The 55,124-nt window shown below is 62.5% G+C and overlaps 5 protein-coding genes across 15 annotated transcripts; 2 read left to right on the top strand and 3 right to left on the bottom strand.

Annotated features, from left to right (window-relative positions):
- The first annotated feature begins 639 nt into the window (after positions 1-639).
- APC2 (APC regulator of Wnt signaling pathway 2) lies at positions 640-23,819 on the top strand. 4 transcript variants are annotated; one of them, XM_012745714.2, is made up of 15 exons: positions 640-764; positions 6,660-6,818; positions 6,913-7,003; positions 7,099-7,279; positions 8,087-8,195; positions 8,314-8,430; positions 9,204-9,281; positions 9,494-9,592; positions 10,078-10,468; positions 10,950-11,045; positions 13,995-14,134; positions 14,360-14,437; positions 14,656-14,772; positions 14,910-15,124; positions 16,085-23,819. In XM_012745714.2, exons 1-15 carry the CDS (start codon positions 711-713, stop codon positions 21,129-21,131), a joined length of 6,972 nt encoding a protein of 2,323 aa, XP_012601168.2. In that variant the 5' UTR covers positions 640-710; the 3' UTR covers positions 21,132-23,819. The 4 variants fall into 4 exon arrangements, with proteins under 4 accessions (XP_012601168.2, XP_020139635.2, XP_020139636.2 ...); XM_020284046.2 differs by lacking the exon at positions 640-764 and adding an exon at positions 3,976-4,081; XM_020284047.2 differs by lacking the exon at positions 640-764 and having other exon boundaries at positions 6,019-6,818.
- On the bottom strand, positions 23,773-27,451 carry C27H19orf25 (chromosome 27 C19orf25 homolog). Its single transcript, XM_012745720.3, has 3 exons — positions 27,380-27,451; positions 27,019-27,150; positions 23,773-25,251 (listed from the first exon to the last, which is right to left on the bottom strand). The coding sequence occupies exons 2-3, from the start codon at positions 27,146-27,148 to the stop codon at positions 25,025-25,027; spliced, it is 357 nt and encodes a 118-aa protein (XP_012601174.1). The 5' UTR covers positions 27,149-27,150; positions 27,380-27,451; the 3' UTR covers positions 23,773-25,024.
- Positions 27,452-27,527: 76 nt separating this feature from the next.
- PCSK4 (proprotein convertase subtilisin/kexin type 4) lies at positions 27,528-38,054 on the bottom strand. 4 transcript variants are annotated; one of them, XM_012745823.3, is made up of 15 exons: positions 37,568-38,054; positions 37,190-37,294; positions 35,698-35,790; positions 35,494-35,622; positions 35,315-35,391; positions 35,129-35,217; positions 34,683-34,855; positions 34,374-34,586; positions 33,316-33,416; positions 33,135-33,238; positions 32,947-33,064; positions 32,579-32,758; positions 32,235-32,359; positions 31,548-31,670; positions 30,645-31,426 (listed from the first exon to the last, which is right to left on the bottom strand). In XM_012745823.3, the coding sequence occupies exons 1-15, from the start codon at positions 37,766-37,768 to the stop codon at positions 31,029-31,031; spliced, it is 2,229 nt and encodes a 742-aa protein (XP_012601277.2). In that variant the 5' UTR covers positions 37,769-38,054; the 3' UTR covers positions 30,645-31,028. The 4 variants fall into 4 exon arrangements, with proteins under 4 accessions (XP_075854264.1, XP_012601277.2, XP_075854263.1 ...); XM_075998148.1 differs by having other exon boundaries at positions 31,194-31,426; positions 31,597-31,670; XM_075998149.1 differs by lacking the exons at positions 30,645-31,426; positions 31,548-31,670 and adding an exon at positions 27,528-27,698.
- A 568-nt stretch (positions 38,055-38,622) lies between these two features.
- REEP6 (receptor accessory protein 6) lies at positions 38,623-42,866 on the top strand. 2 transcript variants are annotated; one of them, XM_020283985.2, is made up of 6 exons: positions 38,623-38,867; positions 41,405-41,498; positions 41,582-41,720; positions 41,940-42,108; positions 42,254-42,343; positions 42,765-42,866. In XM_020283985.2, the coding sequence occupies exons 1-6, from the start codon at positions 38,753-38,755 to the stop codon at positions 42,800-42,802; spliced, it is 645 nt and encodes a 214-aa protein (XP_020139574.1). In that variant the 5' UTR covers positions 38,623-38,752; the 3' UTR covers positions 42,803-42,866. The 2 variants fall into 2 exon arrangements, with proteins under 2 accessions (XP_020139574.1, XP_012601280.1); XM_012745826.3 differs by lacking the exon at positions 42,254-42,343.
- A 5,046-nt stretch (positions 42,867-47,912) lies between these two features.
- ADAMTSL5 (ADAMTS like 5) lies at positions 47,913-54,861 on the bottom strand. Of its 4 annotated transcripts, none has more exons than XM_020283904.2 (14): positions 54,265-54,860; positions 53,344-53,462; positions 53,148-53,250; positions 52,685-52,757; positions 52,493-52,584; positions 52,179-52,239; positions 51,980-52,088; positions 50,673-50,800; positions 50,315-50,426; positions 49,879-49,965; positions 49,590-49,753; positions 49,245-49,428; positions 49,098-49,169; positions 47,913-48,857 (listed from the first exon to the last, which is right to left on the bottom strand). In XM_020283904.2, the coding sequence occupies exons 3-14, from the start codon at positions 53,201-53,203 to the stop codon at positions 48,556-48,558; spliced, it is 1,440 nt and encodes a 479-aa protein (XP_020139493.1). In that variant the 5' UTR covers positions 53,204-53,250; positions 53,344-53,462; positions 54,265-54,860; the 3' UTR covers positions 47,913-48,555. The 4 variants fall into 4 exon arrangements, with proteins under 4 accessions (XP_020139493.1, XP_020139494.1, XP_012601292.1 ...); XM_020283905.2 differs by having other exon boundaries at positions 53,390-53,462; XM_075998175.1 differs by having other exon boundaries at positions 48,570-48,857; positions 49,098-49,184; positions 49,348-49,428; positions 53,390-53,462; positions 54,265-54,861.
- Between the last annotated feature and the right edge of the window lie 263 nt (positions 54,862-55,124).

Here is a 55,124-nt window from a genome sequence, read left to right as displayed (position 1 = left end):
CCTTCTATGGCTCCCACCGACCCCAGGGCCCTTCCCGCCTTCACACCACCCCTCCCCATTGCGCCCTGCTCCTCCCTGGACACTCCCCCCATGCTCCGCCTCTGCTTTATGTCAGTTTCCCAAGGACAAGGGTTTTGAGTGTTTTATTGCACAGGGACCAGCACACCGTAGGTGCTTAGTGTTTGTTCAATGACTACGTGCGGTACTGCCCCCGCAGGGCGGCCCCTCCATGCCCAGCGCCCAGCTCAGCCTGGCAAGTGGTGTGCAGCGAATGTTTGCTGAATGACTAATGAACTTGGGCGCCCTGCCAGGGCGGGCAGCGGATTAAGCCGCAGGGCGACGCCCGCCTCTGTCCCTCCGAGATCTCCATTCCCGTGGGACCCTTCTGCACCCCTGGGGTCCCCCAACCTACATGCGAGGCCCCCGCCTCGCTCTGCCTCGCAGGACCCCAACTCCAGCCTGGTCGGAACTTGCAGCCGGCCAAGGCCCGCCCCTCACCCCTCTGCCCGCATCTCCAGTTCTCGGAGTCCTGCCCCACCCCGACCCCTTGGGACCCCTCCTCCGCCCCCTTTCCGGGGAGCCCCGCCCCGGCCCCACGGTGTGACCCTCCCCACCCCCCTCCGCGCAGGCGCAGGCATCCCCAGCCGCGGCCCCCGCCCCCACCGCGGCTGAGGGGCGCGGCGCAGGCCGGTCCGGGCGGCCGCGGCTTCATGGGGCTCCTCGGGCTGCTTAGCCTGCTGCACTCGGCCTTCTTCGGGGACCAGGTAGGGCGCGGGGATCCTGCAGCGGGATGGGCTCTGGCCTGGGTGCAGCCCCGGCCCGTTCCAACCGTGGGAACGCGGTTCCGGCGGGGGGCGCACTGGCAAGCGCAGTGAGACTTGATGAGTCGGGGGTCTAGCGCAGTTACCGTGGAGACAGTTGCCAGGGAAACAGCCTCGAGATGTTCACCCGGCTGGGAGCCCCTTCCTGGAGCCTCAGCGACCCCCACCCCGGTCTGCGCAAGCGCAAGCCTCCCCAGCCCAGCCCTCCGCCTCCTAGGGAGACCCGGGGACCCCTTCTCTTTGCGCAGATTGGTAGACTGGTGCCGGGGCCAGGCGGCGAGCGGGGGGGCGCTGGGGGCTGCGGCGGGGGCGCACTGTCCAGAGGCTCCGCCCTGCGCATGGTGGAGGCGCTGAGCCACGCCCTGCGCCTCTTTGGGCCTCAGTTTCTCTTTCTGGGTATGGAGCGTAGGGCCTACTTTGACGTTCACCTGCGCTGCTATTTATAATATCCACCCCCACCCGACCCCATCGCTTCGCCGGTCTCTAACCGTTCTGAATCCTGGGGCTATAACATCCCCCGTTGAAGGGGAAACTGAGGCTGGAGGGTGCAGCAGAGCCCAAGGTCACGCCTCCATCTGGGCCAGAGCCTGATTGCGGAGCAGAGGCGCCCGCAGAGGACGCGCACGGGGACCAGGGGAGCTGTCCACGGTGCTGACAGGGCTATACGTCTCCCTGCTCGCTGCCCGGGGAAACTGAGGCCCGGAGCTGTAGTTGGGCTGCAGGGCGCGGCCTGCACTAGCCTGCCCCACCCCTCCCCCACCTCCAAGTTCTCCTCACCTGCCAGGGCTTGTGAGTGGGGTCACCCAGCCCGCTGCCCAGTCTCTGTCTTCCCCTGCTGGCCTTGGTGCTTTGCTCTGCCCCTACCCAGCTAGAAGGGGTTCCCGTTTGCAGCCTCAGCTCCTGGCACAGAGGAGACTCGGGGGGAAGGGTGGTGCATCAGGGGGCAGGGACAGCCCGAGGTCGGACTCAGAAGGCCCAAAGATACTCTGGGGTGAGCCCTGTGCCAGGCTGTGTGCTTGGGCAGAAGGGTCACAGAGTGAGGGTGGGGAGACACGAGCCCCTTAATGGACTTAGCCCTCAACCCAGTAGCAGCAGGGGACATGGAGGGAGTCTGGGAGAGTGCCCAGGGCTGAGACCCCGCACTGTGCAATGGGGGAGTGGGGTGGTCTCAGCTCCTGGAAGTGGACTGAGACCCGGGGGAGGGGGCGGGCGGCTGTAGGAGTTCCTGAGGTTTTTGTGCTTCTGAAATGTCCAGTGATGGCTGAGACTGGCTGTGGCCAAGGAGTTACAGGGTCTAGGATTTGGTGCGGGGACTGTCAGGGACTTGATGTTCCAGAGGCTTGGGGCAGAAGGCATCTTGTCTCAGGGTCTCAGATCCTTTGCCCCCACCCCAGCCTTCCAGGCCCTGAACACACCCAGAGGGTCAGGGAAGGAGGCCCAGAGATGCTCCAGTGGCCTGGCCGGGGCTCCCGGCCAGACTCAAGCAACAACAAGCTCCCTGTTCTGAGCCTCAGTTTCCCCATATATACAAGGACAGGACTGACCAGTGGCTTCCCCAAAGCCCTGCCTGGGGAGCTGGGCCATCTGAGACTGCACAGGGGAGATGGAACTTAGTTTCCTTGGAAGGGGAGGGAGGGATTATCTCCCCAGTGAACAAAACTGGAAGCCGAGGCCAGAGACATGTGCCCGATGGGACACAGGGATGGAGAACAGAGCTGAAGCCAGGGGCCCAGGCTCCGTACGGCCCCACGAATTCTAGCCTTGCCCAGCCCTGCCCCAGTCTCCTCATGAGCCCATAGGGGACTGTCCTTGTGCTCCACCCTTCCTGGCCTGCCCAGGTGAAGCCTGCCACCTGCTCTGCCCCATGGCTCCAGATACCCACTGTCCCCGAGCGAGCACTGATCTTCCCTCAGCCTGGGCCTCTTTTCCCTCCTTGGCCACTTGGCCAACTCCTGCCTGGCCTCCTGGAAAAGCCCCTCTGCCAGTTGCACACACCCCCTAAACCCAGCAAGCTGAGACAGCTGTGCTCAGCTCTGGAAGCTTCCAGATGGCCAGGCCTGGGGCTCTTGGCCTTGGCACTGCTGGCCCAGGACAGGGCACTCAGGGCCTCCGGCTCCAGACTAACATTGTTCCTCCTGTGCCCTTGGCTGTGGGGCCTCCCAGAACCCAGAACTTCCCAACCTGTCCCATCATTCCCTGAACCAGCATTTGCAAAAGCTCCAACCTCCTCCCCATTTCACAGAAGAGGAAACTGAAGGTTGCACGGTGCATGATTCGCCCTGGCTCCTTGTCTCCTGCGAGCTTGGAGGGCTGCTCCCAAGCTTCAAGTGCTGGCCCTCAAATGGCCTCCGGGGACCCACTGAGGATCTGGGACGTACTGCAGGGCCCCCTTGCTCTGACTTCCCTTCTGTGAGGGTGAATTAAGTGTGGGATTAGGGACAGTGACACAGGGGAACACAGATTGAGGAGGAGACAGAAAGAGGAAGGGAGAGATGTGGGGAGGGACCAGAGTTACAGGAGGACCCGAGGCTCTGCGAGGAGACAGGAAGAAATGGGGGAAGGTGCAGGGTCGCAGGTGTTACCCTGTGTGCCCGCCCCTCCCCCTCCCCCTGCCAGCCAGGACCCTGGGGAGCTCCAGCCTGGACCCCTGTCCTGCACTGACTGCGCAGGCCGGATCTGCGGGGAGGGGGCTGGCCTGGCCCCGGATCCTTCCCTGGGATGCACCCCCAACCACCGCCAAGATTATGATGTAACATCCACGGCTAGGTGTTTCACCCTGGGATGCTGCGAACCCAGATGCGGGGGCTCTAAGAGGCGGTTTCCTGCTGCAACAGTGTGAGGGGCACAGGCGACTGCTCCTCGGGTCGCCCCCTGCCCTTCGTGGGGTTCACCCCCGGCGCACGCAGCCCCCCAGCCCGCGCGGGGGCCCAACGCCCGGCGGCTGGCGCTGGTCCCCGCCCTGGGCCGCCATTGGCTGTTGCCATGGTACCAGCCCGTCTTCCCGCGCCGCCATTGGCCGCCTCGCCCGCATCCCGCATCCCGCATCCTCCCCCGCGCGCGGTGGTCTCGCCCAGAGCCCGGAGCGGCGGCGCTGCCTGGCCAGGCCCGGACCGGGCTTTGTCCGCCCCGGAGGCCCCTGCCCGCGCCGCGGAGACCCCGGAGCCCCGGAGCCCGCGCTCCGCACCCGCCCCGCGCCGGGATTTCGGGCGAGGCCCGCTGAGCTGCGGGGTGGGAGGAGGCCCCAGCCAGCCCAGCTGCAAGTAAGCTGCGCGCTCCGGGTGGAGGGCAGGGGGCGCGGCCTCCACCTCGCGTCGGGGTCTCCATCGTCTTCTCCCTACCTCTCCTGTCAGCACAGCCTCTGGGACCTGTTTCTCTACAGTGGGAGCTGGAGGGGGAACTGAGTCCCAAGGAGGGGGGCTCTAGTGGGTCCCGCGCACACCCACTCACGGGCTTCAACACTCAGAGATACTGGGAGGCGAGGGGTGGGCCAGGCTGCGGCCATGCGCCCGGGTGGCGCGCTGCTGCGCCTCTCAGGGCATCGGTTTCTGCCTCTGTAAGCAGAGATTGTGGTTGATGGCATGACAAGGGCCCCTTTGGGGCTGGTGTTCCACACCGGTGTCTCCCTCCCCCAACATGTGGCCACTCACCACCCGATAAGGCTGACCCCGGGGCTACTGGTCCTTTCCCCTGTGGTGATCTCTCAGAGAGGCAACCTGAGGTGAGGGGCAGGTAGGAGGGCTTCCTGGAGGAAGGTGCATTGTGCAGGATGGCAGGAGTCCGGGAACCTGCTCTAGGCAGGGGAACTGCGTGTGCAAAGGCCGGAGAGGAGACAGCAGCCAGTTTCCAATGAGTCGGGATGTGTGTGGAGGAGTCCGATCCTACCCTGAGGTCACTGGGGAGCCATGGGCCGCGGTATGTGAGCATGGGAGGGATGGGGTCCAACTTGCAACTTTCCAAGCTGCCTCTGGCTAGCAGGAGGAGCAGATTTGGCCTGGAAGAGGCTGGTGAGAGTGCCCTGAAGGAGGGGTGTCAGGAGGTGGGGGAGGGTGGCCCAGCTGGGCAGTGTGGAGGGCTGGTGGGAGTGTGGCAAGGTGGACGCGTTGGTGGGGAGCCCAGTGGGTGGTTGTGCTGCAGAGCACACCCTGAGAGGACACAGGAGTGACCACCAAACAGGGGAGAATGAAGGGGACCAAGGCTTGGCCTGGGTGACGCGACGGCAGCTGGAGGGGAAGGAGGGTGTGTGTGTTGGTTTGCACTTCATCTGGTCCTTCCGCCTGGCTGGGCACGGTATGTTGGCCTTAGCCAGAACACAGGGCTTCAGCCAGACCCCAGGATCCCCCCAGGCTGCCAGCCTCCCCACCTGACACGCCTGCCAATTCTGTCCTGTGCCCTGTGACCATCCCACCTGACCCTCACCAGCTCTGCAGCCCGCCAGGCCCGCCAAGCTCTCCCCACACATCAGACAGTGAGCCGAGGCCAGGAGGGGGCGGGTCTCATCGTGTCCCCAGCACTGCATGGACTTCTGAGCAGCTCTGGGGGCAAGGTCTGGGCTCTAGTCATGCCTTGTCCACCTCCTTACTGGGTCTGTCCCCCCAGGCCTCAGTTTCTTTCTTGGGAACAGCCTAACAATGGTCCCTGAGACTCAGGACTGTGACAGGGAAGAAGCCAGGTGACACTGCCAGGCACACAGTAGGTCCTCCGAGGAGGTTGCCTGACACCCCCTATCCTGGCTCCCCTCCCATTTGTGCATTTGGTGACATCGGGGTGGGTAGGAGCTAGGAGGGAGAGGAGAATGAATGAGCAAGTGAGTGAATGTTTGTGGCCAGGTGGGGTGGGGGCAGGGCAGGGCTGATTTGGGGAGGGGGCTCCCAGGGAGGAGGTGTCGGAGGGGATGGGCTGCCATTGGCTCGCCTCAGACAAAGGCGGAGGGAGGGGGAGGCTGGTGGGAAGGGAACAAAGAGGGAAGGGTGGCCTCGGGGGTTGTGGGGGGGCCCTGGGAGAGCCGAGCCCAGAGAGGAGGCACCGGCCAGCGGACAGAGGGAGGAGGCTGGGCCGGGAGAGGAGACGGCACAGGCACAAAGAGGCAGCGGGCGGCCGCTGGCAGCAGAGCCGAGGGGATGGGGTGGGGGGCGCCAGGCCAGCGCGCACTGGCCGGAGGCTGACCAGAGGGTACCGGGCCTCACCAGGTAGCTGCTCGGGACTCAGCCCCTGATGGTGGGGGCGTGGGGCTGCAGAGGTCCGGATCTCGGATGTCTGGGGTGGTCCTGGTGGGCTGAGGTCCATCTGTCCTGCTGTCTGGCTGCCAGGGGCTCCCCCAGATGTCACTGTTGGCCTTCACGATGTCCTTGTTGTCCACCTAGGGGTCCATCCACCCAGCCTCTCTGGCTGTCAGCCTGGGGGGAGTCTTTTCTGTCTGTCGCCCTTTCTGGCTGTGAGTGTGTCTGTGAGCCTGGGGGCATCGGGCAGACTGCCTCAGTGGTCCGTCTGTCTGTCCAACTAGTGGTCAGCACATGAGTCCTGGGAATGAGGGACAGACCTGTGTGCCGGTTAGTTGGACGTTCGGCTATCCGTGTGTCTGAACGCCCGTGCGACGGCTTGGCCACTTTGTCTCCTGTTGTGGCTACCCGCATCTCTCACTCCATCTGCCATGCCGTCTGTGCCCCGGATTCCCTGGGCCAGCATTGCCCTGCCTGTAGTGGTCCACGCCAGCCACTCCCACCTGGGACCCACCCCCAGACCCGGGTGGCAGGGCTGGGGCCTAGGTTTGGGACTATCTGGAAGGTGTCCCTTGCCTTGTCCTCAGACCTTCAGCTGAACCTTGTCACCCCGTGGCCTCAGGCACTGCAGGAACTGAAGATGACGAGTTCTGTGGCATCCTACGAGCAGCTGGTGCGGCAGGTGGAGGCCTTGAAGGCCGAGAACAGTCACCTGAGGCAGGAGCTTCGAGACAACTCGAGCCACCTGTCCAAGCTGGAGACGGAGACCTCTGGCATGAAGGTAGGGATCTGGGGGTAAGACGTGGCCCATGGTCACAGGGTGGGGGGGTCCCAGGCAGCCCCCAGCAGCGATCTCTTTCCCGTCCTGCCTGCAGGAGGTCCTGAAGCACTTGCAGGGCAAGCTGGAGCAGGAAGCCCGAGTGCTGGTGTCCTCGGGGCAGACGGAGGTGTTGGAGCAGCTGAAAGGTGAGGGGCTGGCCAGGGGCTCACCCTCAGTGGGAGGGGCACAAGGGGGCGGGCATGGGCACTGACCTCCACCCTTGCCCTCTGTGCCCACACAGCCCTGCAGATGGACATCACCAGCCTGTACAACCTCAAGTTCCAGCCGCCTGCCCTGGACCCAGAGCCCCCCACCCGGAGCCCTGAGGGAAGCCCGGTGCACGGCTCCGGGCCATCCAAGGACAGTTTTGGGGAGCTGAGCCGGGCCACAATCCGGTTGCTGGAGGAACTGGACCGGGAACGGTGAGAGGGCATTGGATTCGGACCAGGGGCACCAGCCCTACCCCCAGCACCCTCCTGCCTCTGATTCCCCCACTGAGCTGGCCCCAACAGGCCCTGAACCCCGTCTGCCTGTGTCCCGGGGTTCTTCCGCCCCAGCTGACACCACAGGAGGACAAGGGGAGGGTTGTTCCTGGCAGGGGAAAAGGCTCCAGGGGGCTGTCCCCAGGGGTCCTAGCCACACAGGCGTCGCTAGGGACAGGGCTGTGCCCAGAATCAGGCCTGGAGCCAGAGGGCCTCAAGGCAGCCTTTGTAGTGAGAGGGACACGGCCCAAGAAATCTGGGCCCAGGGCCCGAGGGGGGAGGCAGGGTCTGGGCACCCAGCTCTGCTCGGCCAGGTTGTGTGGGGTCAGATGAGGCAGTTCCAGAGCCTCCTGGGAGTTAACTCCCCTAAACGCCCCCAGCCTCAGACTTCTGCAAAATGGGATCCAGTGTCTCCCCAGAGAGTTAAGAGAGAACTCTGTTGCACCTGGAACACCCTGTGCCTGAATCCCACTTGTGTAAGCTAGCAGATTAACCAGTGTGGGACAGTAGTCAGAGTCAGCACAGCCCGGGTCTGAGTCTTTCTCCCAGGACCAGAATTTACAAACGAATGGCCTCTCCTTTAAATTCATTTCCTGTGCTCTACTCAATTTCAGCGTCCCCCTTACTCTGGTGCCAGGAGCGCCACTGGGGGACATTGCCATGCTGCCTGTTAAACTGGGCATACATTGAGCACCAAGTGATTGCAAAAAGCAATCACCACATCCACAGTGACCGCCCCCTCCCCAGGTGCTTCCTGTTGAGTGAGATTGAGAAGGAGGAGAAGGAGAAGCTCTGGTATTATTCGCAGCTCCAGGGCCTGTCCAAACGCCTGGATGAGCTGCCGCACGTGGAGACGGTGAGCGGTGGGGACCGGCGGCAGGGGGCCAGGGGCCAGCAGTGCCGCCCGGGGCGCGGGGGTGGCGCAGAAGCCCCGGCCCGGGCACCCCTCACCGTGGCCCGCCCGCCTTTCCCAGCAGTTCTCGATGCAGATGGACCTGATCCGGCAGCAGCTGGAGTTCGAGGCCCAGCACATCCGCTCCCTGATGGAGGAGCGCTTTGGCACCTCGGATGAGATGGTGCAGCGGGCGCAGGTGCGGGGCGGCCGGTATTGGGCAAGCAGCGCGGAGCGCATTGACTGGGGAGCTTGGGTTATTGGTGGGGTTTAGGCGGCGGGTGGAGCCATGGCAGGGAGTGGGAGGAGTCAGAGCCTGGGGGCGGAGTCATACTAGGGAGAAGGTGGAGTTAGAGTTCAGGGGCGGGGTCATACCAGGGAGAGGGTGGAGTCAGAGCCCAGGGGCGGGGTCATACCAGGGAGAAGGCGGAGTTAGAGCCCAGGGGCGGGGTCATACCAGGGAGAAGGTGGAGTCAGACCCCAGGGGCGGGGTCATACCAGGGAGAAGGTGGAGTTAGAGCCCAGGGGCGGGGTCATACCGGGGAGAAGGTGGAGTTAGAGTCCAGGGGCGGGGTCATACCAGGGAGAAGGTGGAGTTAGAGCCCAGGGGCGGGGTCATACCAGGGAGAAGGTGGAGTCAGACCCCAGGGGCGGGGTCATACCAGGGAGAAGGTGGAGTTAGAGTCCAGGGGCGGGGTCATACCGGGGAGAAGGTGGAGTTAGAGTCCAGGGGCGGGGTCATACCAGGGAGAAGGTGGAGTTAGAGCCCAGGGGCGGGGTCATACCAGGGAGAAGGTGGAGTTAGAGCCCAGGGGCGGGGTCATACCGGGGAGAAGGTGGAGTTAGAGCCCAGGGGCGGGGTCATACCAGGGAGAAGGTGGAGTTAGAGCCCAGGGGCGGGGTCATACCAGGGAGAAGGTGGAGTTAGAGCCCAGGGCGCGCTCAGCTCTGGCGCGCGTTTCCCCCTGGCAGATCCGCGCTTCGCGCCTGGAGCAAATAGACAAGGAGCTGCTGGAGGCGCAGGACCGGGTGCAGCAGACAGAACCCCAGGTACGGGGAGGGCTGGAGCAAGGCCCAAGGGGTGGTGACCGCTCAGGCAGTGGGGGAGGAGGGGTCCCTAGGGCCCTGGGGGGGGAGGGTACCGGGGGCGGGGCCGTCTGCAGCCATCACCCAGTGTCACGGAGGAAAGGCGGCGTCAGCAGCATGGGCGCTTTGTGGGGGGCCCCTGAACTGACCTCCCAAGCCTGGGGCTCTCCCTGCAGGCTCTATTGGCAGTGAAGTCGGTGCCGGTGGAGGAGGAACCCGAGACAGAGGTCCCCACACACCCTGAGGACGGCACTCCTCAGCCGGGCAACAGCAAGGTGAGGGTGGGGTGGGGGCGGCTGGCTGGGTGGGGTGGGGAGGCCCTGCACCCCTGCCAGTCGTGGAGCTGCATTGCGCTTTCATCCACCCACCCACTCCCCATGAAGGAGGGCCGCCCAGAGTCAAGCTGGCCAGGAGGCTGGGGCTCGGCGAAGTGGACAGGGATGCCCGTGCCATGTGTTTGGGGTACTCTAGACATCTCTGTGTAACCCCCAAATGTGCACTGCCACCCCTAGAAATGCCAGTGAAGCTAGTGGGTGGGGTTTGTCCCTCGTGGGCTGAGCATCTCCCCCTGGCGACCCCACCCATCCCTCAGGTGTGTGCGTGGCCGCCCGCAAGGTGAGGGGAACAAGCGATCCTCTTGGGCTGGGGTTACAGGCTCCAACCGCGTTTAGGGAGTCACCAGGTGTGTGAATGGGGGGGCCTGGTGGGGGCAGGTAAGAAGACAGGGGTCCCCACCCTGACCCTGCCCTCCCGCCCTCAGGTGGAGGTGGTCTTCTGGCTGCTGTCCATGCTGGCGACCCGCGACCAGGAGGACACTGCGCGCACTCTGCTCGCCATGTCCAGCTCACCGGAGAGCTGTGTGGCCATGCGCCGCTCCGGCTGCCTGCCTCTGCTGCTGCAGATCCTGCACGGCGCCGAGGCCGGGGCTGGGGGTCGCAGTGGGACCCCAGGGGCGCCGGGCGCCAAGGATGCACGCATGCGCGCCAATGCGACGCTGCACAACATCGTCTTCTCCCAGCCCGACCAGGGCCTGGCGCGCAAGGAAATGCGCGTCCTGCACGTGCTGGAGCAGATCCGTGCGTACTGCGAGACCTGCTGGGACTGGCTGCAGGCCCCGGATGGCGGGCCCGAGGGCGGGGGCGCCGGCGGCGGTGAGTGCCCGGCAGGGGCGAAGCCTGGGCTTCCCCGGTGGTGGGCAGGATTGATAGTGCTCGCTACAGCCCCCGCCGGTGCTGCCCGCCTTGTCTGAGCGAGCTCTGGCCGTGGCCTTATGGGGGTAGAGGGCTTATGCCGCGTTGGCAAAGGATAGATAGAGCCACCCAAGGTTGTACCTGGCTCAGGGCAAATGTGCAGGTCCCTGAACGCATGGGTTGTGGGTAACTCACGAAAGTTGGGTGCAAATTTGAGATTTCCTCTTGAGGATAAGGCACAGCTGAAAGGTGGCAGGCACCAGGCCACCTCGTTATTGGGTGTTAGGGTGGGCAAAGGAGGTCCCAGCGGGCAGCAGGTTGCAGAGCTCAGCTCCAGGGACCCTTCAGGCCTGTGAGGGGGAGAAGGCAAGTGGGTGGGGACCTTGGGGGTCACTGGGGACGTGTCCTGGGGAAGGGTCTGACCCGGTCCCCTCGCACACAGCCCCCATCCCCATCGAGCCGCAGATCTGCCAGGCCACCTGCGCGGTGATGAAGCTGTCCTTTGATGAGGAGTACCGCCGTGCCATGAACGAGCTAGGTGAGTGTCCTGGCTCGCCGCCTCTGGGGAGCCTGTCTCCAGCTCCTACCCAGCTGGTGACACCTTACCTGCTGTTGGGCTGAGCCTAGGCCACCTGTGTGTCCAGTCGGGGCCAGGGGCAATGAGGCCCAGAGAGGGACAGAGACTCCCTGGTATCACACAGCACCTGTTGTGAGTAGACAGTGATCCTGGGCCCTCTGTCCCCATGAACCGCATGCAGCTCCCCGATTTGGCCCAAGGACTCAGGCCCCATTCATCTGAGGACAGGCTTTCAGCCATGGTGTCCTGGGGCTCAGAATAGTGGAGTAGGTGGGAAGCCATCAGCACAGTAAATGATCCGACTTACCCACAGTCAGCTTTGCTGGGTGGTTTGGGGCAGTGCAAGTGTGTATGTATGAGTGTGTGTGAGTGTGTGTGTGCGCGCGTGCACACATACCCTAGGGGTAGGAGGGAGTTGGCCTTGTGCAGTTTTAGGTTTGGGAACATTATGACATCTTCCCTTGGTCAGTATAAGAGCAACTGAGGCTGGGCGAGGTGGCTCACACCTGTAATCCTAGCACTCTGGGAGACTGAGGCGGGAGGATCGCTCAAGGTCAGGAGTTTGAGACCAGCCTGAGCAAGAGGAGACCCTGTCTCTACTATAAATAGAAAGAAATGAATTGGCTTAAATTACCCGGGCATGGTGGCGCATGCCTGTAGTCGCAGCTACTCAGGAGGCTGAGGCAGAAGGATCGCTTGAGCCCAGGAGTTTGAGGTTGCTGTGAGCTAGGCTGATGCCACGGCACTCACTCTAGCCTGGGCAGCAAAGTGAGACTCTGTCTCAAAAAAAAGGAGTTCGAAACCAGCCTGAGCAAGAGCAAGACTCCATCTCTACTATAAATAGAAAGAAATTAATTGGCCAACTAAAAATATATAGAAAAAATTAGCCGGGCATGGTGGCGCATGCCTGTAGTCCCAGCTACTCAGGAGGCTGAGGCAGGAGGATTGCTTGAGCCCAGGAGTTTGAGGTTGCTGTGAGCTAGGCTAATGCCACAGCACTCTAGTCTGGGCAACACAGTGAGACTCTGTCTCAAAAAAAAAAAAAAAAAAAAAGCAATTGAAACATGGAATGGGAAACACCAAAGGCCAAAAACCGCGTGCTCAATTGTACCTACTTTGTACAAAGTGAGATACTTCATGCTCCGTGGATGGCGGGAACACACGGGTGTTTTCTGCACTTGCGTTGGTCTGGTCTTGCAGCAGTGGGCACAGCAACCTCTGCTCAAGCCCTGCTGAGGTTGGGAGCCAATTGGGGCAACTTCTCTGGATGGGTGTTTGGTGACAGTGGACACGCCCTGTGCAGCAGCCCTCCCCCAGCTGGGAATGTATCCTCTGGCCACAAGGTGCAAAAAAAAGAAAAAAAGAAAAAGAAAAGAAAAATGAGGAAGGCAGCGACCAGCCAACCAGGAAACTGGAAACAACATCAATGTTTAAGAGTAGGGGACTGGTTCGGTGCAGTGGTATATTACGCTGCCGTGTAAATTCTCCATGAACCCCATTTCTGTGAGATACACCTGCGCACACGCTCACTGCTGCTGTTCCAGCATGTGGGACTCCGTGGCTACAGCTCCCTCCAGACAGAGCAGGAAAGGAAGATTTCAGCTTTCATGGTATCCCCTGCTGACCTTAAACGTGTGTACCACGTACATGCATTACTTTTATAGTATAAAACAGCAGTTCTCAAAGTGGGGTCCGGGGACCCCTAGGGGTTCCTGAGACCCTTCTAGAAAATGCACAAAGTCACAATTTTTTTCTCCCTCTGTCTTTTTCATTCTAATCACTAGGCCATCAGGGACAATTATTTATCACTTTATTTATTTTTTTAGAGGCAGGGTCTTGGTCTGTCACCCAGGCTGGAGTGCAGTGGTGTCATCACAGCTCACTGGAGCCTCCAACTCCTGGGCTCAAGTGATCCTCCGGCCTCAGCCTCTTGAGTGGCGTGCGCCACCACGCCCAGTTAATTTGATAACAGAGCCATGCCCCGTGAAATACCAGGTCCCCACCTCCTCCCCAGCTCCTGGCACCCACCATCCTACTTCCTGTCTCTGTGGATCTGACGACTCTAGGGACCTCCTGTGAGTGGAACCACACAGGACGTGTCCCTCTGTGTCTGGCCTCTCACTGAGCACGATGTCCTCAAGGTCTGTCCATGCTGTGGCCTGTGTCAGAGCCTCGTCCCTTTTCACGGCTGAGTGATATTCCAGCATGTGGATGGACAGTACTGTGTGTGTCTATTCACTCCTTGTTTGACACTTGGGGTGTTTCCACCTTTTGTTAATGGTGCTGCTATGCACATGTGTGTACATGTTTCACTTTGGAGGTTTTTAGACGTGTCGCCAACCTGCTTCCCAAAAGGGGGTTCTCCACGGACCTGCCTGGCCCAGAGGATGATCCAGTTTTTCCGTCATCTGTGCCGAGTGCCAGGCAGAGCAGGCTGTTTTCGTGACACGTTCTCCCTCCCACTCACAGGGACCATCCCCCACCTCACCACATTCATTTACTCTTGTAAAGGGAAAACCGGGTTTTCCTGGTGCGTGAAGAACCGTGCGGCTGGCAGCCACCTCTCAGCATGACCCCATGCTGGGGACACAGCTCTCTACCTAATGGTCCTGGGGATGGGTCTTCCCTGGGGAACTGCGTCTAGCAGGGCAGGGAAGGGTATTCCAGGCATAGGGAACAGTATGTGCAAAGGCTGGGCAGCCGGGAGGCGGGTATGGAGGCCATAAGGCGCTGGAGGTCTCAGACCTGGGCTTGGAGGGGACTTGAAGGCAGGTTGGGATCGGATGGAGGGGACATCTAAGGAGGGGAATGACCTCAACAAGGCTGGGGAGAGGACGGTGGGGCTGTGGGGGTGCTGGGCAGCGGGCAGGGCTGGCCCCACCGGCCCTCAGCCTGGCCGGGTCCCCGCAGGTGGGCTGCAGGCCGTGGCGGAGCTACTGCAGGTTGACTACAAGATGCACAAGATGACCCGGGACCCGCTGAACCTAGCCCTGCGCCGCTACGCGGGCATGACCCTCACCAACCTCACTTTTGGGGACGTCGCCAACAAGGTGCCTGGGGGTAGTGGGTGGGCACGGTCAGTGCTCCCCTATCTGGGGTTCCAGGGATGGTCTGAGCCTCCCTCCTTCTCATCCCGGCCTGGAAATGGCCGGTTTACAGCTGGGTAGACTAAGATCTAGAGGGTGGGGGGGGAGGTGCTGGAAAATGGGGGGTGGCCTCCCTTGTGCCCCCTGCCCTAACTGCTGTGATCATGACTGTCTGGTGTCACCCCAAAGGCCACGCTGTGTGCACGCCGGGGCTGCATGGAGGCCATCGTGGCCCAACTGGCCTCAGAGAGCGAGGAGCTCCACCAGGTACCTGGGGCGGGGGTGGGTGCTGGGACAGCCCTTTAGGGGGCCATGGGCTCCTGCCCTCTGCTGTCTCAATCGTCAGAGGCCCTCCCCAGGGGCACGAAGGGCTGGAGGCAATCTCCACATCCTCCTGCAGGGGTGTCCCCTCCAGCCACCTGCCGGGGGGGTAGGGGCCACCCTGGGGCCTAGGTCCCACTATGCCCACCCCTGCCCCACCCCAGGTGGTGTCCAGCATCCTGCGCAACCTGTCCTGGCGGGCCGACATCAACAGCAAGAAGGTTCTGCGGGAGGTCGGCAGCATGACGGCCCTGGTGCAGTGCGTCCTGCGGGCCACCAAGGTGGGCAGGGTGGTTGGGGGGGGAGCCGCCGTGGACACACTGGTGGCAAGTGGTGAGTTCTCTGACTCCGGGGGAAATCAAGCCCATGGCTCTGCCCCGCCGGGTGGCTGATGCCTCCCCTCCTGCCCTGTGCCCAGGAGTCCACCCTGAAGAGCGTGCTCAGTGCCCTGTGGAACCTGTCAGCCCACAGCACGGAGAACAAGGCGGCCATCTGCCAGGTGGATGGCGCCTTGGGTTTCTTGGTGAGCACGCTGACCTACAAGTGCCAGAGCAACTCTCTGGCCATCATCGAGAGCGGCGGTGGCATCCTGCGCAACGTGTCCAGCCTCATTGCCACCCGTGAAGACTACAGGTCAGCCCCGCCCTGCCCCGCCCCGCTGGCGGGCACTGAGGGGAGGTGGGCGCCCTGGGGAGTCCAGGGCTGGGACTGGCGGATCCCACTCCACTGTGGATCATCCTCTTGTGAATAGATGTTCCCAGTTTGTCCCCCAGAACTCGTTTTCTGGTATATCCCAAACTTCATGTGAGATATACTCATGCTACAATGTTCACTACATTACAAACTATTGTTAAATAATATAATACTCATTCTTCATTAAAGTATTCATTATTTATTAAATAGTAACAAAGAATACTTATGTATGAAAACAAACAAACAAAATTTGTTTTTAACATAAGTATATCCCAAATACTACATGGGATATACTTATACTAAAATATTACCTTGCTGAAATAAAAAGTTTATTATTAGATAATAACATTTATTGTTTATTAAAATAAAAGTATAGCTGAGCATGGTGGCTCATAGCTGTAGTCCCAGCTACTCAGGAGGCCGAGGCAGGAGGATCACTTGAGCCCAGGAGTTGGAGGCTGCAGTGAGCTGTGATGACACCACTACCCTCCAGCCTGGGTGACAGAGTGAGGCCCTGTCTCAAAAACGAGAGTATATACGTGTTATTTACTATATCATATTAATAGATAATATTCATCAAACTACAGAATTTATTTTTAGTACAGCTCAAATATTGCATGGACTATATTCATGCTAAATTTTTACTTAATAAAATGAATAAAATATTAAATAATACTAACAAATAACACATTTTTTAAAATAAGAATTATTTTTAGTATATCTCATGTAACATTTGGGATATACTGATACTAAAAATTATTTATTTTTATGAAATTCAAACGTAACCAGATGTCCTTCATTTTTATCTGCTAAACCTACAACCCTCCCTCCGCTTGGTACCACAGGGGAGGGCGGGCTGGGGGAGTCCTGGTCCTGACCGGCCGCCTCCCTGCGCCACAGGCAGGTGCTCCGGGACCACAACTGCCTGCAGACGCTGCTGCAGCACCTGACGTCGCACAGCCTGACCATCGTGAGCAACGCCTGCGGCACGCTCTGGAACCTGTCCGCCCGCAGCGCGCGGGACCAGGAGCTGCTGTGGGACCTGGGCGCCGTGGGCATGCTGCGCAACCTGGTGCACTCCAAGCACAAGATGATCGCCATGGGCAGCGCCGCCGCCCTGCGCAACCTGCTGGCCCACAGGCCCGCCAAGTACCAGGCGGCGGCCACCGCCGTGTCGCCGGGCAGCTGTGCGCCCAGCCTGTACGTGCGGAAGCAGCGGGCGCTGGAGGCGGAGCTGGACGCCCGGCACTTGGCACAGGCGCTGGACCACTTGGAGAAGCAGGGCCTGCCTGTGGCCGAGCCCAAGGCCGCCTCCAAGAAGCCGCTGCCACCGCTGCGGCACCTGGACGGGCTGGCCCAGGACTACGCTTCGGACTCCGGCTGCTTTGACGATGACGACGCACCGTCCCTGGCCGCGGCTGCTGCCACTGCAGAGCCAGCCAGCCCTGCGGCACTGTCCCTCTTCCTGGGCAGTCCCTTCCTGCAGGGACAGGCGCTGGCTCGCAACCAGCCTACCCACCGCAGTGGCCTGGAGGCCGAGAAGGAGGCCAGTGGGGAAGCGGCCGTGGCGGCCCAGGCCAAGGCCAAGCTGGCGCTAGCGGTGGCACGTATCGACCGGCTGGTGGAGGACATCTCCGCCCTGCACACCTCGTCTGATGACAGCTTCAGCCTCAGCTCCGGGGACCCTGGGCAGGAGGTGCCGAGGGAGGGCCGTGCCCAGTCCTGCTCGCCCTGCCGGGGCCCTGAGGGTGGGCGGCGGGAGGCTGGCAGCCGGGCACACCCGCTGCTGCGGCTCAAGGCGGCCCACGCCAGCCTCTCCAATGACAGCCTCAACAGCGGCAGTACCAGCGATGGGTACTGCCCACGCGAGCACATGCGGCCCTGCCCGCTGGCCGTGCTGGCAGAGCACCACAATGACCCCCGGTGTGGGCAGGCTCGGCCCAGCCGGCTGGACCTTGACCTGGCGGGTGGCCAGTCCGAGGCCCCGGTGCGGGAGGCCGCGCCCACTGACGTCCGCGTGCATACCATCAAGCTCTCACCCACCTACCAGCACGTGCCGCTGCTCGAGGGTGCGAGCAGGGCCGGCGCAGGGCCCCTCGCCGGGCATGGGCCCTCTCCTGGGGCCCGGAAGCAGGCCTGGCTGCCCGCTGACACCCCGAGCAAGGTGCCCGAGAAACTGGCAGCCACCCCGCTGCCCGTGGCCAGCAAGGTGCTGCAGAAGCTGGTGGCGCAGGAGGGGCCGCTCTCGCTCTCCCGCTGCAGCTCCCTGTCCTCGCTGTCCTCAGCCGGGCGCCCGGGCCCCAGCGAGGGCGGTGACCTGGATGACAGCGACTCTTCCCTGGAGGGGCTGGAGGAGGCCGACCCTGGCGAAGCCAAGCTGGACGGGGCGTGGCGGGGGTCTGGGGCCGCCTCCCTGCCCGTGGCCATCCCAGCACCCCGGCGGGGCCGAGGCCGGGGCCTGGGTGTGGAGGACGCCACGCCGTCCAGCTCCTCGGAGAACTACGTGCAGGAGACGCCACTGGTGCTCAGCCGCTGCAGCTCGGTGAGCTCGCTGGGGAGCTTTGAGAGCCCGTCCATTGCCAGCTCTATCCCCAGCGACCCCTGCAGCGGCCTGGGCAGCGGCACTGTCAGCCCCAGCGAGCTGCCCGACAGCCCCGGGCAGACCATGCCGCCCAGCCGCAGCAAGACCCCGCCACTGGCGCCCGCGCCGTCGGGCCAGCCGGAGACGAGCCAGTTCAGCCTGCAGTGGGAGAGCTACGTGAAGCGCTTCCTGGACATCGCCGACTGCCGCGAGCGCTGCCGGCTGCCGTCCGAGCTGGACGCTGGGAGCGTCCGCTTCACCGTGGAGAAGCCCGACGAGAACTTCTCGTGCGCCTCCAGCCTCAGCGCGCTGGCGCTGCACGAGCACTATGTGCAGCAGGACGTGGAGCTGCGGCTGCTGCCCCCCGCCTGCCCTGAGCGCGGTGGGGGCGCAGGGGGCGCCGGCCTCCACTTTGCCGGGCACCGCCGCAAGGATGACGGGCCGGTGCCCGCAGGCTCTCGCACCCGCTCGGCCGCCGACCAAGAGCTGGAGCTGCTGCGCGAATGCTTGGGGGCCGCCATGCCCGCCCGCCTCCGCAAGGTGGCCTCAGCGCTGGTGTCCGGCCGCCGGGCACTGCCTGTGCCGGTCTACATGCTGGTGCCCGCCCCGGCCCGGGAGGACGACTCCTGCACGGACTCGGCTGAGGGCACACCTGTCAACTTCTCCAGCGCCGCCTCGCTCAGCGATGAGACGCTGCAGGGACCGCCCAGAGACCAGCCCGGGGGGCTGGCAGACAGGCAGAGACCCACAGGCCGCACAGCCCCGGCTAAGCAGGCTGCCGGGCACCGGCACAAGGCGGGGGGCACAGGCCGGAGCACGGAGCAGGCCCGGGGGGCCGGCAGGAACCGGGCAGGGCTGGAGCTACCCCTAGGGCGGCCCTCGAGCGCCCACTCAGATAGGGACAGCGCGTGCCCAGGCCGGGCACGCGGAGATGGGGCGCTGCAGTCACTGTGCCTCACCACGCCCACCGAGGAGGCCGTGTACTGCTTCTACGGCAACGACTCTGACGAGGAGCCAGCCGCTGCCGCACCGGCCCTCCGGCAGGCGTCTGCCATCCCCCAGGCCTTGACGAGGGAGCGCCCAGCGGGCAGGAAGGAGGCTTCGGCCAGGGCCAAGGCCGCGCCACCTGCCCTGCCACCGGCTCGGGCGCAGCCCAGCCTCATCGCTGACGAGACCCCGCCCTGCTACTCCCTGAGCTCCTCTGCCAGCTCCCTCAGCGAGCCTGAGCCCCCCGAGCGGCCAGCCGGACGTCCACGGGGCCGGGAGCCAGCAGTCGCTAAGGACCCAGGCCTGGGAGGTGGGCACGACAGCTCCCCCAGCCCACGGGCGGAGGAGGAGCTGCTGAGGCGGTGCATTGGCTCGGCCATGCCCAGGCGCCGGCCCCCGCTGGCCGGGCTGCGGCGTCGCAAGCCACGAGCTACCCGGCCAGATGAGCGGCCGGCGGAGGTGCCCCGGGAGCACGGAGAGGAGGCGGCAGGCTCGGACCAGGCGTCCGACCTGGATAGCGTCGAGTGGCGTGCCATCCAGGAAGGTGCCAATTCCATCGTCACATGGCTGCACCAGGCGGCGGCTGCCACCCGAGAGGCCTCCTCAGAGTCTGACTCCATGCTGTCCTTCCCGTCGGGGCTGTCGATGGGCTCTACCCTGCAGCCCCCCAAGCACAGAAAGGGCCGACAGGTCAGGGCATCGGGCGAGGTGAGCAGTCCCCGGCGGCCAGAGAAACGAGTTACGGCCTCAGCCAAGAGCAGGGGCAGCCCCCACTCCCCTGGAGGCGCAGAGAAGCCCCGCGGCACTCAGAAGACTGCGTCCGGGGTGCCAACTGTGCTCCGAGGACGGACAGTGATCTACGTGCCCAGTCCAGCCACCCAAGCCCAGCCCAAAGGCGCCACCGGCCCCCGTGCCACACCGCGAAAGATGGGGCTCCCTGGTCCCACACAGCCAGCGGCCCCAGCCAAAGCCCCCAGCCCAGGGCAGCAGCGGTCTCGGAGCCTGCACCGGCCTGGGAAGACCTCAGAGCTGGCGACGCTATGCCAGCCCCCGAGGAGTGCCACACCACCTGCCCGCCTGGCCAAGACTCCCTCCTCCAGCTCCTCCCAGACCTCGCCCGCCTCTCAGCCCCTGCCCAGGAAGTGCCCGCCAGCCCCCCAGGCTGCAGGGCCCCTGCCTGGCCCTGGGGCCTCCCCTGTGCCCAAGACTCCGGCGCGCGCCCTGCTGGCCAAGCAGCACAAGACGCAGAAGTCGCCCGTGCGCATCCCGTTCATGCAGAAGCCGGCCAGGCGGGGACCGCCGCCGCTGGCCCGGGCAGCCCCCGAGCCAGGCCCTAGGGGCCGGGTGGGAGCCGAGGGGGGCCCGGGCGCGCGCGGAGGCCGCCTGGGCCTGGTGCGCGTGGCCTCTGCCCGCTCCAGCGGCAGCGAGTCGTCCGACCGCTCGGGGTTCCGGCGACAGCTGACCTTCATCAAGGAGTCTCCAGGGCTGCTGCGCCGCCGCCGCTCAGAGCTGTCCTCGGCCGAGTCCACGGCCTCCGCTCCCCAAGTCTCATCGCCCCGCCGAGGGCGGCCCGCGCTGCCTGCTGTCTTTCTCTGCTCCTCTCGCTGCGACGAACTGCGGGCGGCGCCCCGGCAGGCCTCGGCCCCGCAACGGACCCCAGCCACCCGGCCGGGCCCCGGGGAGCGCGCGTCCCGGCGCACCAGCTCCGAGAGCCCGTCCCGCCTGCCAGTGCGCACGCCCGCCGTGCGGCCAGAGCCCGTGAAGCGCTACGCGTCCCTGCCCCACATCAGCGTGGCGCGCCGCCCCGACACCGCCCCCGCGCCCCCTGGCCCTGCCGACGCCGCTCGCCGCAGCAGCGATGGGGAGGCCCGGCCCCTGCCCAGGGTGGCCGCGCCGGGCACCACGTGGCGCCGCATCCGGGATGAGGACGTGCCCCACATTCTGCGCAGCACGCTGCCCGCCACGGCGCTGCCCCTCAGGGCCACCACGCCCGAGGAGGGCCCGGCCAGCCCCCCGCCGCGCAAGACCAGCGACGCGGTGGTGCAGACCGAGGAGGTAGCTGCCCCCAAGACCAACTCCAGCACGTCCCCAAGCCTGGAGAGCAGGGAGCCACCCGGGGTCCCGGCCGGCAGCCAGGCTGCCCTCCTCGGCAGCGATGTGGACGGGCCGGTCCCCACCAAGGCACCCAGTGCTGTCCCCTTCGTCCACGAGGGCCTGGGTGTTGCCGTGGGGGTCTTCCCTGCCAGCCGGCACGGCTCCCCCAGCCGTGCGGCCCGAGTGCCCCCCTTCAACTATGTGCCCAGTCCCATGGTGGCAGCCACCACCGAGTCTGCCGCAGAGAAAGCCCCAGCCACCACCTCCACCAGCCTCCTGGAATAGTGGCCTCGCTGGCCTTCTGGAACATTCTCTCCTGGCCCTGAGGCCCAGTCTGGCTGCCAGGGGGCCTCCGCTATAGATGCTCCCAGTAGGTCGCTCCAGGGTCTCTGCCCACCCGAGTCCCACCTGCAGAGCCCCCACCCAGCACCCAGCGGCCTCACACCCCTTGGGGAAGGCCCCGCTATTGTGCTGTGGGTGCTGCTGCCAGGCACAAGTCCTGCCACTGAGCGCACGGGGCGCCCTGGCCCAGCCCTTGGCCGCCTTGCACACAGACCACCTAGGGGCTCTGTGGTCATTGGCCTCAGCCCTCAAGACCCCTCCCCTCTGGAGAGCTTAAGCTCCTGCACTTGCAGCAGGGGCACCGCCGGGGGAGGGGACGGCAGCCATCTGAGGGGGGCACAGGCTGAGGGAGGTGGCGCCCTGAGAAAGCTGTAATTACAGCAGCAGCGGGTAATTCCTTAATGATGGCTTTGCGGGGCTTGTTTTCGTTCTGAGTCCCAGCTGGGGGAGTGCGGGGTGAGGGTGTGGCTGAGCCCAACAGGAACACCCCTACCCAGATGGGGGTGTTCAGGGAGCCTGGAGCCGACACTGGGGGAGGTGCTGGCGGGTGGGCAGTGGGCAGGGGAGGGGGCCACCAGGTCACCCTGTCCCCTGCAGGAAGATGGGGAGGCAGGTGGTGTGGGGAAGACTGGAGAGCACCTAGTGCACACCCCGGGCCGGGCGGATGTGGGGCCACCCTGTGCTCTGGCTGCTGCCAGTGTCCTCCAACCTCACCTGGAAGACACTGGCTGCCAGCTAGGTTGACCCCAGAGGTCGCTGGAGTCATGATCAGGCCAGCCCAGCCATGGTGGGGATGGGAAAGAGGCCTGGCCTCTGTCCCCACGGGAGACTGCACTTTATGGACGTGGTTGGTCGTGAGCGCCAATGGCTGTGCCGCTGGGGGTCTTGTTCCCTTTTCAATTTTTCTCATTTATGACTCATAAACTGCTGGGACCTTGGAACTCCAGGGACAGCACTGCTGGGGGCAGGGGAAACTGGAGCCTCGTCCTCCACCAAGCTGAGAAAGCATGAACTCAACACGGGGCTTTGGAATGAGGTGGGAGCCCAAGGCCAGCCGGCTGGATGTGAGGAGGCCGCGAACCAGGTGCTGGGAAGCGTTTGGCACCAGATGAGGCAGCAGCAGACAGGGAGCAGGGGCGGGGCTGTCCACGGCTCCATGGTGGCCTCTGCTCTGGGACTCCAGTGCATGTGGCCAGCTCCAGCTCTGAGCACATCTTCCTGCAGAAGGAGCCAGTAACCTCTTTCCTACACAGTCCCGGCTCCGGGAACAGCTGCGCTTTGCACACGCACTGCCGCCGCAGCTGCCCCGCGGTTGCTACTGAGGGCAGACTCTGGTCCACTCCACGTGCCTGTCCCTGTCCTTCTCTGGGAGGAAGGAAGGGGGACCTGAGAGGCGAGTGCAAGCAGCTCAGAAGGAACCCTGCTCCCTCCTGTCCCCCAAGTCGAAGGAGCTGCCCTCACCTCCAGGACTCAACGCTGACCTCAGGCCCCACCTCAGAAATAACGTGCTGCTGCTTCCATAGATGTGGCCGTGTTGCATTACTACTCTCCCAAACGCCATGTCCTGCAGGACTGCTGCCCAGGGCTCTGCCTGGACCTTGGTGTCCTTAAATCACCAACAAATGCAGGGCTGCTGCCCCGCCAGTGAGGGAGCAGGGAGGGGAGGAGGATGTAGGCTGAGCAGGGCGACCTTGCCCTGCCAAGAGCCTACTCAGGATGCAGCGGGGCATCTCTGGAACTCCCTGGACCCTTGGGGCAGGACCGGTGGTCTCTCCTGAGCCTTCAGACTGGGGACTGCGGGCTGGCTGCACCCGAGATGGCCTGGCAGTGGGCAAACAGCCGGTGGACCCCAGCTGCAGATGAGGTGCAGCCCCACCTCCCATGCACTGTGAGACCCTGGCGGTGATCTCACTGCCCTGTGCCTCGGTTTCCCCACGTGGGCCGTGGGAACTCCCAGAGCTACCTCTCAGGCTAGTGGGTTGCTGCCATGAGGTGGGACACGCCTAGCATTGCTCCCAGAACCCAGGCCTGGCAGGACTGCCCGTGTCACCCCCCAGCCCAGCCCTGAGAGAGCAGCAGGGACCTCTGGGCTCCTGCCAGCCACTACCCCTGCCATATCCCACATCTGGGGTCACTTCTGCCTTCTCTGCCCTCTGCAACAGACCAGTGTCTCATCTGCAGACCCTGCTCAGCCACTCTGCACCTGGGCCACGTGGGGTCCCCACTGGCCTCTGAAGCATCCTGTGGCCAGCCTTGGGGGCAATGAGGGTCTGATGTCCCAAGGCAGCCCCGACCACCGCCTGCCCCCAACACTACCACATCTGGGTGCTGAACTTGGGGTGCCACACCCAATGGTGCGGCCTGCCCCAGCAGCCAACGGCATTACCTCACCCGCCCCGTCTGTCACCCTGGTCACAGCACTGGGACTCTCGCCTGGCCTTTCTCTGGTTCATCCTGCTGCCACCCTGTCCTTGTGCCAGGTCCCTGCACAGTGTTAAATGAACGTGTACATAGATAAAGCCTCCGTCTGTCCCCCTCAATGTAAAGCCATCTGTCTGGCAGAAGGACGACACGCAGTCAGCCGTCCGACTCCTGTGCAACTTTAATAAATGGAGCTGTCCAGTTGCCCCACGCTGCCTGTGGCTCCTGTTCCTCAGCGGGCTGAGCACTGGGCAAGGGTGGGGGACAGGCTGGGTGTGAAGCCTTGCTCCTGCCAGGAACAAAGGGGCCACGTTTTGCTGGACAGACGCCTCCGGCCAGGCCCCGCAGGCAGGACCTGGGTGTGGGGTTTATTTGGGGGCAGGGGAGGGGCTGGGTGAGGCTGGCAGGGTCTCTGCCTGGCCCCCAGGGGAGCTCCCAAGGGTGGATGGCACCCCAGAGCCCAGCTCAGGCTGGGCCCCCTGGGCCCCCGTTTCTGGTTTAGAGTCTCAGGTTCTGCAGGTACCCCTTGTATGGGGAAAAAGAAATATCTTTCACGTTCCAGAAACAAAGAGGTCTGAGAGGAGGTGTGAGGCAGCCTCAGCCAGTGTCCTGCCTGTCAGCCACGCGCATCCCTCCCAGGGCCCCAGGAGTGGCCGTTCAGAAGGCCTGCTGGACATGGTGGATTTTCCCTGCAGGGCCTGGGGGACACTTCAGGGTCTGGCCTCCGACCACCTCCCCCAGGTCCCATGCTGCTCTAGTTCCTGCTTGATGTGACTTTTACCATGAAAGGCCCTTTTTAAGGTCCTTGGCCACCCCAATCCCCACCTGACCCTGTGCAGATGGGCGGCAGTGTGAGGCCCGGGTGACCCGGCCAGCTCCGGGCAGTGATGATGAGCCATCCTGTCAGCCAACGGTGGACGCTGAACCTGGCAGGGGCCTGGGTCATCTTCTCTTGTGGGCAGCACGAACGGTGACCCTGGCAGCCCAGGACTGTTGTGAAGATGGGCGTGGGAGGAGCCCCCAAAGCGGAAGGAAGTGGGACCAGAGGCTGGTACTGGCCCTCAGGAGGCCCTGGTGCCAGGTGGGCGCCTGTTTGACTGGACCACAGTTAACAAGTCAGTGCCACACCCTAACTGTGGGCCTGGCACAGGACTCAGAAGTGGACACTCAAGTGCCTGCCCTGGGAAGGAAAGAGGTGGCATCTGCCCCCAGCGGCCCCATCTCATGTCAGGGCCGCGGCAACCATGGGTGAAGGAGGGGACGGAACTGCAGCGGAGCAGGCGTCCTCCCATCCAGCAGGGCACATAGAAGGACGGAGCCAGCTGGACAGTCAGCATGATGGACGCCAGCCTCACTCACAGGTGCTGAGGACCCACATGAAGTGCGATTGGGTCCCTGGGTGGGCAGCCCCGAGGTCAGCCTGAGGAGGCAGCCGCAGCCTCCAGCAGGGCCGCCTGCTTCACCTGGTCCACCTCCCTCGCCAGGTCCTCTCCAGCTTGCCGCAGGCACTCACACTTCTGCCTGAGCCCATCACGCGCCTGCTGCAGCTGCTGGTTGGTGGCCACGTAGGCCCGGCTCTGCTGATAGAGCTGCTCCCACTGGGCCTCTGAGTCCTCCGCCCTCCTGGAGGGGCCTGGGGGGTCTGGGGGCAGGATACAGCAGCGTCACTGGTCAGGAAAGGCCACAGTGCAGACTCCTGGGCATGCCTCACCACACCGGGGCACCCCACAGGGCATTTTCCCTGAGTAACCTTTGGACCAGGGTCTTTCTTTTTTTGAGACAGAGTCTCGCTTTGTTGCCCAGGCTAGAGTGAGTGCCGTGGCGTCAGTCTAGCTCACAGCAACCTCAAACTCCTGGGCTCAAGCGATCCTCCTGCCTCAGCCTCCGGAGTAGCTGGGACTACAGGCATGCGCCACCATGCCTGGCTAATTTTTTATATATATATATTAGTTAGCCAATTAATTTATTTCTATTTATAGTAGGGGGGGGTCTCGCTCTTGCTCAGGCTGGTTTCAAACTCCTGACTCCAGCAATCCGCCCGCCTCGGCCTCCCAGAGTGCTAGGATTACAGGCGTGAGCCACCGCGCCCAGTCCGGGGTAGGGTCTTTTAAAAGTCATGAAAGGTCCCTGGCCACCCAGCCAGGAGACACAACCCCTCAGCAAAGGGTGTGGCCATGGGACAGGTCACAAACAAAGCCCAGCCCTTGCCATCGGGCGTGGCTGTCACCCCTGCACTCTCTATGGGAGCCTCTCCTGTGGCTTTGTGACCTCAGGGACCCAACACTTGGGAGATGTGACAACCCATTTCCCAGCAACTCTCACATCTAGCAGAGACCTCGAACAGGGCCCCTGCTTTGATGAGAGCCCAGGCCTGTGGCAGCAGGGTCAAAGAGCACAGGCTTCAGGGTCACTCAGAGACATATCCGGGTCCCCTCTTCCGTGGTCCCCTTGTCTACGCACGGAGATGCTACGGCCTGCCTTTCCTGGCAGCCGGGCGGGTTCCCACTAATGCAGCTACCCATCCAGCACCGGTTCAGAGAACACTGGTGTCTGATTAGAAACCGCTAATTTACCGCCTGTGTTAGTAACAAGGTGGGAAAGGCCAGGCAGTGCACACGGACAAGGCAGGCCAGCAGAGAATGCCTTCTTCCTGGAGCGAGCCCCTGCACTGCCATGCCTCAGTTTCCCCACACTAAAATGCAGGTGCACCTGGTCCTGCACCCATGATTCTTAAACTGGAGTTCAAGCACCCTCAGATGACCCAGGTGCCCACCAGCAACAATCCAGGACATGCACCTAGAGCAGCAACGTCCCATGGAACTTTCCAGATGATGGAAATGTCTTCCACCTGTGTTCACTAGAGCAGCTGCTAGCGATGTGTGGTTCCTTAAATGTGCTTAGGCAGGTGCTACTTAATTTAAACATTGTTCCCAGCCAGGCACAGTGGTTGACACCTGTCATCCCCGCATTCTGGGAGGCTGAGGCAGGAGGATCGATTGAGGCCAGGAGTTGGAGGCTGCAGTGAGTTGTGCTGACGCCACTGCACTCCAGCCTGGGCGACAGAGACCGTATCTCTAAAACAAAAAAACCTTAAAAAAATTCATTATTAGCTCTCTGGCCCTACAAAAACAGGCAGGGGGCAAGGTTTGGCCTCAGGCACTAGTTGACCCGCCCCTGTTTTAAAGGACCCCCTGAAGATACGCCCCACTTCGCATGTGAGGAGGGGAGCTCAGAGAGAATAAGGATCCTGCTCGGGTTACTGGTCCCCGAGTCTGGGCTCCCGATTCCACGGTTTTACCTGCCCTGGGGTCACCAGGAGCCGGGGTGGGAGTCAGGGGTGTGCTTCTCCCCTTCCCCCTTGCTGCTGGGGTACCGCGTCCTCCCAACCCCGAGCACGGGCCCCGCCTACCTTCCGCGGCCAGGGCGGTGAAGACGGGGTCCCCGGCCGGCGCCCCCCGCACGTCCTCCAGGATTTGCTCCACCGTGGGGGGCGCGGGGCGGGTGGGCAGCACCACGCGCTTCTTGGCCTTGGAGCCCATGCCTGCAGCGGGAGAAGGGCGCCTTGACTGGGGTGCCCATCCCTTGGCCTTAGCCTGGGCCGTTCCTCCCGCCCAGCGAACCCGGACGCACTCGTCGCAGCCCCGCTCCTACGGGCTCGCCCAGCCAGTGACTCTCCCTCTGCCCAACACACGAGGCCCGGGCCTTCGGGCTCCGGTTTGCCCTCTGCCTCAGTTTCCCAACGGAAACGCCTATCGCCTGCCTCGTCTCACCTGGGTGCGCTCCCGGAGCCACCAGCGCCGCTAGCACCGCCGAGGCACCCACTTCCGCTTCCGGTCGGAGCTCAGCCCTGCGCCTGAGCACTTGACACGCGCTTCCGCCCTCATCTAGCTCCGGCCCGCCACTTACCGCCCGGCCCCGCCCCTTCTTAAAGGGGCCGCGCCACGGAGTGTCCCGGTCTGATCCGAGGAGCTGCTGGTCCAGCACGCTCTCAGCCTCCGGGGGAACCCGGGCCCGGAAGTGCAAGGGGCGCTAGTGAGTTCGAGTCTGGGCTCCTCAGACTGGGTAGCAAAGCCTCCAAAGCTCGGGTTCCTGCAAAAGGGGGACACCCAACACTTTTGGGGACTAAGTCCCCGTGCACCAGAGGGGCCCTGGCGGGAAGTGAGCGCTCAACACATGCCGGCTACTCTAACCACCGAGGGGTCACAGAGGCAGGAAGCATGTCAGTATCTCGCCTTCCAACTCTGGGTCAGGGTCACCCCTCCACTTTCTAAAACCTCCCTGCTCCCCTAAGGGTGGTACTGGGCTGTCATCTGGGCCCCTCCTCCCACGGCTGGGGTTGGAAGGTGGAGGGCGGTTGTCGTGTTTTTGAAGAGCTTTATTGAGATGCAATGTACATACCCTAAAGTTCCCCTGTAGAAAGTGTATAATTAAATGGTTTTGGAGTTTTCATATATTTAGAGTTGGGCAACCATCAGCATAAACTATTTCCAGAACATTCTCATCACCCCAAAAGAAACCCTGCTCCTGTTAGCAGCCAGTCCCCACCCCACCCCACACCCAGCTTCCCTTCTCTGTGGATCTGCCTGTTCTGGACATTTCATATAAACTGAGTCACACACTGTGTGTCCTTCTGTGCCTGGCATCTCTCACTGAGCTCGCTGTCCTCAAGGTTCATCCACGTTGTGGCCTGTGTCAGAGCCTCGTCCCTTTTCATGGCTGAGTGATGTTACAGTGTGTGGAATATCAAGTTTGTTTTGTCCAGGGGTGGGGAACATTTTCATGTGGGAAGGCCAAATTAATTTAGTTATAATCAAATAAGGCCCCATTCAAGAAACTTCAATTAGGCATACTTAATGTACATAATAATGTACATTATTTTGTAAAAATCTATGTGCTTAATAATTTCAAAAAATGAAAACTATTTGTTAATTTTAAAATTAACCTTTTAATGGCTTGGTCGTGTCTGATTTTTTTTTTTTTTTTTTTTGAGACAGAGTCTCGCTTGTTGCCCAGGCTAGAGTGAGTGCCGTGGCGTCAGCCTAGCTCACAGCAACCTCAAACTCCTGGGCTCAAGCAATCCTCCTGCCTCAGCCTCCTGAGTAGCTGGGACTACAGGCATGCGCCACCATACCCGGCTAATTTTTTATATATATATACATTAGTTGGCCAATTAATTTCTTTCTATTTATAGTAGAGACGGGGTCTTGCTCTTGCTCAGGCTGGTTTCGAACTCCTGACCTCGAGCAATCCGCCCGCCTCAGCCTCCCAGAGTGCTAGGATTACAGGCGTGAGCCACCGCGCCCGGCTCGTGTCTGATTTTTGTTGGAAAGTATTTGAATGTTTGGTTGCAGCATGGAGGTCCGTAGTTTCAGTTGATCCCGTAGATGGGTGTCAGTCATTTGTGACCTTAAGGGAATGTTGGGTTAGGCAGGAGAAGGTAGATTCACAGCAGTTAAGTGGTTGAAAAGCAAGTATTTGGGGGCATGTTGCTGAAGGCATGGGTATTCTACTGCATTTTTCCATGTTTCAGTTACATCTTTCTTAGCATCAAACAATGACTTTAAAATGTCATCTACTGACAGCTGAATCAAGTCCATCAGTAGTTCTTTAGGTGCTTTGGTGATATCCACTAGGGGAAGTGGGAATGCTAATTTGAGTGTGATGTCATGATTCTCAAAGTCAGTGAACCTTTCATTGTATTCTCCAATTAATAGGTCTGTAACTTGGTACTCAGTTGGCAAAAAAAAAAAAAAAAAAAGAAGAAGAAGAAGAAGAGGAAGAAGAAATAGGTCTGTAATAGCTGCGTATTCTTCAAGATCCACATATATCATCCTGCTCATCAATGACCTTTGCTAACTAGGGAAAATGTTCATCAAAGTTTCCTTTTGAAGAATTATTTTGAAAAAAGATAGCTTTTTTCAAAATGCTTGGATTTTTTGCTACATATCATTCATAGACTTAGTCTGACCTTGCAAAGAAGTATTCAAGTCGTTTTGATTTGACATGATATTGCACAGAAATGAACATTAGGATTCAGGTGTGTCCACATCTCTGGTATGTGCGAGGACACAGGTGGCACTTGCATAGCTGGCACCTGCCCTGGCACCCTATTGCTCACACTTTGCACACCTGGGGATCCATCTGCAGTTCCAGAAAGGTAGAAAACCCGCTTTATGGGTGGGGATGTTGAGAGTCCGTAATTACACTCTCACGAGGCCTCCACCTCCCCGTGGCCATCGGAGACCTGAGAAGTATAATTACTGTCACCTCGATAGACCTGCCCAGAACCGGCCACCTGAACTATGGTCTGCTGATCATGCTTCTGTTAGTTCTCTCTTTTTTTTGGGGGGGGGGGGGATAGAGTGTTTCTGTGTTGCCCAGGTTAGAGTGCTGTGGCATCAGCCTAGCTCATAGCAACCTCAAACTCCTGGGCTCAAGGATCCTCCTGCCTCAGCCTCCCGAGTAGCTGGGACTACAGGCATGCGCCACCATGCCTGGCTATTTTTTTTCTATATATTTTTAGTTGTCCAGCTAATTTCTTTCTATTTTTAGTAGAGATGGGGTCTGGCTCTTGCTCAGGCTGGTGTTGAGCTCCTGATCTGACTCCCGAACTCCTGATCGAGCGATCTACCCGCCTTGGCCTTCCAGAGTGCTAGGATTACAGGTGTGAGCCACCCTGCCCGGCCACTTCTGTTAAAAAGTTAAAAAGTTTTTAAACTTTTTTGTTAAAAAGTTACCTATTCTGCTGAGAAGCATGCTAAAAATAAAATTTAATTTTTAACATCAAAATAAAATAAAAATAATAAAAAGTTTGGGCCAGGATGGGCCGTGCCCCATGGTTGGACACTAGGTGTTGGCAACATGTGGGCATGGCCTCGGGACCCCATCCCTCCCCCAATATCCTTGGGCTTGACTCTCCCATTGGGGCCCACTGGGTCCTAGGACCAGGGGCTGATGTCTGGGGGACCCAACTGGAGTCTGCTGGGCCCTGGGGCTCACAGGGCTGCCCCGCGCCCAAGGAGGCCTCAGACTTGGCACCTTGTATTCAACCTTTATTTGCAAACTCTGAGGTCGGACGCTGTGCCAGAGACCGGACGGCGTCATGTTTTCCTCCCTCCACTTTCCCCAGGATTCAGGGGCAGGGAAGGGATGGTGGTCATGGTGGTCTGGGCTCTGTCCCAACCCTCCCCCTCCCCCAAACCCAAAATCTGTACAGGACTCCTCTCTCTGTCTTCCACCTGGAGGTTCCACGTGGCCCAGCCAGGGCCCTCAGGGCCGTTCTCACCCCTCCAGGCCAGTCTAGCAGGGGCGGGACGCAGTGCCCGTGGGGCCCAGGCGTGGGCGGGTCCAAGCTCCGGGTTCTAGTCGGCAGCTGGGCCTGGCAGGTGATGGGGGCAACCCCGGCGTCTGGGACCCGGCCTATGGCGGGCGGCCGGTGGATGCGCCACAGAGGAGGGGGCCCCCGACAGCCACAGCCAGCAGGACGGGCACCACGGCGGGGGACGGGCGGTGGGGGCGGCCGCAGCGGGCGCTGGCGGCGGTGGCGGTGGGCTGGGGGAGGCCGCGGGGGTCGGCGGGCCCGGAGCAGGAGCCCCGCCGCCTGTCGAGTGTGGACGACGGCGGGCAGGCGGTGCAGTCGCGCGCGGACCCGCCGCGGCAGGTGTAGCAGGACGAGTGGCAGCTGGCGCACACCCTCAGCGCGGGCGTGGCCGGGCGCCCGGGCCCCGCGGTCACGGCCCGCCGCGTGTGGTTGAAGAACCGCGGGGGGCAATAGGCGAGGCAGCGCCGGCCCAGAAGGTAGGCGGGGCTGTGGCACTCTGCGGGACGCAGGCGCGTGAGGCTGTCGCCCGCCCGCAGCACCGAGCCCGCCCGCCCGCGGCCGCACACTCACACTGCCCGCCGCCTCCCAGCAGGAGGGCCGCGCCGCCGGCCACTCACCCTGGCACAGCCCCTCTGTGTCCCGCTGCACACACGCGCTGCTGGTCACCTGGAAGCCCGAGGGCCGCAACGTCATGTCCTCGGCCGTCCCGTAGAGCAGCAGCGTGTAGTGGTACAGCGTCCCTGGGCAGGGGTAGCCGGGGCATGGGAGGAGCAGGAGGCTGTTGGCAACTGGTCCTGCCAGTGCCTGGGGCACCCACCCCCGCAACCCTACACCTCCCACCTGTCACCAGGTTCATCTGGCGCCCTGGCTGCTAAGCACCTACTGTGCACCAGTTGCTAGATGCCTGCTAAGTGACTATACTTACTTCTCCCAGGTAACAGCACACCTACTGTGTGACAGTGGCCAGACATCTACTTCTCCCAGGTATCAGCACACCTACTGGATGCCTGTATCTAAAGACCTACTCCCAGGTAACAGCACACCTACTGGGTGTCTGTACCTGGAGACCTACTTCTCCCAGTATGGGTATCAGCACACCTACTGTGCACCAGTGGCCAGACACCTACTCCTCCTAGGTATCAGCACACCTACTGGGTGTCTGTCCCTGGAGACCTTCTCCCAGGTAACAGCACACTACTGCACACGTTCTCTCGGAGCCCCTGGGAACCCCTTTGGCAGGGGTAACAGGAGGGGCTGGCGTCTGAGGCCCTGTCCCACCCCAGCCCACCTGGCCTGGCCCTCACCCGTGTTGAAATAGTAGCCCTTGTTCTCCAGGCCCAGGATCCACAGGCCCTGTGGGTTCTCATCCCAGAAGTGGGTGGACATGAAGATCCAGTTGTTGTAGCCTTGGCCGCTGATGTCCAGGGGCCTGGGACAGACAAGTGGGCGGGGGAGAGGGGCGGCTTCGCAAGCACAGCGTGAAGACCCGCAGAGCCGCAGTGCGTGTCTGACCCTGTGGCAGGGCGTGGGGGGTCCGACCTGCGCAGGCTGCCCCGTGAATCCAGAATGCACGTGCCCCTCCTGCGAGGCCCCAGGAAAACAGCCTCACTGACCCGCCGGCGCGAGGCTGCCCCACCCTGGCGCACACCTGATGGCGACAAGCGTGGAGCGGGTGCCCATGGGGCTGGTGAGGGAGATCTCCAGGTCCCCGCGGCGGCTGTAGGACAGTGACAGCTGCACCTGCACGTGCTCCAGCGAGCGGATGTAGTTGTGGCTGCCGGCGCAGGCCGACACGTTCGTCCCCACGTGCATGAGCGGCAGGATGGGGCTGCAGGGGCGAGGGAGTGAGCACCCTCCTGCCGGCCTGCCCAGCATGGGTGGCCAACAGGCAGGCAGGGCTCGGAGGCCATGGGGTCTAGCCCCTGGGTTCTCCCACGAGTAACTGAGGCCTCTGGGCCTGCCCCCCTTCCCCTGGCCCCACCCTGTGGGGAAGGACAGCCGTGGGGGGACCCTCACGTGGGGTTGTGCAGGACTTGGATGATGCATTTCTTCTGGGGCCGTGTGGGCATCCAGCTGCGGGCCATGTCCACCAGCAGCCCAGCGTCCAGCAGTCCGTAGCCATAGTGATGGCTCACTGTGCAGAATGACTGCCGTCACTGGCCCTGTGGGCCTGGTGTCCCCACCGCCACCCGGCCCCACCGCACCTTGGCGCCCCACGCCATTGGTCATCCAGTCCTCAGCCTGCAGCTGTGCCGGCCTGGATGCGCGGACCACGAGGTGCTGCATGTCCCTCCACGTCAGGAACGGGCTGAGGGGGGAGGGCTGGTGAGCCCAGGCCCATGCCTGGCGGGTGGGGCGGCGGGCAGGGCCCCCACCGGCACCTACTTGGCCTCCAGAGCCAGGGCGATGATGCCCGCGGCCAGCGGGGCTGAGGCCGAGGTGCCCGTGTGCTTGTCCGTGCACCGGTGGTGCAGGTCCGTGGTGACCTGAGGGCGGAGAGCGGCAGGCCTCGGGGGGCCCAGCGCGCAGTGAAAATGCAGCCCTTATTCAAAAAGTACCAAGGACCAAGTTCCATAAGTACCAACGGCTGAGATCAAAAAGTACCAAGGACTGAGCTCAAAAAGTACCAAGGATGAGTTTGAAACATAAGCACTAAGCTCAATAAATACAAGGACTGAGATCAAAAAGCACTAAAGACTGAATTCAGAAAGTCCCTGCTCGGCCACAATGCCTGGGAAACGTGGGAGTTGGCAAAGCGGCAACAGGAGGGTCTGGTCCTAGGCCCATTGTCTGTGTGCCAGGGGCCACCTGGGCAGCCCTGGGAGGAAACGGGTTTGCTGGTGTTCGGAGAGCACCTGCTGTTTCTGGCCTTGGGGCCTAAGGGAGGGCCCAGCCCTTCCTGTCCCAGCCTCAGGGAAACTCGTGCTGTGGTGCTGCCACCAAGGGCATGTGTATCGGGTGGGGGCAGGTCCAGCATGGGGAAGTGATCTGAGCGGACTTCCTGGAGGCAGCGGCCCTTGGGTAGAGGTGTGAAGGAAGAGCCAGGGGGGCAGAAGGTGGGGAAGTGTTCGGGGCAGAGGGAAGGGCCTCCATGGTGGCCTCAAGGCCAAAGGGGCTGGTGGAATGAGGCTAAAAGTTCTGGCAGGTGGGTGACATGGGGCCCAGTGGTGGCCTGGGCATAGGGCTTGGTGTCATTGAAGAGCCACAGGGAGCCAGAAGGGGGCTCCGACCAGGCTGATGGGATTGGATGTGGGTTTTAAAAGCAGCTTTCAGGGGAGGAGCAAGAGATTAGAGAATGCCCCATCCGGTGCAGCGTACACCGTGCTGGAGACAGTGCCCTGCAGCCCTGAGCCCTGTCGTGGCACTACGCGGTTCATCCGCACAGCAACAAACCGCAGGGGACAGGAGGGAGGAGGGGGAGACCCCGTCGGGGCGTCACTCACGATCTGGGGGTCGGTGGCGACGCCGCTGCTGTAGGTGGTGGTGAGGGTGGAGGCGCAGGCCTCGCTGTACCAGGGCACGTGGCCCTGCTGCGTGGTGCTGCCCACGGACAGCGTGTGGATGCTGTTGGTGTAGCCGTCACAGTTGCAGTTGTCGTAGTGGAGGCCGCCGTTGCCCGACGCCCAGATGAAGAGTGTGCCCAGCCCGCCGCGGCCCTGCGGGGTGGCAGGGGGGCACGTGGGGAGGGCGGCGTCGGCCCGGCCCCCGGGCAGGGGCAGGCTCGGCCAGGGCACGGGGTCCTGCTCACCCACCTTGGTCACGCCGCGCCGGAAGGCCTCGCGGGTGAGGATGCCGGGGCCGTCCACCGTGCGGCCGTCATCCTCGGGGCCCCAGCTGGCGCTGTAGATGTGGATGTGCTGTGGCTGCAGGCTCAGCGACTGCGCCTCGATGACATCGGTGATGGTGCCGTCCAGCATGCGCACACCTGCACGGGCGCCCGGCCGCTGCCTACCAGCCGGCCCCACGCCCTGCGCCCTGGCAGGCCCACCGGTGCGTCCTGCCATCCCGCCGTCCCCCCCAGCCCCCACACTCCCTCTGCCCCGCAGGTGTGGGGCCTTCCCTGTGGGCTCAGCTCCCAGCGCAGGGAGCAGGAGGTGGGCGCAGGCATCTTCCTCCCTGGATGGCTTGCGCAACCCTCCCCAGTGTCACCCCCTCCAGCCTCTGTCCCCAAGTGGAGCCTCTGGGGGACCCTGGGTACCTCCGATCCGGGCGTTGAAGGCGACACCTACACCGCAGAAGCCATTGTTCACGATTGCTGCCACCTCCCCAGCACAGCGGGTCCCGTGCCTGGTGCCAGGGCCGAGAGGGCACCGTCACAGCCCCTGTCCATCCCCCCACTGGGTACTGGGGCCCGCCCCCAGGCACTGTGGGACCCCGGGCTCACCGGTTCTCGTCGCTGGGCGTGTAGCGGGGCTGGGGGTCTGGGTCGTAGTCATTAAAGTCATAGCTGGCCAGGGGGTCCTGGGGGTGGGTGAGGATGTGAGGGGGTGCAAGTTGTCCCCAGGGTAGAGGCCGACCTGAGGACATGGGGCAGCCCCTAGCCCAGGCTGCCCGAGGTCTCACATAGTTGGCCCAGAGGTCCGGGTGGTCCTTCTCGATGCCGTCATCCAGCACGGAGATCACGACGCCCCGGCCGGTGAGCCCCTGGTTCCAGACCTGCAGGATGTTCAGGTCCGGCTGCACCTCTTTGTTCTGCGCGAGGCAGGGTCCCGGGGTCAGGGGGGCTGTGGCCTGCCCTGCCCTCCCTGCCCCGGGCCAGCCACTCACCATGTACCACTGCTTGGAGAACCAGGGGTCCGTGGGCACCGCCAACGAGCGCTTCACCCGCCGCCGCAGCGTCTGCTGCTCGAACCACCACACCTGTGGGGGCGCAGATAGGCTGTCCGCCGCTTGTCCCCGGGGCCCGCAGGGTGCAGGAAGGGAGGTAGGAGGGCTGTGGGCCTCCGTGTGGGTCCTTGTCATGGGACTCCACGTTTGTTGGGGCTGCTCTCTAGGGTCCTCACCTGCCTGTGGCTCTATCTTGAGTCAGAGGTGACTGAGGCTCTCGGACCACCCGCTCTCAGGCCGACAGACACATGGCTGCTGTCCAGTATGACTGGAGGTCCTTGGGTCGCAACCCTACCCTATCCCTCCTGCCTGCTCCCGTCCTTCTGTCCACTTCTCTTCCACATAACTTCCTAAACTGGCCATTTCCCTCTAGCTCCACCTCCCCAGACCAGGACACCACTGGGCGGCCACTCCCGCCTCCGTCCTGGTCCTCCAGTTGCCCTCGCCTCTCTACAACCTGCAGAGTCGCTGCCTGCTGAACCCTCCCATGGCTCTCTACCACCTGTCCACTGGCCCTAAGGTCCTGCCTGTCCAGCCCCATGGCCTCCCTACTGCTCAGCCATAGGGATTGTTTCCGTGCCCCAAGAGCCCTTGAAGCCATTTCCACCCCAGGACCTTTGCACATGCTGTTCTGCCTGCCTGGGCTGCTCTTCCTCTTTTTTACCTCCCACACCAGCTCTCCCGCCCCCACATCTCAGTGTCCTGGGTCCTCTCCTGCCACGTTGCTCAGTTTCCAACCTGGCAGCTGGCCCTGGCTTCACCCTCTTTGTTCCACTTGTCTGACCCCTCTGCAAACCCCAGCCTCACTCTTGCAAACCACATTATGAACTGGTCACTTCTCTAGGTCCCCAGTGGGCCCACAGCCCTGCAGCTGGGCCCACACCCCTTCCTGGCTCCCTGGAGCTTGCCAGACTCAGTCTCAACTCCCCAGCATGGCATCCAAAGCCTTTTTGTGATGGGGGGCCTGGCCCAGGCACCTCTCTGAGCATCTGGAAACTGGTCCCACGACAGCCACAGACTCACTGGATGACTCCAGGCATCCCAGTCTTTGGAACTAATTCCTGTGCCGTAAAGTGAGCTGATACCCTTCCCTTCATCCTACGAACTGGGTGGTGGGGATGGGATGTTATCTGTCCCTCCCTACTGGAGTACCTGGGGCCCTTCATCTGTCAGGGTATGCTAGAGGGAGCAGGGGGAGCAGCAGGAGGTGCCCCTGTGTAGGTGCCCTGCTGTCCCCACAGGTTCCCAGCCTGGGTCCCCACTGGACAGACTGGGGGCCCCAGTGGACCTAACATGCAGAGAAAGCAGAGAGCAGGTGACCTGAGGAAGGTCACACGGCCGTGTGTGACAATAGCAAGAATGACTGAAGGTGACTAGTGGGCCCCAGAAGGGGACTGAGGCCCCGGGGAGGCCGCCACAAGGCCAGGCTCACCTTGGGGTCTTTCTTGAGGCGCAGGCGGTGACCCCAGTGCGGGGTCAGGGACTGCTGGACCACGCCCCGGTGTCGCAGGTGGAAGTACTGCCCGTCGGGGAAGATCTGGGAAGGGAGGCAGCCGCACCGCTGGGACGTGGCTCCCTAAGGGAGCCCCCCACGGATGGGGACCACCCCCTCACTTGCACCCTCCACCCACCTGGCGCCCAGGTGGGGGCTTCACGTGCCCTCCAGGAGTCCCAGAAGCTGAGACTGGCCGAGACAGGGGTGGGCTGGGGGTCGTAATATTTGGGGGGCCTTGAGCCCTCGCATCTGTTGAGGTCTCCGGGCGCCCAGCCCTCCCCACCCCCACGCCCCCTCCATCCGGGTCCCACCCACCTGTCCCAGGTTGACGAAGCCAAATTTGCGTGCCAGGCGCTCGGCCTCCTGGTAGCCCTGGGACACCCTCACGGCCCAGCTGCTGACGTAGATGGGGGTCCGGGCCGAGGCCCACCGCGCAGCTAGGGGGCCGCCGAGGACCAGAGCCAAGGCCACGGCCACGGCCAGGCGCAGCCACAGCGCAGTCGGGGCGGGCCGCATAGCGGCGGGGGCGGGGCCTCCCGAAGCCCCTCCCCCGGCCAAACCGCCGAGTCGGCCCAAGCGCCCGCCCCGCCCCCGGCGCCATAGCAACGCGGCAGTCTTCACCTCCCAGGGGGCCTTGCGGATACCCCTCCCAGGAGGGGGCAAAGATCCGCCCGAAATGGGGGGAGGGACACACGGCCGTCCGGATCTTCGCAGACTCACGCTCTCTGGAGCCTCAGTATCCCCATTTGTAAGAGGTCGGAAATCTTCTCAGCCAGAGGAGTGGGTTCACTGTTGCTATGACAGACCACGCATAAAGCTTTTGGCTCCGCCCACTTCTTCACACACCCCTCCCCCGAAAATCAGCCCCGCCTTCTATGTGGTCCAACCAGAATTGTTCTTCAGAATAAGTCCCGCCTCCTCCTATACGCCCCGCCCTTTCCCCCCGCCCCTCTGATTCCACCCCACTTTCTTCATGGTAGGCTCCGCCCCTGCTCTGGTCTCGCCAATGAATTCCTTCCCATTTCTCCAATCAACTCTGGTCTTTCTCCGGCCCCTCCCACAAGCTCCGCCCTCCCCCCACTACTCTCCTCCCCCCCAGCTCCACCCCATTCAACAGCTCCGCCAATAATCCCCGACCCTGACGCCGCCCCTCCAATAAACTACGTCCCGCTCCCGCTCGGCCAATCGGCACCCTCGGCCGCCGGGCCCCGCCCCCTGCCGGCCGCTTAACTGCAGCGGCGGCCGCGGCCCGCCAGAGGGCAATGCGGCGGGGGAGACGGGGCAGGCCCCACCTCCTTTGTCCGCCCTGCCCTCCCATTGGCCCGGGCGGGGGGCGGGAGGCGGAGCCGAGCCCGGGGGCGGAGACAGGCCCCGTGGCGGACACCGGCCCCGGGGCCGAGCCGGGCGGCTCGCGCGGGAGGAAGGAGGCGTGTGTGCGGCGGAGCCGGTGCGCGGGGCGACGGGCGAGTTCGGGCTGCCAGCCCCGGGCCGGCCGGGGCCATGGACGGCCTGCGCGAGCGGTTAGAGCGCCTTCTGGAACAGAGGAACCCGGTCACCGACGCGCTTCAGGCGCTCGAAGCCAGGACGGGGATCGAGAAGCGCTACCTGGCCGCAGGTGAGCCCCGGGCGCGCCCGCTTTGCCGCCCGGCACGCGGAAGCCGCCCCGCCCCCACCCAGGAGACCGAGATCGGGGGGCGGGGGGCGTGGACTGGGGTTCTGGGGTCCGCCGCAGCCTCTCCCTTTGGCCACCCTCTCCCCAACCTCGGCCTCCCTCCGGCCCCCAGGCCCCGGGTGCCCTCCAGGCCAAAGTCCGGTTCTTCCAGTTGCCCAGCCGCCCGGGGGATGGGGTGCCCTGCGCGTGTCCCCGCCCCCTCCTGCCAACCCCGCCTGGCAGCAGGAGCAAAGACCTTCCCGCTTCTCCAAGGGGAGGCCCGAGGACCGGAGGGGAAGGGACTCCCCAGGGGGCTGCCCAGACGCTCCCTTGTTTCCCTACCCGGACTGGACGGCCCCTTGGCCTGCGCTTTACCTTTCCCCTAGCTCTGGCCAGGTCCCACGTAAATCTGTGTTGAGTATGAGGTGGGTGGTTTGGCCCCCGGAGCGGGTTACAAGCACGCCTGATTGCAACTCCTTTGGGGTTCTTCCTGTTCCTTTCCTCCTTGTTGGGCAGCCGCTGCCCCTTTCTGAAAATCTATCCAGCGAGCATACAGTAGGCACTCCTTAAATGCTTCCCTTACTCTTCGTGTGGTGCCCACTGGCTCTGCCTTCTCTTCCAGGAAGCCCTCCTGGAATGAGCCACAAGGACACTTTGGACCTTGGGGGACCAGGGGCAGTCAGTCTGGTGGACAGCAGGGCCATGAGTTTTGAGAGTGGGAAGATTCCGGGAGTCCAGTTCTCCCCCATTTTCCTACCTGCTAGGGTATTCCCATGCCAGGCAGCCCAAGGACAATCTGAAATCTGTGCCCACACCCTGGAGGCCCCCAGGAGCTGTGCCTTGCCTGCCCCTGGGAGCAGGCCCCGACATCTGCCCTCGTTCTCCACATCCTTGGGGATGGGGTGGGGTAGCTGGGTAGGCTGTGTTGCCAGGGAGGAAACTAAGGCACAGACAGGCAGGGGCTTCATCGCAGGCTGTCTCTGTGCCTGTCCAAAACACTCCCCCATGCCACCCCCCACCCCCATTCTCGTATGTGGCTGACCTCTGGGGCTGGCTCCCCACCAGTCCTGAAATCCAAGAGTTAGGGTTGGGGTTAGATCTCTGGGGCTGGGCCTCCCCCCCACGCATGCCCCCCCATCCCACAGTCCTGAAATCCAAGTTCATCCTCTCATTGCTGAGGCTGCAGGAAAAGAGATTTAGGGCAGGGATGGTCTGGGAGAGCCCCTCCTCCCCCACTGGAAAGGGAAGAGGGGACGTTCCCTCACTCCCCTGTCCCTGATGTGGGGACCCTTGGACCCCACCTGCCACGGTGGCCAGATCCCACACCCCCAGGGAACAGACAGCAGTGTCCAGGAGGCCAAGGCCGGGTGGGGGCCCTCCCCTCCCCCTCCTGACCTCCGGAGCTTGAGAGTAAAGCCTAATGCAGGTGGCGGAAGAGTGGGGGTGACTTGGGCCTCTGCCCTTTGGTCCAGAAGTGGCCTCTCTCTCTGTCTCTCTCTTTGCAGATAACAGCCTGGGGAGGAGGGTGAGGGTGCCCCAGCTCTTTGGAGCCCTGAGGCTCCTTGTGTGGCCTTTCCCAGCCCTTTCCCCACCTCTCCCTGTGGCATGAGCTGCAGCAGGGGGAGCACAGGGCCAGCACACAGCTGGCACTTAATAAATGCAGCAGTGATGATTATTCTTTTCAGAGTCAGGTGCAGGGTCATGGAGCAGCTCCTGGCCATGCCCCATGCACACGTTTCTCCCTGAACCCTCCTTGCTGGGAGTATGAGATTGTGGCCAGTAGGCGCTCAATAAATGTGTAGGAAGGAGGAGACGCTCCCATTCCCTCTGTTGAGTCGTATCTAGCAACCGCAGGCAGCAGGGGTCATCGCCAACCCTATTTCCCAGTGGGGAAACCGAGGCTCTGTGCAGAGAGAGCTGTGCTCAGGGTGGCAGAGTAGGGCCCTCCTAGGCCTGGGGTGCAGAGGGAGAAGTTTGTCACTTCCCAATAAGACAGGGGTCCTCAAAGGGAGTAATGCTGCCTCCCCAGAGATTTTGGCTGTATCTGGGGACATTTGTGGTTGTCATGACTGGGGCTGCTCCTTAAATGAGTAGGTGTGGGCCAGGGCCACTGCTTAGCACCCTGCAGTGCCCAGGACACACCCACCTAAAAAAAAAAAGAAACAAGAATGGTGGTGTCAAGGTGGAGAAACTCTACAGGTTAAAACACTGTGGCCTTTCTCAGCAGGGCTTCCCTTGTAGGGAATTCCCATCACAGTATTCAAACACTGGCCTCTTATTCCCAGCCCCTCCTCTCGGGCCTGGAATGAGACAGTAATTAATAGAATCACAGATGATCACTTATTCATTCAACAAACATTCACTGGGCAGCTACTCTGTGCCCACAGCATTGCTGAGCTGTGGCTCAGGGTGGGGCTCAGGGTGGGGCTCAGGGTCCTGTTGCTGTCGTGGCATAGGGGGGTGGTGCCCAGGCCCCAGCCCACCCCCACCTCTCTCCGCAGGAGCCGGCACTCTGCTAAGCCTCTATCTTCTGTTTGGCTACGGAGCTTCTCTGCTGTGCAATGTCATCGGATTTGCATACCCCGCATATGCCTCGTGAGTGGGGGGCTGGCTGCCCACGTGGGGATGAGGTGGCAGTGGGGTGCTGGGCAGCCCTCGAACCTGCTGCCTCCCCCCAGAATCAAAGCCATCGAAAGCCCCAGCAAAGAAGACGACACTGTGTGGCTGACCTACTGGGTAGTGTACGCCCTGTTCGGGCTGGTCGAGTTCTTCAGCGACCTACTCCTGTTCTGGTTCCCTTTCTACTACGTGGGAAAGGTGGGCGTGGGACACGGGACACCGGTCATTGCTGGGAGGGGCAGGTCACCCAGCCCGGGGGTATGCGGAGGAGACTCAGCCCCTTCCCTGGGGGCCATCGGAGGGTGGAGACCCAGTTCCTGCGCAGGGCGGGTGTCCGGTGGAGCGGCATCGCCCTCGTCCCCACCAGGGACGTTGTGCCAGGGTGAGGGCCGAGTGTGACCCGGCCCTGTTCCCCAGTGCGCCTTCCTGTTGTTCTGCATGATGCCGGGGCCGTGGAACGGAGCTCTCATGCTATACCACCGCGTCGTGCGGCCACTGTTTCTAAAACATCACACAGCCGTGGACAGCGTCCTCAGCAACCTCAGCGGTCGAGCCCTGGACACAGCAGCCGGAATAACCAGGGGCGGTGGGTGCTCGCCGGGCGCCGGGCTGTCTGTCTGTCCCACGTGCCTCCATCCTGCCTCCCCTACTGCCCTCTGTCTGGCGTCTGTCTGGCATCTCCGCCACCTCTCTCACTGTCTGCCTTTCTCCCGCACGCTGTCGGGAAACAGTCCTGCAGGCCCTGGCCCGCAGCCGGGCTCACATCGCCCCAGCGGCTGTGGCCGGGCCCTCGGCTGCCCTTGAAGCCGACCAGGGGGAAGGTAGGGGCTGTCACGTGTGTATATGTGCACGTGTGCAAGTGTGCACCTGCTCTCCTGTGTGCGTGTGTGCGAGTGTGTGTGTTGGGGTGGTCTATGTGCGTGGGTATGTGAGAGTGTGTGCGTGTACCTGTGAGTGTGTACACCTGTGCGTGTGAGTGTGCACTTGTGGGTGAGTATGTGCGTGTGTGTGCATGTGAGTGTGCATGTGTGCGTGTACATGTGAGTGTGCACGTGTGCATCTGTCCGCCTGCAGGTGAGTGTGAGAGTGTGTGCCTGTGTGTGCTGGACTCTGGGCACCTGGCCCTTTGAGCCGACCTCAAGCTCCCTGGCAGGCTTGGTCTCTGTCCCCAGGAGCCCAGCAGAGTCCCAGGGCTGCGGCAGGCCCCCACCTGCCTCACCCCTGCCTGCCATCTCTCTGCAGTCAAGGCAAGCCAGGCCCCACTGCAGAAGGACAAGTGAAGACGACCCCCAGCACTGCCCAGGACCTGCCGGCCGGCGAGAAGGGGGGCACATCAAGACCCCAGCAGTCCAGAGAGGCCTCCTCCGAAACCCCGGCAGAGCCTCCCGCCGGCCCCTCGGGTGCTAGCAAGACCACTGTAAATGGTGCCTTGGGCAACTCCCAGTCCCACTCCTCGGCCACCCCCAGCTCCGGGTCCCACGGCCAGCAGGGCTCTGGCTCTGGCAGTGGCTCCCAGCCAACCAAGAAGGCCCGGGGCAAGCGTCGGGTGCGAGGCACCTCTAGCCGGTCCCAACAGCGCAAACAGTCCTCCTCCGCCACTTCCCCCGGCCCCTCGCAGTCGGCCCACCAGTCCTTAGGAACCGAGCAGAATCCCAACACCACGGCCCCCAGCCAGGAGCCATCCCCCAACCCGCCTCCCAGCAGCACCAACAGCCCCACACAGCCCCCGGCCAAGGCCCCCGATGAGCCAGGGGACGCCGCCCCTGAGACTCCCAAACAGCCTCCAAAGCAGTTCTCCAAGAAACCTACCAACATTGCCACTGTGCCCGGCGAGCTGATCCCCACCAACTCAGAGACCTCCCTGGAGTACCTCTCGGAGTCCACCACCGAGATCACCTGCAGCTGGCCCCACCACAGGCACAGGCTGCGGTGCCTGCCGCGCTGCTGGCGCATGAAACACCTGGTGTGCTAGGACGAGGCCCAATAAAATTCATCTGGACTGAGCTGTCGAGATGCGTGTGCTCGGGAGCCGGGGGAGGGACTGTGCGGGCGCTGTCCCACGTGATCGGGCGGGGATTGGGACTGGCCCCATTTTACAGATGAGGAAACAGGCCCAGAGCAGCAAATTCACCCACACGAGGTCTGGCCGGGTGGCCCAGGTGGATGCAAAGCCAGGAAATGCTTGTCCGTAGCGACATGGCTTCCCTCCTGAACAAGTGGTCAGTGATCCTCCTGCCTCAGCCTCCTCAGTAGCTGAGACTACAGGCGTGAGCCACCATACCTGGCTAATTTTTCTTATTTTTTGTAGAGACAGGGTCTTGCTATGTTGCCCAGGCTGGTCTTGAACTCCTGGCCTCAAGTGATCCTCCTGCTTCGGCCTCCCAAAGTCCTGGGATTACAGGCATGAGCTACCACGCCTGGCCTATTTTTTACTTTTTTTTCATTTCTTTTCTTTTTTCTTCCTTTCCTTTCTTTCTTTTCTTTCAAGGCCAGTGCAACTCTGATAACAAAACCAGGCCAAGACAGAGCAAAAAAGGGAGCCTGTTTCATGGATACAGATGCAAACAGATATAAGCAAAAAACAGGAAATCAAACCTAACAATGTATAAAAACACAGAACACCCCATGCTCAAGTTGGGAGTGCGGTTCCCTGGGGGCAGAGCCTGAGGAACTTGGTTGGAGGCTGAGGGCAGGGGGTGACGCTGCACAGAGACGTGGTCACACGCCAGAGTGAGGGCTCACCCCGGTACCCCTAGACTTGTCTGTCTCTGGCTTCACCCGACCCCTGGGGAGGGGGCTGTAACCACTGCGTCTCCCCAGGAGGCAGCTCCTAAGACAAGTCCCCCCAGCAGGGAGCCACTGGGAGGTGTCTCAGTCTCAGGGCGCCAGCCTGCATTGCCACCCCCCACCCCCACCCGAGCTCTGCTTCTCCAAGGTTCTCACTGGTCACAGTTTCTGGTGCAAACACAGGGACCGGCTTAGGATAAACCACAAACCCGGATGTGACATTGGCTCACGGGGCTGAAACTCAGTAGTTCTCAACCAGGAGGGATTTTGTCCCAGGGGTGTTGTTGGCCTTTGTCTGGAGACACTTCTGATTTCTGCCCAAACCCAGCAGCAAGAACCGAGAACCGGCTCTCCTGGGCACAGCAGCCCCGCCTGCCAAGAAGTTTTCCAGAACAAAGGGCAGCTCTGAGGGCCACCATCACTACCGCCCCAGGTCACATGCAAATGAGGGAGTGGCTGCAGGGGGGGGGGCAATTCATTCATTCAATCCCTCAGCGATTATTGAGCACCTGCTGTATGCCAGGCCCTGCTCCAGAAGCCAGGGGGACACCAATGGCCCAGAGAGAGAAAACCCTGCTCCCGAGTATTTGGTACAGTGATGACAGGATAAATATGTACCACACGGTGGTTGGAGGGCCATGAACCACGTGGGGGAATGCGGCAGCAGGAGGGAGCCGGGGGTTGGGGGCCTGGCCTGCAAGTTGAAGGAAGGTCCCAGAAGGCCTCCATTGGAAGGGATGCGTGACCTGCAGGAGGTGAGGGAGGGAGCCATGTGGGTGTCTGGCAGAAGGTGTTCCCAGGAAGGGCACAGCCCATGCAAAGGCCCTGGGGCAGGACTCGCTTGGCATGTTGGAGGCACAGCAAGGAGGCCTGTGTGGCCAGAGCAGAGTGAGGAGGAGAGGAGAGGGAGGACGAGAGGGTAGGGAGGGGACAGGGGCATAGGAAAGAGCTTGGATTTTATTTCTAGGGAGCCATGGGAGGGTTTATAGTCAGCAAATGAGACAATTTGATGTAACTCTTTTTTTTTTTTTTTTTTAAGACAGAGTCTCACTCTGTTGCCCAGGCTAGAGTGAGTGCCGTGGCGTCAGCCTAGCTCACAGCAACCTCAAACTCCTGGGCTCAAGTGATCCTCCTGCCTCAGCCTCCCTAGTAGCTGGGACTACAGGCATGTGCCACCATGCCCGGCTAATTTTTTTCTATATATATTAGTTGGCCAATTAATTTCTTTCTATTTATATTAGAGACAGGGTCTTGCTCTTGCTCAGGCTGGTTTCAAACTCCTGACCTCGAGCAATCCACCCGCCTCGGCCTCCCAGAGTGCTAGGACTACAGGTGACAGCCACCATGCCAGCCTGATGTAACTCTTTAAAAGAGTCAGGGGGCCAGGAGTGGTGGCTCATCCCTGTAATCCTAGCACTCTGGGAAGCCGAGGTGGGAGGATTGCTCGAGGTCAGGAGTTCTAGACAAGCCTAAGCAAGAGCGAGACCCTGTGTCTACTAAAAATAGAAAGAAATTAATTGGCCAGCTAAAAATATATAGAAAAATTAGCCGGGCATGGTGGCGCATGCCTGTAGTCTCAGCTACTCGGGAGGCTGAGGCAGGAGGATTGCTTGAGCCCAGGAGTTTGAGGTTGCTGTGAGCTAGGCTGATGCCCCGCACTCTAGCTCAGGCAACAGAGTGAGACTTTGTCTCAAAAAACAAAACAACAACAACAAAAAACAATAAAAGAGCCAGGAGTGGAGGTGGGGGTGGGAATTATCTACCAATCTTCCAGGCAGGGCACAGCCGGTGCAAAGGCCCTGGGGCAGGACTCTGCCCGGCACGTGGGAGGCACAGGAGGAGGCCAGAGTGGCTGGAGCGAGGTGAGGGGGAGTCTTGGGCGCTAGACTGGGCAGGTTCTCCCAGGGCGTGGGGAGGACTTTGGCTTTTCTCAGGATGCAGGATTTATCAGGAGGGAGGGATGGAGGGTAATCATTAATTAGCCCCCTCCCTGTGGTCCTCAGGATCTGCTGCTGACTGGCCGGCTGGATTGCAGGGTGCTGGGGGCCAGGAGGGTGCCCCACTCACCCCACACGTGGCACAGTCCCTGGCCCTCATGTGTGGGCAGGGCCAGCTGTCCCGCCTTTCTCGCTCCCGTCACAGCTCCTCTGCCTTGTCCGACCCCGGGCGTCAGACCACAGCCTGGGGTCCTGCCTAGAGGGGACCCGGCAAGCGCCGGGCAGCCCCTACAGTGGGCGGGTGGGGCTGGGCACACTCTGTGGGAGTCTGATTGCAGGGCCGCCCCACGGGGCTCGGTGGCCCAGAGGGCCTGACACCTGCATCCCCTGACACGTCCCCGAAACGAGCCAGGCAGTGGCGACAGCCTTGGGGACGCGCATGGGGAGTCCAGACCGGAGGAAGAGGGCGTGGCTGCGACGCTGCTGCGGGGAGGCCAGAGAGGAAGGCGAGCGTGCACGCGGGGCTGAGTGCCCGCAGGGAAACGCGCGGAGGGCGCCTGGGGGCCCCACTCCCGCCGGAGGAGCTGGGGTGTGGCCAAGCCCTTCATCCCCCGTCCCGCCGGCAGGGGGCGCGCGGGCCCTGTGGGTCCCCCAGAGGGGGCATTGGGGGTTGCACCAGCCCTGCCGGCGCAGCGGCGGGTGTGGGTGCAGGTCGCTCCTGGGCCCCTCCGCCTGCACCCACTGCTGCAGACGACAACCACAGAACGCACCCCGAAATCGGAGTGACTGCCTGCTCCCCGGGGCCAGGTGCTGCCGGGTCCCTGGCACACAGTAGGCGCTCCATAAACGCCGCAGCAGGTTTGCGCCAAGGGGCCAGGGAGGGACTCTGGGAGAGCACAGTTCCCATGGTCAGAGCCAGGAGGGGTGGAGAGGTACTCACAGATGGGGAAACTGAGGCCCAGAGAGGAGCAGGGCCTGGCCTGAGGTCACCTGCCAGGTCAGAGGCTGAGTCTAGTGACACCACGCACTCCGTGGGGACTCCCTCAAGAAGGACTTCCCTCTGCGCCTGCTGCCCGGTCGGCGACCCCCTACCCTTGCCCTGCTCTGGCTGCTGCCGGAGGGGGCAGCTGTGGTTAACGTCGGTGGCCCCCAGGGACCCTTCCGCAGACAGCCCACTGACCCCAGGTGTCTGGTATCACACAAGACAGACTGTCCCAAATGACAGCATGAGCCAGCCAGGGGGTAAGGAGGCAGAAGGGTGGGCCGGTGGGAGCACCCCACGAGGGTAGGTTTGCTGAGCGACTATGTGACAGCCCACAGACATCCCCCAATGCACTCAGGGCTCAGGTCTGCCCTCCTGCATGCGGCTGGGGGCGGTGGAGAGCAGCGGCTCTTACCTGCCTCAGCTGGGGAAGGGGCTCAGGACGCGCAAAAGCCCCTTGTGTTCCCCACCTGCCCCCATCCTCATATATCTCTGCCCTCATCCCCACACAGGGTAGATGTGCTGGCGGGAGGGGGGCATGGAGGTACATGTCTGACCATGTGTGTACAGGGTACAAGAATGCAATTGTGCATGTGAGGCTACCAGCATGTCCCAAGTCTGTGGCCAAGTGCATGTGACTGAGGTGCCCTTGTTTTTTGTTTTTTGGTTTTTTTTTTTAAAAACGTGCTCATAAAATTTAATTAAATAGCAATAAAAAGGGGTGAAGAACAACAGTGTTGACTGCAAGAAACCCAGCCAGAAATGCTGAGGCTGTCAAGATTTTCTCTGAGGTTCCTGGTAGCCAGGCAAAAGGGGAAATTGGTACATGACAGTGCCTGGTTAGGCATGTCTTCTAAGGGATATGCCTGTTTGTGACAGTGTCTCTGAATACAGGAGGGTGTAGTGGGGGGTGGCAGAGAGGGGAGAGAGCACAGAGTGTCAGGAGTTAAACTATGATGAGCTTCCTGGTACCCAGGCCAAGGGGGTGTCATGCTTGTTCATGACAGTGTCTCTAAGCAAGTGAGTGTGAGGCAAGGAGAATGAAAGTAGAGTATAAACTAGCTATGAGCTTCCTAGCAGCCAAAGCGAGAGGGGAAATAAAAGTTAGTCTCTTCAGTGCATCCTCATCAGTGCCTGCCCGCTCATGACCGTGGATATGGCTGTATGCAGACATGTCCAAGTGTGTGATGGGGAGTAATGTAGCTGTAGAAGAGAGATATTTCTGAGCTTCCTGGAAGCCAGGGTGAGAGGGGAAATACACTGACTTCAGTTGAGCGTGGTCATGTGTGTCTTTCTTGCTGCATATCGTGGGGGCTCCTTCAGGAGCTCAAAGAGGACAGCGCCGGGCAGCCAGGCGTGCCCGGCTGTCCTCGGCAGGGCTCCAGGGCCGAGCGTAGCCAGCATGGGGCAGTAGCAGCCGGTCCTGTGTGCCATCGGGGCTGACGAGGCGCCGGACAGCCAGCAGGTACTCTCGGTGGGGGCTCAGCAGTGGGCAGGGACAGTGGCCTGGTGCCCACACGTACTCTCGGGCCCGCAGTGGAGAGCGGTTCTTGTAGACGAGCTGTACACGCACCTCGTAGCGGGTCTCCTGGTCCTGGCGGTGGCGGCCCAGCACGCGGGCCTGGAACACTGTGGGCAGGGCAGGCGCCGGGCGGCTGGATGACCCTGCACCCCTCTCTACAGCACCCCCCACCAAATGCAGGAAGAGGAAACTGAGGGTCAGGTGGGGCCTCAGGGGCACTGGGATCAGGATCAATGGGGGATTAGAGCCAGAAGAAGGGGTCAGGGTGGAGTCACATCAGGGCCAGAGGTCAGCAGGCCAGGCCAGCTTAGTTGACGGCTGGGAGAGGGTAGGTCAGGGGGTCTCACCGAAGTCACTTCCGCAATAGTGCAGGAGCCGGTGGGCACGGCCGCGGGTGTCGGGGCACGGTGGGCAGGGGTCTGTGGGGGGCGGTGCTGTGAGGGGCACAAGGCCTCAGCCCCAGCTGGCCCCCACCCCGGCCGTTCCCACCTCACCTGGGGCCAGGGTCGGGGTCCGCGCAGGGATGGCCGAGGGGGCTTGGGGGGGCACCACCTCCCGGGGCTGTGGCTGCCGCAGGGACCAGCCCAGGGCCTGCACCTGGGCCTGGAAGGGGCCGTAGTGCTCCCGGGGGAGCCAGAACTCAAATTCAATGCCGGGGTTGGGCTCCTGCAGGAGGACCTGCAGTTGGGGGGTCAGCACTCAGGGAGATGCTCCTGATACCCGCCTCCCTCTGTGACCCTCTGACCTCTGCCTCCCCCACCTGCCAGACCCCAGTTGCCCCCCCTCTAACACCTGACCACCGCCACCCCCTCTGACCCTCTCAAAGGCCCAGCAGACACCTGCAGGAGCAGGTCGTGGGAGGTGGGCCCAGCCGCAAGCAATGTCTCCTCCGGGCTTGCATCGCGGGTGTAGACCATATGGGTGCCCACTGCCTCGTAGGTCCCAGGCCGGTTGAGCACCCAGTCCCCGTTGAAGACGTAGCGCCCGTCGCTCGCCATCAGCGCTGCAATGGAAGGGTCAGCCGGGCTCCCCTGGGGTCCCCTCCTCGGGCCTCAGTTTCCCCAGGCGCACACGGGACAACTGCACCCAGGCGGCAGAGGGCGCCTCCCCCTTCGGACCCTTTGGTACCCAGGTAGTTGCGGCTCCGGTGGGCCACGCGGATGTGTCTGGCGCCAGCAGGGATCAGGGTCACGTTCCAGTACCCAGCGAAAGCACCTGGGCAGGAGGGTAGGCGGGTATTGGGATGCCAGCAGGGGTGTGTTTGAGCGATGATTTGAGGGTTAAATGAGACGCTGCGGTTGAGACAGCTAGCCAGGGCCCCGGGAACCAGCAAAACGCCCCTCCCTAAATGCATAATTATCATCGGTCAAGTGTGGCAGGGAAAGGGTTAAAATCCCCATCTGTGGGGGGGGGTGAGTAGGACGATCTGACAGTGGCCAATCAGGATGAGGAGTGAGGGGGACTGGGCTGCAGACCGCCCAATCAGCACGGGATTTCGCTCCCAGGCTGTGGCTCATTAAAGGGCCCTCTCTGGACATTCGGGGAGGACAGCGCAGGTGGTCACCAGCGTCACGGAACACGCGCTGCACGAGCAGGCAGGAGTCGTTGGCCCCACCACAGCGGCCGCAGCGGTCCTCGCGGGCGTCCGAGCCCAGCAAGCCATCACAGCCAGCGCTCTAAAGGGGTGAAGGACCGGTGCGCACGTGTCACAGACGGCGCGAGGGGCGGGCCTTGGGGAAAGGGCGGAGCCTGGGATAAGGGGGCGGGCCCTGGAGGGAGGATGGGTGGAGCCTACAGAGGGGTGGGGCCTAGAGGGAAAAGCTGGGGGTGGAGCCCTTGGAGGGGCACAGCCTGGAGGGAGGCTGGGGCGGGGCCTGGATGGGAGGTGGGCGTGGCCAGTGTGGGGCCTGGCGAGTCCTTACAAGGCAGCGGCCGGCCACGCAGAGCTCCTGGGCACCTGGGCTGCAGGTGGTGCCGTCCAGGACGCGGCCGAAGCTGTGGTAGAAGGCATGTCCCTCGGCCAGGCAGTTGAGGTCGCACTGGTTGGGCGCTGAGGGCGGGAGGAGTTGGTGACCTGGGGACCTCTATCCTAGTTCCAGACCCCATAACAATCTCCCTGAGGCAGCCATCCCCTTGGGCAGATGAGGCCCAGAGATTCAGCCAAAGCCACGCATTGAGGCTGAGGCAGAGCTAGGACTGGAACATAGATGTTCTGCCTCCAGCAACTTGGGACTCTCCTGGGCAAGTATTCTGGGGCTGCATTCATTCCTTCATTGTCTTATATTAGGAGCCCTTGCATGTTATTTACATTAACGTCATTACCGATTCTTCATTCATTCATTCCACACACGTTCATTGAGCACCTACTATTTTCCAGACACAGTTCTAAACTCTGGGATACAGCAGCAAGCAGCACTCACTCAGCACTTGAGCGCCCAATAAAAAGTGTTAGTCCCATCCTGACCAAGTCCTGTGTAACGTAGGTGTGGCACTGGCCCTCCCCGGGCCTCAGTTTCCCCTTCTGCCTGGCAGTGGGAGCAAAATGCACTGTCTGATCACACCTGCAGGTAGATAGCCTTGGTCTCTACTTCTCCTCACGGTCCCTTGGGCTCCCATCTCCCTGGAATGGATCCTGAGCTGGCCCTAGTAGGTCTCCATGGGGGTGGGATCGTGGCAGATTTCTGCCAATTCTCAGGGCAGAAAGAAGAAAGGAAGGAAAGAAGGGAGGAAGAGAGGGAGGGAGGGAGCCCATGAGCTTGATGGGTGGGACTTTCTCCATTTTAGGCTTTCCTTCTCTGTGCCTGCCTCCACGGTGGCGTCTCAAGCTGCCTGTCTCCCTTAAATCTGGAGGCGTGCTGCCCTGGGCACATAGTTATATAACTTACTATTTTTGGCTCTGTGTGGCAATATTTCCTGCTACTAGGATAAGTTTGAGGACTGTTGGCCTCTGGATACAGCTCTAAGCAAAATCCTCATCCTAGTGTTCAACCCCCTGCAGAATGGAGCCTGCTTCCCTATACCCCTGCCTAGTGCCAAACACAGGCTGTTTCTCCTTCACTTCACCAACTCCTATATAATCTTCAAAGCCCCAGTGTGAATACCCCTTCTCTGTGCAACACTCCAAGTCTCTGTTTTTCCTTAGCAGTCACCTCTCCCTTCCAGTAATAAGTTCAAGTAATGAGTTGTTCACTCTGGACGAACCCAGACCACAGGTGGCCGGGCTACTTACCCCCGTAGAAGGGCACCCATCGGTAGGTCTTCTGGGCACCCAGGACAGGACGGCCATTGTAGAGGGCACACTGTAGGTCTCGGAAGGGCACGGCCCCTGGGGGGCAGTCCTGGAGGCAGAGAGAGGTGGGTCAGAGGTGGGGACAGCCCTGAGGAGCCCAGAGGCAGTCTTGGGGGTCTGGGAGGGGGTCAGGGTTTACCGGCAGCTGGCACAGGCGGTACTCATGGCTGTCGCCCCAGCATGGCTCTTCCCCGGGAAAGCTGCAGAAAGCAGGGCGGCCAGAGTGTGGTCAGAACCCCCAGGGACCCCCTCCCAGAGCTGACCTGTCCACCCTCCACCCCCGCAACCCCACCCGCATTCCAGCGGGATCAGTGGGATTAAAGGGCAGAGCGTGTGTGGGCAGGCAGAGGGTGCGGCCGGGGGCCGGGCGGGCGGCAGGAAAGGAGGGGCAGGGACCCCCTCCCGACCCGCCCAGCAGAGCCCCCAGCCCCCAGCCCAGCTCCTCCTGCGCACCGGATGCAGCGCCGGCTGCGCACGGAGACGCCCCGCCCGCAAGAGCTGGAGCAGCGGCTCCACGACCCCCACGGAGTCCACTCGCCCGGACCCTACTTGGGGAGAGAGCGGCACGGTCAGTCTGGGTGGTCCCACGCTGCTGGCCTAGTCCCCATTCCCCTCTGCCCCCCTGAGCTCCTGCCCCGCCCTTACCTGAGCACTGCCCCCCAAACCACAGTGCAGGAGGGTCCACAGCAGGAGCAGAAGGTTCTGGAAGGGCCGGGGTCTGGGGGCACAGAGTGTGGGGGGGGCCTATGCAGTGGGGCCACTGCCAGCAGGACAGGGATCGAACCCCAGCTCTGCCCTGACTTGCTGTGTGATCTTGGACAGTAACTAAACCTCTCTGAGCCACACTTCCTCATCTCTGAAGGGGTGATAATAGAGCCCCCCTTGCAGGAAAGTCAAGGGCTCCTTTGGATCAGGTAAGAAAACAGGAGGCCCAGAGCCTGCCAAGGAGGACTCAGAATGCAGCTGCAGTTGTTAGTGGTTATGCATTTTCTTCTCTTGCATGCAGTATGCGCTTAAACACTGAAGACTGAAGGACTCACTAAGGATGGTACACAGGTGGCTTCTAGGGTCGGGGTCCCCACACCACTCCCCGCACCATTGCTTCTACCTTCCTGTGTGGCCAGAAGCCAGCCACTCTGTGTTCCCAGGCCTCAGTTTCCCCATCTGTGCAGTGGGGACCGGCTGGACTCAGTCCATGGTTCTACGAGACCCTGCAGAGGGTGTGGCTGGGTCAGGAGCCACGTCCCGGCAGAGGCCCCGGGCTGCACCCCAAGGCCTCCAGGGCTCCCCCTCAGCACCCAGACCTGTGGATTGGGAGCCCCGGATCCGGGTGGGGCAGGGAGGGGTGACCTGGCCCGGGTCCAGTCGGCGCCGCATGGCCTCATCTGCAGAGGGTGTGGGGCGAGGGGAGCGCCAGGGCCGCCTGCGGAGGGAGAGGGGCCTCGGCTGAGGCTGGGGCCACTGTGGGGGAGGGGAGACCTTGCCTCCCTGAGCCTCAGTTTCCCCATTTGTCAGGGGGAGAATGAAGTCACCTGCCATGACACCCTCCTTGTGACCATGCTTGGGGGAGAAGGGGAAGCAGCCGCCTTGGGAGTCCCCTTGCGGCTGGGCCAGGGCGCCCAGTGGCCAGGAGCGCCTGAAGGTCATGCTGAGCTCAAAGCTGTCCCGCCGGAGGGGGCCTGGGCGCCTGGCGAGGAGAAGGCCAGGCCACCTGGACCCGCAGCCCCTCCAGAGCCTCAGTTTCCCTGGTTCTCAGGCCCTACCAGGTGCCTGGAGGCTGAGCTGTCTCCAGGTGCTCTGAGGACCCGGCCTGGTCCCTCCCTCCCTGCCCCCCCTTTGCCGTGGCTGCATCTCTCTCTCTGGCCCAGGAAGCAGGAAGGAGTCTGCAGGGCAGAGTTGAGGCCGGCGAAGAGGACTCGCCCCAACTCTGAGCCCTGCCTGTGGGGTGGGCGCAGGTGAGGGAACATGGGGTCTCCCAGGACCACCCTTCCCACTCTGCTAAGCGCCCTCACTGGTAACAAGGCCCCACTTCCCCGTTTTGGCTGAACCCCTGACTGGCGGTGTGGTCTCAGGGCGGACCACCCCTCTGGGCCTCGGTATCCCCCAGAGGACGTGGGACCGAGCTCACCCCCATCCCAGCTCGACCAGGCCCTGGGAGGGAGAGCAGCGGACGGCGCGGCCAGGACGCCAGCAGGGACAGTGGGAGGATAGGAAGAGGGACTTACCGGCTGCAGCTGCGTAGAGCCCGGGCAGCACGTCCAGGCTCCCTGAGCCGCGCCAGGGCGAGCGGAAGCTGCGGCCCGAGGTGCGGGGCGTGGGGAGCTGGGCGGCCCCTCCCACGGGGCCTCCGAGGGCGCGCCCAGGCCGGGTCAGCAGGGGCGGCGGGCGGGGGCGCCCCCGCGCGGTCGGCGCGGATCTGCGGCAGGGGACTGCCCCACGCGAGCCCGGGTCCCCCAGGGCTGCGGCCTGGTGTCCAGGCGTCTGGGAACCAGCGACCTTGGGAAGCCGGAGCAGCGGGGACGGCGCGGGGACTGACCGCCCCCACCCCCACCCCGGGGCTGCTATTCCGGGCGCCGCGCTCAGGGCCCGGGAATGTGCGCAACCCAGGTCGCCCTGTCCCGCTGCTGGGAGTCCGGGGCGCTGCCCTCTCCCCGCGGACGCCGCGACTGCGTCCCGCGCGCGGGCACAGCCCCCTCCCGCAGAGGCACCCGACTCATTGGTGGGGCCCCGCAAGCCTGGGCTCCCCTCCCGGCGTCCCCGCCCAGGTCCCGGCCACCCCCAACGCAGGGCCCCAGTGCACTGGGGAGCAGCTCAGCCCGGGCCTGGCGCGGGGGGCGGAGGGGCCCTCCCAGCTGGCGCATTCCCGGGCGCTGCTGTCACCAGAGGACGCGCCCCAGCCCGCCTCCCGCCCTCCCTGCCCGCCCCGGGGTTGCCAGCTGCGGCTTCAGGGCCAGACCCGGGTGGGGAAGGTCTCTCTGCCTCACTGCCGCGGCCCCACTCTCTCCAGCCTCAGTTTCCCCATTCTAGCAATGGGCCCCTCAAGGGTGTCCACCGCGCATCTTCTGGCTGGAACGCGGCTCTTTGC

Source organism: Microcebus murinus, chromosome 27 (assembly GCF_040939455.1).
Source record: "Microcebus murinus isolate Inina chromosome 27, M.murinus_Inina_mat1.0, whole genome shotgun sequence".
Lineage (NCBI taxonomy): Eukaryota > Metazoa > Chordata > Mammalia > Primates > Cheirogaleidae > Microcebus > Microcebus murinus.
The sequence above is the reverse complement of the archived record's forward strand: the minus strand, read 5'-3'. Positions and strand labels throughout refer to the sequence as shown.

Excerpts from the sequence above, each read along its gene's own strand:
- APC2 (XM_020284047.2), top strand. The coding sequence starts at position 6,345 with ATGAGGGACAGACCTGTGTGCCGGTTAGTTGGACGTTCGGCTATCCGT. Across the intron at positions 11,046-13,994 it reads CCGTGCCATGAACGAGCTAG|GTGGGCTGCAGGCCGTGGCG; the intron begins GTGAGTGTCCTG and ends GGGTCCCCGCAG. Across the intron at positions 14,438-14,655 it reads AGAGCGAGGAGCTCCACCAG|GTGGTGTCCAGCATCCTGCG; the intron begins GTACCTGGGGCG and ends GCCCCACCCCAG.
- C27H19orf25 (XM_012745720.3), bottom strand. The coding sequence starts at position 27,148 with ATGGGCTCCAAGGCCAAGAAGCGCGTGGTGCTGCCCACCCGCCCCGCG. Across the intron at positions 25,252-27,018 it reads CACCGCCCTGGCCGCGGAAG|ACCCCCCAGGCCCCTCCAGG; the intron begins GTAGGCGGGGCC and ends TCCTGCCCCCAG.
- PCSK4 (XM_012745823.3), bottom strand. The coding sequence starts at position 37,768 with ATGCGGCCCGCCCCGACTGCGCTGTGGCTGCGCCTGGCCGTGGCCGTG. Across the intron at positions 35,392-35,493 it reads CGGACCTCTGGGCCAACTAT|GACCCCCTGGCCAGCTATGA; the intron begins GTGAGACCTCGG and ends ACCCACCCCCAG. Across the intron at positions 33,065-33,134 it reads CAATGGCGTGGGGCGCCAAG|TGAGCCATCACTATGGCTAC; the intron begins GTGCGGTGGGGC and ends CATTCTGCACAG.
- REEP6 (XM_020283985.2), top strand. The coding sequence starts at position 38,753 with ATGGACGGCCTGCGCGAGCGGTTAGAGCGCCTTCTGGAACAGAGGAAC. Across the intron at positions 42,109-42,253 it reads AGCCGGAATAACCAGGGGCG|TCCTGCAGGCCCTGGCCCGC; the intron begins GTGGGTGCTCGC and ends GTCGGGAAACAG. Across the intron at positions 42,344-42,764 it reads TGAAGCCGACCAGGGGGAAG|TCAAGGCAAGCCAGGCCCCA; the intron begins GTAGGGGCTGTC and ends ATCTCTCTGCAG.
- ADAMTSL5 (XM_020283904.2), bottom strand. The coding sequence starts at position 53,203 with ATGGGGAAACTGAGGCCTGGGAACACAGAGTGGCTGGCTTCTGGCCAC. Across the intron at positions 52,585-52,684 it reads GTTTGGGGGGCAGTGCTCAG|GGTCCGGGCGAGTGGACTCC; the intron begins GTAAGGGCGGGG and ends CTCCCCAAGTAG. Across the intron at positions 49,429-49,589 it reads CCCACGACCTGCTCCTGCAG|GTCCTCCTGCAGGAGCCCAA; the intron begins GTGTCTGCTGGG and ends CCCCAACTGCAG.